Source organism: Geotrypetes seraphini, chromosome 3, assembly GCF_902459505.1.
Source record: "Geotrypetes seraphini chromosome 3, aGeoSer1.1, whole genome shotgun sequence".
NCBI lineage: Eukaryota > Metazoa > Chordata > Amphibia > Gymnophiona > Dermophiidae > Geotrypetes > Geotrypetes seraphini.
Genome location: NC_047086.1, coordinates 342680049 through 342752137, shown reverse-complemented (window position 1 = coordinate 342752137; position 72089 = coordinate 342680049). Strand labels below are relative to the sequence as shown.

Here is a 72089-nt window from a genome sequence, read left to right as displayed (position 1 = left end):
ATAGTGCAACCAAAGTTGCGTGTGCAAATCTGTGTGCATTGCTGATTTCCATGCACAACGTAATTGCTTAACAAGCTAATCAGCACTGGTAATTGGCCATTAACAAGTAACAATTGTCACTAAGAAGTTACGTGCACAACTTTCTAAGTGTATTCTATACCAGTGTTTCTCAACCTGCAGTACGCATACTCTATGGCAGGGGTGCCCACACTTTTTGGGCTTGCGAGCTACTTTTAAAATGATCTACCAACAATAAAAACACTAAACATATACCCCCTCTTTTACTAAGGTGTGCTAGCCGATTTAGCGAGCGCTAAGTGCTAATTCGCCCATTATATTCTTTGGACGCATTAGCATTTACCACGAGCTAAATCGGCTAGCGCGCCTTAGTAAAAGACCCCCCATATTTATTTATTATATATACTGTGTGCACCTCTTCTGTCCTCCAGACCTGGTTCCATTCCCTAACCAACATCTCTCTCTGTCACTCCGGGAGTCCAACTTTTCTTCCTCTCTCCTCCACCCCTATTGGCAACATGTCTCCATCTCTCTCTCTCTCTCCTCTGTTATGATCATGCATCTCTCTTTTCTTCCTCAGGGTCTCTCCTCCTCTGTCTGCACCTTCCATATCCCAACATCTGCCCCCCTCTCTGCTGCCTCCCCTTTGTTTCAGGTTTCTCCTTCTCTCTATCTTCCTTCTGCTAACATTTTGGGTCCTCCCACCTTTGGTCAAGGTCTTTGTCTCTCTCACTCTGTCTTCCCCCTCCCCAGGGCCTGGAACTTCTTATTCCTCGGTTCGGGGTGTTTCCCCTCTCTAACCACTCTACTAGTCCAGGATCTGTCTTCCCCCTCCCTTTTGGTTCATGGCTTTTGGTTCAAAGCTGCTTTCCCCCTACCCTCCTTAAGGTCCTTTTGTCTCCCCCCCACCCCCGATCCAGCAACTCTAAGGCAACCCCCATCCCACCGGGGCCCTCGCTATGGGCACAGCCTTACCTCTTGATTGCAACTTCAGCTAATTCCCCTTTATGCCTCTGAAACTAGACAAAACAGTAGCAAACTTAAAATGAATACATTTTAAAGTGCTCAGCAAACGGATACCACAGGCACTCTGGGGGCCTTACTGGGAGGAGTACTTCCCTAAATGCTATGTTTCAACAAGAGAATAGATGAGGGTACAGACTTACTCTCTCAGTTTATCTTCAAACTGTCCTCGTCTCCATTCTTCCCTCTGGGCCTAACTACCACAGATGAAAGTTAATTACAGTAGCCTGCTAAGCAAATGTAGCAGGCTGCCGTTGACCTCTGTAGCATGTTCTCTCTGCCGCGGTCCCACACCTCCTGTAATGTCAGGGGCGGGACTGCGGCAGAGGGAACGTACTACAGAGACCAACTGCAGCCTGCTACGTTTGCTCTGCAAGCTGCCGTAATTAACTTTCATCTGTGATAGGTCCAGAGTGAAGAATGGAGGACGCTGAGGGGGAAGCGTGTCATCTGAATAAGACAGCTGGGTACTCACCTAAATTAGCTGGGCAGAGTTCCCGGCTAAAAGATGCTAAAGACACTAGGGAGAAGACTGGCTCAGCGATCTACCGGCATTGCCTTTGCGATCGACCGGTAGATCGCGATTGACGTTTTGGACACCCCTGCTCTATAGGGTAAGCGGGCTGCCTGTCTGCTGGGATCTCTCCCTGCCTGCCTCCCCCCCCCCCCCCCCCCCGCTGAAGCCGCCACCAATTCCTCCCTGCCACCCGATACGCTACATCTACCCCCCCGGTCCGCCGCCGCCATACGCCATCCAATCATCCCCACCGCCACAGCAACTCTGAGCAAGGACGGGCCAGATGCGTGCAGCGATTGCATGATGCCGGCCCACAAGCCTTCCCCCCCACCCCCCTGACGTCAATTCTGATGTCGGCGAGAAGGTTCCGGGCCAGCCAAGCAGTGATTGGCTGGCCCGGAACCTTCTATCCGACATCAGAATTGGGCATAGTGATTGAGGGAGAGATGTGGCATGGTGTTGGAGAGGGGTGATAAAAGAAATGGGCATGGGGCTGGTGGGCAGTGGTGAAAAATGCTGCATGTGATCCGGGGGATGAGAGAGGGAGAAATGGGCTCATGGAGGGACAGAGAGAGATGTTGGTTGGGGAATGGAATGAGGTCTGCAGGAGAGGAAGCATGCAAGAGGCAAAAAGAAAGAAAGAAAGAAATATTGGATGCACAATCAGGGAAGTGCAACCAGAGACTCATGAAATCACCAGACAATTTAGTGATCAAAATGTGTCAATTTTGAGAATTTATATCTGCTGTCTATATTTTGTACTATATTTGTCTATTTTTCTATAGCTGTTACTGAGGTGACATTGCATTTTTAAAGTCATCTGCCTTCACCTCTTTGAAACCCCTCCGAATATAAATGATAATTAACATTTTCTCTGTGTACAGTGTGCTTTGTGGGTTTTTAAAAAAAAATTTTGTGGTTACCATTATGCATTAATAAGATTTTATAGTATGTATATGAAAAATGGATGGAAGAAATTGCATTACAATTAGTATTATTATTATGGGGTGGGGTCAGGGGTGGAGCTTGGGTGGGTCAGGGGTGAAGCTTGGGTTGGTACTTGGGTTGAAAAGGTTGAGAAACACTTCTATACAGTGATGCATGTAAATTATCGTGTGTGAATATCAAAAGGGGGGTGTGGCCAGGGAAGCAGCATGGGTGAGAGAAGGTTCTAGTCAGCAGCAGACATCCCATGCTGGGGCTCTGTATGGAGAAAGGAACTTTTGAAGTAGACGTATGGGGACTGCGGTCAGAAACAGGGGAGATGCCAGTGGAGGAGTGCTAGCCTATGCTGGGCCCTGTAAAAAAAAAAGGAACTTTTGCGGTAAATGCCAGGGGTGGGGGGAGAGAAGTGAACCTGGGGATGGAGGAAAGAGAGGAGAGAGGGGGAGATGGCTTCGGGAGAGAGATAGATGTTGGACCCGGTTGTGGGGGAGGAGGGAGAGTCAAAGATGGGGGAGGGAGAAAGAACGAGAGAGATGTTGTATCGGGTGGGGGAGGGGTAGGATGGGAAGAAAGATGTTCAATCTTGAGACGAAAGAGGGAAAGATGTTGGATCTGGAGGATGGAGGGAGAGATGTGAGACCCAGGGGGAGTCCATGACCCTTATTGCCCAGGGACCCAGATCTTTCTCAGTCTGCCCCTGCTTAAGAGCTACAATCTGGCATGTGTTTTACAATTTCAATTACATCAGACTTTAGAGAAAGATATTGCTGTTCTAAGTAGGGCTGAACATGGAAAATATTTTTCGTTTCTTGTCATCAGGTTGCTTTGAATTTATGAGCATTCTCTCATTTTGTTGTCCCATATACATTATTTAATTGCTTTAGCTTGCCCTAAACTGATATAACTGTATGGATTGAAGTTTTATTTTAGTTTTCATATCTTTTTGGATAGGAAAAGATGCATTTTGATATGACAGCACATTTCTTGTTTCATATGCCACAAGCAATCATGCAGCTAGGAGCAATTTTCAGGTCTTTTTTGTTTGCAAACCTAAAATGCAGTTCCACGCTGCTTTTTGTTCTGTTTGCATCTCAGGCAAAATTGTTTCTGACCTTAGAGCAATGTCAAGCCAGACCTTACATAACCTGATATCACCTAACCATGCTGGAACAAAGTGACAGCCAGAAGGAAGTCCTCCAAGCAGGATCATTCAGGGCAAGACAATTTGGGAACTGGTAACCCAACTGTTTATTAACAACATAGATTTGTACATTGGTTCTTGAAATGGGGCCATCTTGCTAATTCCTGGCCTCAGGGAGTACAAAGAAAACTCCCCTTTCTAACAGTTTAAAGATATGGCAAACGGCAGCAGTTTCCAGGAAGTAGTAATATTCAACCCTCTAGCTAGGTAGCTAACCAGATGAAGTTAGGAGAACTGGTTATGAGTACGTCAGCTGCACTGGTTGCCAATGGAAGCAAGAGTACTTTTCAAATTTGCTTGTATTTTCTATAAGATGTTAATTGGATTAGCTCCGCTATATCTCCTCTCTCATTTTGAATGGTACCGTTCAACTAGGCCTATTCGGCGTACTGGTTTATTTACTTTTCCTAATCCCCAAAATTGTCGTTATAAAAAATATTTTGCTCGCTCTTTGGCTTATCAAGCAGGTAAAGTTCAAGATTCAACAATCTGCATCTTATTGCACCTTTAGAAAATTGGTTAAGACCTATTTGTCTATATGTCTGAATACGAAGAAAAATATGTGTATACATCTAGGTGGTTTAACAGAGTAGGTTTTTGGAGAAGATACATAGACGACATCTTTTTTACGTGGAATGGGGAACGTCACGAGCTGGAGGAATTCCTTAAGGAATTAAATGAAGTGGATCTTAACATTTCTCTCACTCATGAAGTGAGTTCCAATAAGGTATCTTTTTTGGACATTCAGGTAGTTAAATCCCAGTTTGATTCTCAGGTACATTTTGACACTACATTGTATCGGAAGCCCTCCGACCGTAACACACTCCTCCATTACCACAGCTACCATCCCAAGCCTCTCCGGGATAGTATACCGGTGGGGCAATTTTTGAGACTGAGAAGGATATGCTCTGACGAAGGGGATTTCCATCAGCAGGCCACACTATTATATGCAAAGTTTATAGAACGCGGCTACCCATCCAGGGTGGTCAAAGCAGCATGGAAAAGAGCCCGCAATTGTCAGCGGGAATGGTTATTTCATACAAAGGAGAAAGAGAAAAGTGGGGCCCTAGTATGTGTATTACCTTATTCTAGTAGGAGTCAACAACTTAGACAAATCATTCTAAAGCACTGGTCAGTATTGCAGGTACATGAAAGCATGAACCAATTTCCATTGTTCGCTTACACTCGAGGCCGTAATCTGGGCCAAATTCTTAAACAGCAAGCCCCCGGTCAACAGAATTATGGGGGTCCTCATGTAAGCTGTGCCCATTGTGTATATTGCTCTCATGTCCTCAATACTGACCAAGTACTCATTCCTCAATCAGGAGGCAAGAAATTCTACTTAAGAACTAATACTAATTGTCTGTCCACGGCAGTGGTGTATTGTATAATATGCCCCTGTGGGCTTTATTATATCGGACACACTCGGCGGGCCATTAAAACTCGAATCGCCGAACATCTAAGTAATATTAGATGTAATCGTGTGTCGGCTCCTCTTGTGAACCATTGGCTTGAACAGCAGCATTCAATTGAAGATGTCAAATATACAGTGATAGCTAGGACACATAAAAAAACAGGGGATGTGACTCAGTGTCTACTATATTTGGAACAAAAATTCATCTTCCAGTGGCATACTTTGACCCCAAAAGGGTTAAATAACGAAATCGAATGGTTCCATTTATAGAAGGAGCAGTGTTTTGGTTAAATTGTAGTGACGTTAGTATGACGTAATTGAAGGGGAGGAGTATATAAAGTGGGCCTGCTGATGGAAATTCGTCGTCAAAAGCTCTAGTGTCTGTGAGTAGTGTGGAGTGCGTTATGCCGGTAGGTCCGAGTGTGAATGGTATGGCAGTTAATTGTGATTATTGTGTAAAATTATAGTAGTGGTAACTGAAGTGTTTTAGTGTTAATGTGGTTGTTTTACATTCATAGTACCCCTCCTGAAGAAGCCAGTTGGCGAAACCTGGGTAGGGGGGTCGGCAATTGTATTGAATGCAGTCACTTGAATAAAAAGGAACCCGGAGCAGCTATATCGATTACCCACTCCATTCAAAGCTAAGTTGGTTTTGTTTTACCATCTTTGTGCAGTTATTTAGCTGTTGTATGGAGGGTGAGACTGTGAACAACGATGATGGTCTCTTTAACAGCTGCTCCGTGAATTTTTCACTGAGACCTCAGCTGTGGGTCTGAGTGTTCACTAAATAACTTCAGTTACTTGATTGATTGATATGATATTGTTTTGAATAACAAAGTGAGTTAGTAGAACATATTTAAGTATACCACTTTGGATAATTAAATTCCCTTGAGGTATAAGATAAGACCTATTTGTTACAAAAATTTGTTACTTGATTGATGTCATAGTTTCTTATTGTATTTTTCACTATTGAAATATTGTACTGCTTTTCTGTGTGCTTTGTATCATTACTGGAATGTCCAATCCCCTTTATTCTGTGAACCACCTAGAACTTTTTGGGTGTTGGCGGTATAGAAAAATAAAGTTATTATTTTTATTTATTTATTATCATCTTTAATTGGATAACTGCTGGCATGCCCATGATCTGCTGCCATCTCATCTTGAGGCTGGCCCTATCTGGACAGTATTGGAGTGGTCAATGATGATTTTAAACAGAAATATCCAGATAGTGCCACCAAAATCACCCTGACCAGTGGCACTTATCCGGATAGCAAGTGCTGCTTTTGAATACTCATTCCATGATTTTCTTTTTCCTTAGAAAAATAACAACCTCAGCTATAAGAAGAGGTTAACCCAGGTTGAAATCATTGCACAGTTCCATGGCTGGCTTTAGTTCCAATCATTAGCCGGCTGGTACAGACTTGCTCTGGTGAGTTTTAAATACCTAATAAGCCATGAGCAGAGGGCCGTCCTAGTGCAGGCAGAAATCTTGCCAAGCACCTTTCACTGCTGAGCTTGGATTCAGTGAGGCATGAAAGCGCACGCCAAAGTTAATTAGTAATAAGATTATCATTTGGAGTTATGTAGCGTCTTTCAAACAGAGTAGATTTTCAGTGTGCTTCACAAAATAATATTGCAGAGGTAACACACAAGCAGCCATGCCTAGGGGTGTGATATCTGACTACCAGTTTGGAGGTTTGATCTCTAGGACATCTCCCAAAGGATAAGGGGTGAGGGGAGAAGTAAAAATGATATCCTAATCTACTTCCAACTAAGCATGGGGAGGCACAGGGAGAATATCTAAGCTGTCCAAAGTAGGAATGAAAGACTTGAATTCCCTCCTTTCCCTCTCTTCTAACCTGTGGGTCTTGTGATAGAGCAACGTGAAAGCGCACAGCAGAAATTCATAGATTCTGAGAGACCTGACGGCATAACTGTTCAGGCCCCACACACTAGACCAGACCCCCCCACCCATACTACTCATAGTATGAGGTACAATTCAGAGGATATACAGTATCATCTCAATAAATAGTTTTATAGAAACAAAACAAAACATAAATTAAATTAGGCGATACCTTTTTTTATTGGACCAAATGCATTTTTTGATTAGCTTTCAAAGGTAACCTTTCTTCTTCAGTGTGAAACGTCTAAAGTCTGATTCAGGATTTGAACATTTTTAGCAGATGGACCTTTTTTTCAGGCATTTTAATAAGTCCATCTGCTTTGAAAATGAGCACCATAGTAACAGAGTAGATGACGGCAGATAAAACCTACATGGTCCATCCAGTCTGCCCACAAGATTAAACTCGTAGTATATGATTTGATGTGATATAACTTATGCATACCAGATCTTGATCTGTCCATGCCATTTTTGGGGCACAGATCATAGAAGTCCTGCCAGCTCTGGAATTGCTGTTGAAGCCCACTCCAGCCCATCCAGATCTGTCTAGCCATAATCAGGTTACAGAAAGTAGAAGTCTGCCAGTTACTGGAGTTAGTCTAAGGTCCAGATTCACTAAAGATAGCGACTCAATAGCTGCTGGCCGATTTTCAAACAGCGATTGATTCACTATCAAATTTGCTTGCAAATGATTTGCACAGAGGTGCATATCATTTGCATGCAAGCTCACTAACTCAATCGCTCGGTGACTGAGACATGCGCAGAGCTCTGACAGTAGTGACAGGAGAAGCAGCCTACTATCACTCTGTCAGGTTTTTTTAAAATGGCAGATATTATGTGTGTATTGTGTGTATATCTGCCCAATTAAAAAAAAAAGAAAAAAAAGTCCCCCTCCCCAAACCAAAAAAATGACAGGAGGGATGCCCACTCCCTCCTGCCACCAGACACCCCCCGCTGCTGATGATTTAAAATATAGCAGGAGGGATGCCCACTCTCTCCTGCCATCGCCTCCCCTCCCGCGCTGAACTGATATGGCAGGAGGAATGCCCACTCCCTCCTGCCATCACCCTCCTTGCCATTGCCCCCCATACTTTTAAGTTGGGAGGAGGAGGAGTGCTCAGTCAGACCCTCCTGCTCCTCCAGCCACTGTCTGTGCAATGCTGGCTTTAGGCCCCGCCTAAGTGCATCATGGCCAATCAGGGACTTCCATAGGCTCCTCCCTACCTAGGGAGGAGTCCAAGGCGCCTGAGCCAATCAGGGCCTTAGGACCCTCCCTGTGCATCACATGATGCACTGGGAAGGAGCCTAAAACCCACATTGCATGGACAGTGGCCAAAAGAGCAGGAGGGTCTGTTCTAGCAGCCCTCCTGCTCCCAACTTAAAGACGGGGGGTGGCAATGGCAGGGGGGGCCCCAATGGCAAGAAGGAGTGGCCATCCTTCCTGCCATATCCGTTTGGCACCAGGAGGGAGTGGGCATCCCTCCTGCCATATCATTTCAGCGTGGGGGGGGCGATGGTAGGAGGGAGTGGGCATCCCTCCTGCCATATCAGTTTGACGCAGGGGGGCGATGGCAGGAGGGAGTGGGCATCGTTCCTTCCATTTATGGGTCGCCACGTATCAGGGGGGGCATTGGGGGAGGGCCGGCGGTGGGGGATTTTATCATTATTTTTTATGGGACAGATATTTTTCATGTGTAATACATACAAAATATCAGTGCCATTAAAAAAAAAAAGAAAAAAAACCCCAAAAACCCCGGTCTACAGCAATTGAGTTTTTAGGATCGTAAAACCCGATGGAAAATAGCCAAGCAATGTAAGTGAATCAATCGCTTGGCTATTTTGAATGGGCTTTTACTAATTTGCATAGCCGGATCTGCAAATGGGCGATCGAGAGGGGAAACACGCGGTGGGCTGTTTTGTAAATCAGGTCGGTTAGCAGCGATTGGGGCTTAAGTACCACTAAGAAGGGAATTCATCAAGGGGCGCTAACCAATTTAGTTCAAGCTAAATGTGAATATGCCCATTGTATTCCCATGGGCTTCTTAGCATTTAGGATGCTCTAAATTAGTTAGCACCCCTTGATGAATTCCCCTCTGTGTTTTGTTTTGATTTCTTTCTCTTTCCATTTGTGCTTACGGTATCCTATGCATTATTGAATTCTATTACCATTTATTTCTCCACCACCTCCCTGAGGAAGGCATTCCAGATATCCACCACCCTCTCCATGCAGCCTCAATTCATATCCTACCACTTCCCCATCTCGTGGAAGAGATTTGTTTGTATATTACCAGTGGAAGTAAGGTGAGCCTCAAGCATTCTGCATTTCAGAAGATGTTAACACCTTTCCCCTCTCTGAGCATCATGTGTTAATGTTCACAATTCATCACCTCCCCCCCTCCCCCTAGTCCTGTCTAATTGCCACCAATACCTTCAGGAACGTTCCGGCTATTGACACTGGGACCCTCTCCACCGCTGTATCATCCCTTTCCTCAACTACTGTATTACACAAGACTGTCAACGAAGCCATCCTCTCCTCTACCATTCTCTCCTCTGTTCTAGATACTTTTGCTCCTCCAATTTCATGCCCTGTTAGGCCTGCTAAAACCCCAACCCTGGCTAAACCCCCACATCTGCCACCTGCAGTCCTGTGCCTGTTATGCTGAAAGTCTCTGGTTTAAATCCCATGCCCATGCTGACTTCTTACACTTCAAATTCATGTTGACATCACTCGTGTCTGCCCTCTCGCTGGCCAAACAAGAATACTATACCCACAACCACCTTTCTTAGCTCCAACCCTCGCCATCTCTTTACTACACTAAACTCCCTATTCAAAGTACCCTCACCTCCTATCCCCACTTCAATTTCTCCGCAAACTATGGCAGAGTTCTTCTACAATAAGATCCAGAAGATTCACCTTGAGCTGTCAACCAGGCTGCTTCCCCCTCCCCTCCCTCTACTTGTCCCCTCTGTTAACCTCCCCTTAACACATGCCACCCTCTCTTCCTTCTATGAAATCACCAAGGAAACCACACATCTTCTCTTATCCTCTAAACCCACTACCTGCTCCTGTGATCTGATTCCCACTATCTCACCCACTGTCATCCCTCCTATCTATTACATCCTCAACCTATCACTCTCCACTGAAACCATCTCTGATGCCTTCAAACATGTAAACTGCCCTTACTAAAGTTTCCAATGACCCGTTCCTGGACAGATTCAAAGGCCTCTACTCTATCCTCATTCTTCTTGATCTATCTGCCACCCTTGATACTGTTGATCACAGCCTACTCCTTGATATGCTGTTCTCACTGGTATTCCAGGGTTCTGCTCTCCCCTGGTTTTCTTCCCATCTGTCCCATCGCACCTTCAATGTATGCAACGGTGGTTCCTCCTCCACATCCACTGCCGGGGGATGGGAGTGGTTTGCCGCAGGAGAAAGTGGGCAACTCTCCCGCTGCCGAGAGGATGTTGGGAGGGTTTTGCTTGGTGGCGGGAGAGACTGGGCATCTCTCCCGCTGTTGGATTGAAGGTTGCTTAACTTTGGCAGCTCAATTTGTTGTTGGGTGGGGTTTTTTTTCCGTTTATTCTGCGCATGTGCCCATTGCTATCGCTAGTGATAGGCACATGTAAATTTAGCGAATCTTCACTACTCTCTGCCAACCTCATTTGCATGAACGTTTTTTGGAGAATGACTCACTTTTAAAAAATCGCTACTATAATGGCTGTGACAGCGGCCCATCAGTTTTTAATGTGAATTTTTGAGAATCTAGGCCTGTTTTTTCTTTTGAATTTCAAACTTCAAGTTAGGATCAGCTCCTTTACATGGTTAACATGCGCCCCCTGCTGGAAGATAGGCACTATCACATCAACTAAGATCTCTTGAGATGCAATACAAGGCTTTCTCCATTCTTATTACTCTGGCAGCAATTATTATTGCCATATATTGCACTGTCAGATAAACACAGCATGTTACGAAGGTACATACAGAGCTGTCAAGTTACACTGTTGCAGAAAGAAGACTTTTTGGCCAGTCCTGCCTTTTATCCTACATCCTGGAGCAGTGTGATATTTGTATTCTTAATTAGGGTTGAATTTAAGCAAATTGTGATTCTTAAGCTGTAACATTTAAGAGGCTCCCTCAATTAAGTAGGAAGTATACTTTAGGTTTAATAGTTTTCCATGACAGTAGGCCCTTTATAAAACAGGGTTGCCAACTGGCTGGTTTTCAGCCGGCCTAGCCAATTTTTGAATGGCCAGGCTACTGGCAGAACCTTCAAACTGGCAATTAAAGAAACACTCTTTTTCTTTCACTGATCCCAAAGCACAGCGCAGCAGCTCTGGTGGTGATTGACACCAGCCTGTCAGTGTCATTGGCTCATAGACCCTCCTCCCTCCCATGGGTGGGTCCAGCTACTTCTCATCCTCTCCCATCCTTTCCTTCACCTCCTCTCAGCTGCCCAATCTTTACTTCCCTCAGTGGTAGTCAAATTCCATTGAAAGCCATGGAAGAAAAACTCAGATGTCTCAATTCATCCTGCTTTTTCTGGAACCATAACCTAGTCATAAATCTTGAGGATTGTTCAACTTAGCAGTATTACATTTTCTTACTGTGAAAATTATCAAGTATGTGAAATTTTTGGCATCTTCATTTTTCATATCAGGCTGTTTCTACATCGAACTCGGAGAATAGAACAAATAGGAACTAGATTTTTAAAAAATGCTTAAGACTTTATTTCAGAAATTTGTTAAAGTTCAGTTAAAATTGACTTTGTGATTATATAATTCTTTTGTAATCTTTGAACAAATTGTTCATTTATTGACGTTTGTGTAATTAGCAGAGAATTACATACGGTTAATGTTAATGTTAATGTTGACAGCTAACAGTGATTAAGACAGGCTGCATCCTCTAACAGGCCTAGGGTTATCCATCAGCTGTGTCCCACCTCCCATCATACAATTTCCTGTTTCCACATAGAAGGGTTGTAGCAGAGGAAAGACCTTGTGATTGGCAGGAGGAGGCAGCTTGTCTTAATCACTGCTGGCTGGGTTTTAAGTTAAAACAGTGGGACCAGGATAGTGCTGCCGGATTCAGGGAAAACTTTTTCAATTCGATTTGGCCTATTGAGTCGATTTGATTCGGTTTTCCTGCCCAATTGGGTGTTTATTTCAAACACCTTGGTGGGTTTATTTTGTAGCCTCTTCACCCACCCCTCCTCCCTTTGCCCTCTCCAACACCAGCTCACTCTTGCTGTCCTAAACCAGCCCTGGCATGATATACATTTCAAGTCTGACATATTGTAATCTCAAAATAGAAAATAAAATTATTTTTTTACCTTTTCTTTTCTGGTAATTTTATTATTAAAATCATATTGATCCCAGGCTCTAGTTTGTTTGACATCTGTTAACTTGCTTGCCAGGGTCTCCTGCCCATTTTACATTTTCTTCTTTCTCCATTCTCACCATCCATCTTCCATCTCTGTACCTTCCCATTCACTGCCATATCCACCATGTTTCTTTACAACAGTCTACTATCTATCTGCCTCCCTCCCTCTCTTCTGTCTGACATAGAGAGGAGACTTGAACCAGCCAGCAGTGCTAGCAGGTAAGGCAGTGTCTCGCAAATTTTTCGGCCGGTGGCACACTGAAACCAGTGCCCTGGCTGGAAGGCACCCAGAAGTCAACGTGATGTCATCACGCACATGCGTGGAGGACCAGGATCCGGGAGGTGCAGGGAGAAGAGGAGAGATGCCAGCCAGGAGGAGAGTCAGCTGCACCGGCCGACTTCCTACAGGATGTGCCTCTCGCCGCGAGAGGCACGTCCTGTAGGCAGGCAGCCGGCGTGGACAACTCTCACCTCGCCAGTGTGTTGCAGCATACCAGAAATCTCGTGAGGCACTCTGATGTACTGCGGCACACAGTTTGTGATACACTGAGGTAAGGCATAGCACTGGGAAGGTAGGAGTGCAGGAGAGGGGGGCTGGGAAGGTAGGAGTGCAGGAGAGGGGGACACAATTTTGGGGTGGGGCCATGGCCCCTATCCCATTCTTACACCTATGCCTGCAGCTGCTGGCCCCCTGGTTGTGCATGTGCAGCTCTGCCCAGCTCAGAGAGCAGTGCTCTGGGGTGCAGTTCATAGCCACCCGTCTGCGATTGATGGAGGACCAGCTGCAGAAGCTGATGATTGGCCACTCAAAGTGGCTCCTGTGGCTGTCTAGCAGGAGGAAGCTCTGCTCTTACATCTGCCTCCTCTGCACTGTAACTCCGATCATGGTCCTGTTACTGCTGTGGGAGAGAAGGAGCTGAGATCTGACCACTGATTTGGTGAGGCCAACTTTATTTATAAACAAATCGATTTGAATCAATTCAGCCAGAGTGAATCGGTGAATGAATTTGAATTGAGAATCGGGCAGCTCTAGACCAGGAGAAGAGTGATGGCTGAAGGCCTGAATCATCAGTACAGTTTGCATTAGGACTGCCATACCTCACTCCCGATCAGATTTTATCGCAGTAGAGGCCCCACCCATATTTCCCTCCCAAAATTTTCTATACTACTACAACAACCAAAATCATCATACAACAACCACAATAATCTCACTCAATATCTCACAGAATAACTTTACAGAATATGTTCACCAAAAAGTTTCACAGGATGGCTCTTAGACTATTTTTACAGAATAGCTCCCAGATGTGCTTCACAGAATCTCTCAGAGAAAATCTCACAGAATAATTTCCAGCATCAAATAGTTTCACAGAATGGCTCTCAGAATAATTTCCAGCATCAAATAGTTTCACAGATTGGCTCTCAGAATACTTTTACAGAATAGCTCCACAGATTTACTTTACAGAATCTCTCAGAATGCTTTCACAGATTATGGGGCTCATAATAAAAAAACAACAACAAACGTTCAAAAAGTGGCCTAAATCAGTACTTGGATGATCAAAAAGCCAGATCATCCAAGTACCGATAATCAAAGCTGGTTTTAGATGTATCTAAAACCAGCTTAGGCCTATACCCTGCCTCTAAACGCCTAGAGCAAAAAGAGGCATTTTTAGAGGAGGGGAAAGGGCGGGAGGTGGGCCGACCTAGACTTAGTTGTCCAGTCGGAACTTATATGTTTTGACTTAGACCAAGTCAAAACAGGTATAAGTTCCGAATAGGGGCAGAGCTAATCACGGCAGCTCAGGGGGAGGGGGATTGCGAACGCGGCAGGAGAGATGCCCAATCTCTCCTGCTGCGATCACGATCCACCTCCCCCCGAACTGCCGCGATCAACTCAGCCCCTGTTCGGAACTTATACAAATACTTGTAAAGCAGCTCATTACTATGTAAAAACCAGGACGTGATTTGCGGTTTGTACCAGGTGGACCCCTCAAGTCATGGTATGGACATAAAATCATGGTAAAATAACCCTAGCTAAAAGCTGAGGTTATTTTATCATGTCAGGAGCATTCGGCTTCAAAGCTGCAGACTTATGCGTCTGGGTTGGGGTCTAAATGATCAATGCCATTCTCCATAGCCCCCTAAAGGACTCCTTCACCATCCCTGTGGGCCTTATCATAATTTTCCCTAGTGGTCCCCAGTCACCCTTTGTCATGCCGGTGCCATCTCCTACATAGGAATTGATATACTGGGACAGACCAAAGATCCATCAAGCCCAACATCCTGTTTCGAACAGTGGTCAACACAGGTCACCTGGCTAGATCCCAAGTAGTAAAACAGATTATATGCTGCTTATCCTAGGAATAAGCTGTGGATTTTCTAGGCCATCTCAATAATGACCTATGGACTTCTCTTTTAGGAAATTATCCAAACTTTTTGGAAACCCTGCTGAGCTAACTGATTTCACTACATTGTCCAGTAATGAATTCCAGATTTTAATTATATATCGTGTGAATAAATATTTTCTCCAGTCTGTTTTAAATCTACTACTTAGTAGCTTCATTGCATGCCCCCTAGTCCTAGTATTTTTGGAAAGAGTAAACAAGTGATTCACATCTACCCTTTCCACACCATTCAGTATTTTATAGACCTCTATCATATCACCCCTGAGCTGTCTCTTCTCCAAGCTGAGGAGCCCCAGTCACTTTAGCCTTTCTTCGAGTGATGTCATCCCATTCCTTTTAATAATTTTCATTGCCCTTCTGTATACCTTTTCTAATTCCGCTACATATTTTTTGAGATACGGCGACCAGAATTTCACACAGTATTCGAGGTGTGGCCGTACCATAGAGTGACACTTTATTTATTTATTTATTATTTGCTCAATTATTTAGCCCGTCCTCCCACAGGAGCCTAGAACGGTTTACAAAGTACATCCACAATATAACATAAGAATAGCCTTACTGGGTCAGACCCATGGTCCATCAACCCCAGTAGCCCGTTCTCATGGTGGCCAGTCCAGGTCACTAGTACCTGGCCAAAACCCAAGGTGTAGCAATATTCCATGCTACCAATACAGGACAAAGATTACATAATTTACAATATAGACAAAAATATATCCACTAAGCAGCTCTGGTGAGAGTAAGTGGCATATGTGCATTGACTCTGAATGGCATTTCTGGGTGCGTGTGTTTAAGGCGCTGGGTTTGTGAAGAGGAAGGTTTTCACAGCCTTCCTTAAGGGCATTATAACATTTTCATCTTTGTTTTCCATTCCTTTCCTGATAATTCCTAACATTCTATTTGTTTTCTTAACCGCCACTGCACATTGAGCTAAGGGCTTCAACGTATCTTCAACTAGATCCTTTTCCTGTGACAGTGACTCCTACCATAGAACCCAGCATCACGTAGCTATAGTTTGGGTTCCTTTTTCCCACATGCGTTACTTTGCACATGCTCACATCAAACATCTCCAAAATGACACCCTTAATGGTAGTCTCATGCTGCTACTACTACTAGGGGTTATGGGTCCCCCATAAGGTGGCTCATGAGCATTATTCATTCACCACAGTATTCAGCACCCTGCAGGACTGTTACACTGCAATTTGCAGACTCCCACGTAAATCAAGTTGTTTGTGCTTGTTTATTTCTCACCCGCCCTTATCCAGGGCGAGTTACTTATTAACATACACAATAAGACATTAACATTTGCTGTACAAATCAATAGAAAAACACACTATAACAAATTACATACTTACATGTAAAATCAAAATGCACATGCCATACATGTCGCATCAATGACGACTATCAGGGACGGGAAATTTCATGGGGATACCAGGAAGTACTTCTTCACAGAAAGAGTGGTAGACCATTGGAACAAACTCCCAGAGCTGGTGATCGCGGCGAGCAGCATACAAGATTTTAAGAATAAATGGGATGCCCACGTCGGATCTTTACGAGGGCAGTGTAGAGGTGAGCGACCTCTTAGGAGGTTGTTAGGGGAGGGTTAATGGAGTGGGCAGACTTGATGGGCTATGGCCCTTTTCTGCCGTCATCTTCTATGTTGCTATCATTTAAGGCAAAAACTGGCAAAACCCTAACATACATCAATAATATAAAACTACATAAGGCATACAAGATACCTCACTGGCAGACATCATTATGCCAGATAAAACAAGCCAGACCATCGAACACCTCAGTGACCAGCACTCAGCACTCAACAGCCATCACTCCTCCCTCAGCCTAACTCAGACCTTATATTTCATCTTACAGAACAGGTGTCTTTTCTTCCATTAAGCTTGCTGTTTAGTAATGCATTGGAATATGTGCTATGAGAACAGAACAAACACAATCATTGACACAGATTGATTAGTCTCCATAATGCAGCCAGTCAGAAACCAGTACGCATTCATACCTGTGACCAGCAAAATCACTGACCCAAAAGCCAGAAAAGGCCATTGAAAGGAGGATAAACCAAATGTGACATGTTGAGAAAGATTGTGCTGTACCTTGCATTCACTTGTCAACTTGTGTCTGCACTATGGCATAGCCTGAAATATATGTTTTTTTCAATTGTTCTAGCATTCCTCTAAGGCAGGGATCTCAAAGTCCCTCCTTGAGGGCCGCAATCCAGTCGGGTTTTCAGGATTTCTCCAGTGAATATGCATTGAAAGCAGTGCATGCACATAGATCTCATGCATATTCATTGGGGAAATCCTGAAAACCCGACTGGATTGCAGCCCTCAAGGAGGGACTTTGAGACCCCTGCTCTAAGGGAAAGGACTTGCTGCATGACAGCCAGGAAGAGTGTTGTGAGGCCCCAAAGCTGCCTTTTGCTCTTTCCAACACTGGAGTGAGTGAAGCAAGTGTTCAGCTCTGAATAATGGTATTTGAATAAAGGCCTTTAATTGGGACTTGACTCTTGTCACTTTGCTTCACTTTGGACATTAGTGAATTGTATGCAGAGCTTTCCGATTGTTTTTACAATTTGTACTCCTATTAACATCCATATCTTGTATAAGAGCACTTATGTCTTATTTATTAAAAAAATTTATATACCGCCTGGAGTCTCAGCAGTTTCCAGAATAACATACATAAAAATAACACATACATAACATTTTACAATAATTCAAAACAACTTAAGAAGTATAACCTAAAGACTCCTCAATATCATCCTTCACTGTCATTACAGGTAAATTTAGCACAAAATCCAAGAGAGCAATTCACAGATATGCATCAACAAAGGAGAGCCCGAGAGCCCTCGTCTCGATGGGTGGCTGTAACGCAGGGATAGAGGGCCCGCGTTACCTCCCATGGAGATGAGTGCGCTGCGCGAGTAGGCGGGTGTAGGAGGGACAGGATGCAGCTTAGTGATGGGAAAGTTTTTCCCACCGTGGGGCGGCCTTCTGATAGGTGAGGCATGGGACAACAGTTGGGCAGAGCCTATAAAGCCAGGACCTCAGAGGACCCGGTGTCTTCCTGGGTCCTCTGAGGTGGCTTTTCCTGCCCACCCTCCCACCCCTTTTTTATGTTTCGGTAGGTTGCTGAGGTTGGGTTTGGGTTTGCGGTTATCCCCGAGCTACTGTATGGTGGGGCTCATCAGGAGATGAGCAAGGGGGGTGGGGGGGGGGCAGCAGGGAGCTGTGCCCAGGTTCTGGTGTCTCTGGTTAAAGGGGCATGTTGGGACATGCCACCCCCCAGACCCTTGCTGGCATGGCAGGGGCGGGGGCCAAATATTATTGGTAATGGTTTAATGTGTAGCTCGGGAAACTATTTTGTTATGTGAGTGTGTTAAATTAATTTTTTGTTAATAAACAGAGCTGCGGCTATTTATCCACAGGCAGAGTGTGGTTTGGTTATTGGTGAGGGGGTGGTTTGGGGGTGGGGGAGACAGAGGGTAAGCGGGCCAATACATATCCCGCTGTTAATAGCTTTGTTTTAAGCAGTCTCTTAAAGCTATGATGATCCGAACATAGTCTTAATTGACCCCGTAGTTTATTCCATAAAGAAACACCCATACATGAGAACATTTTTAATTGTATGGCCGCATCTAACAGACTCTTGACAAAGGCATTTCCGCCGAAACACTGTCGGTGTCGAGTCTATGTATTGCTGCTACCAATAGATTATACTCTGAACTCAAGCCCACAGTTGAACGAGTCCTTGCACTCTCTTTTGCTCTTTCCAACACTAGAGTGAGTGAAGCAAGTGTTCGTCTCTGAATAATGGTATTTGAATTAAGAACTAGAGAATGACACGGTGACAAAATTCATCACCGTTCCCGTCCCAGCGGATAACCACGGGAAACCATCTTCATGTCATTCTTTAAGGAGAGAGGGAAGAATCAGAGTATGAATGGCCACAACCACTGACCCGCAAGCTTTGCTTTGAAGAATGCTGGTGTAGAAGGTTGAGATAGACACTACAGAATGACAGTCTCTGGTATCCAGAGCAGATATTGTGATGTCATAATGCCTCATTCCACCAGTGCCTAAGAGCCAATCACATCAGTGATGTCACAATGGCTTCATTATCCTTGGCTCACATAAGAATCAGAGTATGAATGGCCACAACCACTGACCCGCAAGCTTTGCTTTGAAGAATGCTGGTGTAGAAGGACTGAGGTTGAAATAGACACTAGAAAATGACATGGGATTATTTCCCGCGGTTATCCGCAGGGACAGGAACAGTGATTATTTTGTCACTGTGTCATTCTCTATTAAGGACTTCGGGACTTGACCCTCTGTTAGTACTGACCATGGATCTATAACACGAATTATTTTGACTTTTATAAAAACAGATTTATTTATTTTTTCTACTATAGCTAACCCAGAATTTGAACTGATGATGTTTTGCATGCCGGTGCAGGGCATTTGCTGTCAAAACTAACAAGATCAGAAACAGAAAGGATGGCTACAGGTTATGATGATGTGTTTCACTCAGGGCCGGATTCTCAAAACTCCACATGCCTTTAACGACGGTCACTAAACTGATTATCACTGTAAAATGTTGACATGCTAAGCCCCCCCCCCCTTAAGATTTAGGGCTCCTTTTACAAAGCCGCGCTAGCGGGTTTAACGCACGTGACTTTTCATCACGTGCTAACCCCCGCACTGGCTGAAAAACTACCACCTGCTCAAGAGGAGGCGGTAGCGGCTAGCGCGGCCGGCAGTTTAGCGCACGCTATTATGCGCATTAAACCACTGGTGCGGCTTTGTAAATGGAGCCCTTAGACACACTGAAGACAAAATGACCAGAAAGATGTCTAGAAAGTCAGTTTCAAAAATGGACATTTTGACTAGTAAAATGTGTTAGGTGCCTGTTTATGCCATCGTTTGGACATCTATCTTTTTTGAAAATGAGCCCCATAGTGAGAAAACTATATCAGGGTCTTATAATTTCTTAGGGCTCCTTTTACTAAGCCGCGTTAGGGCCTTAACGCGCGGAATAGCGCATGCTAGACCTTAATGCCAGCACTGAGCTGGCGTTATTCTAGAAACACACCGTGCGGTTTAGCGCATGGTAATTTTGTGCGTGCGCTAAAAACACAAGCGCACCTTAGTAAAAGGAGCCCTTAGAGTTTCTGTAGTGAGCACTGGGTTTCACCTCTTATTCATTTTTATGTTTATGTAATGATAATTATGTAATCATTTGCTTTTTTTTTTTTTTTTTTTTGCTATATTTTGTAGACCATTTTGGGCAGCCTTTAAAAAGCCTAGGGATGTGGTTGTAAGTCGATTTAAATAAACTAAAGAAACAAATGCCTGCCCTATGAGCAGCAGTCTACATAATTATCAAATTATCTTTGTTCCCCACTATCAGTACCCCAGGAGGGTAATAGTTTTGATTCCTGCCACTCATCTGGAAGCCATCTGTGGCTATGACAAATTTTTAAACTCTCAGTACACAGATTATCTGAAACCAGTGATCAGATGGCAGACAGAAGTACTCTCAGGGCATCCTAGAATGGAATGGAGAATTGTAATTGCATTTTTGGCTCCCCGTCTCATAAGACTGACTGTGTTTCCTTTCTCCCCTGCTTTTCTTAGATTTAGATTAAATTTAGATTTATTATTTATAGCCCATCCTTATCAAGAGCAGAGAACAATTAAACATACAGAATATAGAATAGAATTTAAAAAAATGATGATAATATCAAAGACATAACAATTCAAAACTCAAATCCCCAAGCATAATCAGGGCAAACAAGTATCCATACATTACAGTTCATTGACCAACCAATGACCATAGCAACATCAAGAGAGTCCAGCTCAACAGGTACATTGTAGGCTAAGCAAATGAAATGTTTCCTTAACTGGCACTTAAATACTGCCAAATGAGTTTGCTTTTTTTTATTCTCAAAGGCAGTTTGTTCCATTCATGTGGTAGTTTGTTCCAGTCATAGAAAAGACACCTCTCCTGTTTTATTCAAAGAAGGTACCACCAGATCACAAACCATTGCCGAACTCAAGAGCCACGATGACCCATAATGCTGTACAGCAGTGGGCTCCAACCTTTTTCATGTAAAGAGCCACAGTGTGAATACAAGAAAACTCTGAAGGCCATGAAAAGATTTATTTAACAAACTTATATCTCACCTAAAACCTATATGGGATACAAAAATACATACATAAAATACAAACAAAATCAATAATAAAATAATGATATAAATATAAAATTACTAAGCCTGCATCACTACTCTCTTATTAAACAGTGCTTTATATCTATTTTAAAAAGGCTTCGACAAATAGGAGTGTTTTAAAAGCTTTTTGAAATACTGAATGTTTTCCACTATCTTCAACTGTCCAACCAGGCTATTCCAAAGATTCACCCCCTGCTACTGAAATGACCTTTATTCTAGTATCAAGGTATTTCACCCATTGCAGTCCATCCATTAACAGATGCATTGCCCTTTCAGATCTTAGTGGATGGTGCTACATGCTAGTTTGTGATAGGTAAACAGCTTGAAAAATCAACATCAATGCCTTACGAGTAAATACAGTTCTTAATAGGCAACCAATGCAGTTGCTTCAAGAGGGGGATAACATGTTCAAACGTACCACCTCCACAAATGAGCCGTGCCAGACCCAGGTACAGATAGCATTGTAGTAATCAAATTTACACATACTACTCATTTTGTAAAAGGCCTTGACCTGCTTGTTCAGACTGAATATTAAACATTAAAAATTAATTACTATTATTGATTCTATACTTCAAAGATATTTTGGATTGTCAACAGTAAGAAATTCCATCAATGAGACACCTGAGTAACACACTTAAAAGATTGTTTGCAGATACTATATCAAGTGGGAAAGATTAAAATTAACATATTTATAGGATTTGAAAAACATATCAGCCAAGTGTTTGAGGGCTCCAATTGGAGCCACTGCTGTACAGCATTTTGCAAATACAAAGAGGAATCTTGATAAAGAGCGCAATGAATTAAGGACAGCAACTTAAATATTTAATACAATAGACAACAGGCAACCTCCGATAATCTGTGACATGTGCACAATTTGCAGCGAATGGACACAAGATGATGACAAGTCCAAATAAATGATGTTACAATAATCCGACCCACTCAGTAACTTTACTTGCAAAACTCTTCCAAAATCAGCTTTAGGCAACAGAGGCTACAACTTGCTTAATAAACACAACTCGAAATGAATTATAAATCATTAATTGAACCTGTGGTTTAAAAGGCAGGTGAGAGTCCAGGGGGGTACCTGACTGGAAATTTTCACAGGACTCCCTGACAAAAGAACACTCTCAAGCAATTGCATAATGGAGTCAGCATCAAAATTTAGTTTTGTGGTGGAATGAGTGAGCCCTCCAAAAGCCATCTAAAACCTACTGTACCAACATATAGATGACATCTGGGGTGGTATACAGTTGGGTACAGTAAATTTTGGGTGTGTTTTCAAGGGCTCCCCATACAATGTAAGGGTGTTATGATGAGATGTGCATGTGGGACCTTGTATATGAAGTTCACTGCAGTGGTTCCTAGGGTGCCCCATTGCTCTGCTTGGATGTGTGTGTGGCCAGTCTACAATGAATCCTGGTCCTTCCTACATCCCAATGGTTGTTTTGTGTGTGTGTGTTTTTCATTTGGGCATTTTATTTTTTCAAAAATGATTCAAGCAGTTAGATGTACTGAGAAGAAACACATCTAGGAAATGGCCATTTCAAAACGAAAAGATAAGATGTTTTCCTATTTTGAAAATGGTGGATGTTTTCTGCAAAATGTCTAAACTTGAATTTAGGTGGAATCTGTGGATAAGAGCATAAGAATTGCTGCTGCTGGGTCAGACCAATGGTCCATCGTGCCCAGCAGTCCATTAAAGACCAGTGCCCTATTTGAGTCTAGCCTTACCTGCGTACCAGTACCGGTACCTGCATACCGGCATACCAGTAGGAACTTATCCAACCTTGTCTAGAATCCCTGAAGGGTGCTTTCCCCTATAACAGCCTCCGGAAGAGTGTTCCAGATTTCCACCACTCTCTGGGTGAAGAACTTCCTTACATTTGTACGGAATCTTTTCCCTTCTAATTTTAGCGAATGCCCTCTTAACATGTATATCATAAAGAAATATATATTGGTACCAGAACCTAGTATGTGTCATGTAAGGAAAACGTGTATTGTAAAATCTTACACAAACTATGACAAATCCATCTTGTAAACTGTCTATGTGTGTCAGTTAGGATAATACTTGTACTGGAAAACTTGCACTATAACTTTTTTTTTTCTCACTTTCTTATTAAGATTGGAGTTCTTTTCTGCCTGAACTTTAGTTTGTTCGCCACCTTGTTATGTCTTCAGGAAAGGCAGTATAATAAATTCAATAAATCAAAGGTGTAAAAAAGGGCTTGCAAGATTATAAAATTAGCAGTGCAATTTAAATTTATCTCTTGCATATGTACTGTGGCTATCCAGATAACCTGACTGGTTGGGTGTGTTCCAAGGACTAAGATGAGAACTCTTGACGTAGGCTAAAAAAATAAAAAGCTGAGAAATAACACAGAAGTTGAAGTAACCTACAAAACTCATGAAGGATTGCATTCTGAATTAGTTTCCCTTGCTTATACAGCTACTGTGAGTGGAAAAAAAAAAAAAGCTGAGAAAGTTATGTATTGTATAATACAGAGGTAAAATTAATGCTCAGCTGGATCTTTGAAATGGATGAATCTAAACCAAAAACAGGATTCCCTGACACTGGACATTTCTTCACCTGCATTTTCTTTGGCATGTTTTGAGGTGGAGGTCTTATCACAGATGCATTAACACAGACAGTTCTGCATTTTCAAAAAGGCATGAATTATTTTCCAGGAAAAATGTATGTAGAACAAGCAGAGGCATTTTCAAAGGGATGGTAAGTGTGTATGTTTTTCAAACAAAACTGGTGCAAAATCTTGTGGGAAAACGCAGTAGGGAACGCCTCACCTGCTCACGTACAGCTCCTTTCACAAAGGTGCGCTACGCATTTTAGTACACGCTAAATATTAGCACGCACTAAACATGCGCTAATTGCTAATGCGTGCATGTTAGTCTATGGATGCGTTAGCTTGCACTAAATGTGCACTACAACGCATAGCACACCTTAGTAAAACGGGGGGTTAGTTTTGAAACTTGCCCTCATGGTGGGTAATTTGCAGGGTATTTCCATGGGTGAAGCAATATTTTACCTGCAGACACAGACATATAAAATTGCCTACTCATTGTGTGGGTAAACTTATACAGTGTTTGAAAAGGCATTCCCAGGGGTACAGTTCAGGAGGGGTTTTGTACTTACATGCATACTTTTGAAAATATGTGTACAGTACTCCCCCAAAATTTGTGGGGGTTCCATTCCAGGAACCCCTGCGAATTTCAGGGGAGGCAGGAGAGGGCAGCTGGAGAGGCAGGAGAGGGCAGCTGGAGCGCCGGCAGGTGAAGAAAATCACTCGTGGTCTGCTCCAATCGCCTCATCCTATAGTAAAGTCGGGTTACACCAATCAGGAGTTGCTTTGACACGCAGCTCCTGATTGGTGTAGCCTGACTTTACTACAGGAAGAGACGGTCAGAGCAGACCGTGAATAAGCAAGTCCGCGATTCGCGAACTGCGAATTCACGGCGGAACGCTGTATTTGTTTATTTTAACCACTCCCGATCTCAAAATATTTACCTCCTTAACAGTGTAAAGTGAGTGCATATTTTTCCTGGCAAAATTTTAAAAGCAGAAACACATATACTTTCACTTTGAAAATCCAACTGTGTTTCAACAGTATTTCATGTACCTTTTACCCAAATGCACAGTTAAAATTAAAACCCCATTTATTTTTGTATTTTATTGATGGGGTTGAATTTTCAACCTGCTAATTTAGTCCTGTTACTGAAGTAAGCATTTGGAAGGATGGACTGACAGATAAGAAGAGATGTACAGTCCATCAAAATGAAGTGTGTTCTGGCACTGACAAAACACATTAAAAAAAAGAGCCTGAGATAATCAGTGGGAAACCTAAAATAGTGATAATTAAACAATCTGTATTCAGCCCCAGACTGAGAGCAGAGGGGTGTTAATGAGTACTATTATTAATGCTCTGCCAAGCAAGTGTTAAATTGCTAATTCCATAGTTGTTATTTATAGGAATACCAGAGAACTGAATTTGTGAATGCTAGTCACAAGAGTACAAGACGATCCCTCCACCCACCCATACTCAGTTGCATCCTCCTTCCTGATTCACTGCTAGCACACAGAAACATGATGGTAGATAAAGGCCAAATGGCCCATCCAGTCTTCCCATCTACAGCATCCACTATCTCCTCCTCTCCCTCATGCCTATTCCATGCTTTCTTGAATTCAGACGACACAGTCTATGTCTTCACCACCTCTATCGTGCGACTATTCCACATATCTACCACCCTTTCTATAAAAAAATGTATTTCCTTAGATTTCTCCTGAGCTTATCCCCTCTTAACTTCATCCTATGCCCTCTCATTCCGGAAATTCCTTTCAGATGAAAGAGACTTGCCTCATGCACATTTATGCCATGTAGGTAAATGTCTCTATCAAGTCTCCCCTCTCCCACCTTTCCTCCAAAGTATACATATTTAGATCTTTAAGTCTAACCCCATACATCTTATGACGTAGACCACCAACCATTTTGGTAGCCTTCCTCTGGACTGACTCCATCCTGTTTATATCTTTTTGAAGGAGCAGTTTCCAATATTGTACACAATGTTCTAAATGAGGTCTCACCAGTGTCTTATACAGGAGTATCAATATCTCCTTTTTCCTACTGGCCACCTCTACCTATGTACCATAGCATCCTTCTAACTTTAGCCATCACCTTTTCAACCTAATTGGCGACCTTAAGATCATCACATACTATCACACCCAAGTCCTGCTCCTTTTTCATGCACAAAAGCTCTTCACCCCCTAAACTCTACTGTTCCCTCAGGTTTTTGCAGCCCATATGCTTGACCTTGCATTTTTTAGTATTATATCGTAGCTGCCAAATTTCAGATCAGACCATTCTTCAAACTTCACTAGGCCCCACCCTGGTGCATCCCAGGATGCACTGGGAAAGGAAAGGCCCACTATTCTGAAGAGGTGGGCTTGCCAGCTGGAAGTGTAGGCATCCATTCGGCTGGCAGTACTCCAAAAGGTATGGGGGGCAGGTTGGGGTGCTGGCATGGGGGTTCTGCTCTGGGAAGATGCTGGGGTGAGGGTTCTGCTCTAGGGGGTGGTTTGCTAGCAGGAGGGAGTGGGCATACTTCCTATCACAGTTAGGAGGGTGTTTCGGGGGTTCTGGCAGGAGAGAATGGGCATCCCTCCTGCCTATTGCAGTTGAGGGAGTATTTCAGGGTTCTGGTAGGAGTTGGCATCCCTCCTGCTGAGGAATATTTCAGTGGGTTGGTGGAAGGAGGAATTGGGCACACCTCCTGCTGGGGGATGCTTCAGGGGAGATGGCAACAGGAGGGAGTGGGCATCGCTGCTGCATATCGCAGTTGGGTGGGTGTTTCAGGGGTTCCGGCAGGAGGGAATGGGCATCCTTCTTGCCGGGGGATTTCAGGGGGGGGGGTTTGGGGGTGGTGGCAGAAGGACTTTAGCACTCCTCCTGCCATGGATGGTGTCGGGAGGGGGGGTCCCTACCACTAACACTGAGCTGGTTGCAGCAGGGAGATTCCCTTGCCATGATCAGCTCAACGGAAATGCAATTCTCTAACCAGAGCTGTGAACATCATGACTCTCAGTATCGCTGGCGTCACTCGAAGAGCGTCGCTGAAGAGGGCGATGCATTGCAATCTTGGATTTGTAGTCACTGTGCGGTGCGGCGAGAACATGGCATAAGCTGCATGTGGTTAATGTTTTGTCCGTTAAATCTGAAGTCCACATAATCGAGGGTTTACATTAATTAAAAAACAACCCAAAAAGTGTTGCATAATGCTAATTGCTGAAATCAAGACATCTGCAAAGTAGGTGTGATATGGGCAGCATCAGGGAATGTACATTTTGGTGAGATAATGGATAGCAAAAGGATTTGTTTGGGTGTCCTGAAACACACCCCAATGTATACCTGCTTCAAAAGCGAATAAGGTAAAGAACAAATTGTCTTTTGACCCACTAGCAATTTGGTTGTGTTTGAGATTGTAGAGTAAGAAGTGACCGTTTGTCTGAACTAGTGCTGCCCGATTCACCGATTCAAATCAATTCACCAATTCACTTCGGTGAATCGATTTGTTTTCTTAAACAATCGGGCTCGTCAATTCAGTGACCAACCCTCCTACCTGCATAACTTTGGGCCTTCTACAGCAGGAGAGGCAGTGCTCTGGCAGCAAAAAACCTGTCCTAAGTGCTGCCTCTTGCTGATCATCAACTGTCGCTCCTGCTGTAGGAGGCCCGATGTCAGAGCTCATAGTGGGGGTGAGGTGGAGTCAGTCAGGAAGTGATGCATAGGAGCTTAGGTGCCAGCACCGTGGGTGCCCGAGCTACTCCATATTTTGGGGACCTCACATGACACGTTACCATCAGCCCTGTGGCTTTAGGGGGCTCCCCGAAGGCCAGCATGTTTTCCTTTGGCCTCCCGGTCTCACTTTAAAAACTAATTATGGCCTGCAGAGGATTGCCACTGCTGTAGCAATTCTAGCAGGCTTCCATTGGCCTCTGTTGCATGTTCCCTCTGCCGCAATCCATCCCATACCAAAATAGAATGTCATGTCAGGGGAGGAGCGGGACCATAGCAGAGGGAATGTGCAGCATACTGGCGATCCTCTGCAGGCTGTAATTAGTTTTTAAAGTGAGACCGGGAGACTAAGGGGATGACGGTGGAGAGAAGGGAGAAACATGCCGGCCTTCGGCAGAGTTGCTGAGTGCTGTATTACCTGTCTGTGCCCCTGACTGAACCTTCATCTAACCAGCCCTACTCCTCATCCCACCGACTTGCTTCTTGTCTCTCAACCACCATTCCAGTCCTAGTCAGTGATAGTGTTCTGTGTGGCTGTGCTGTCTCTGTGTGTCCACTCTGTGCTAGGAGCTGGAGTGATGATTGTGTCTGGAACGTGTGTGTGTGTGAGGCCTGCTTGAGTACTGCTGTTGTGTGTGTCTGGGGATCATATTTGGTGGGTGTCATCTGTCTAGAGAGGGCAGCATTACTTATGGTAGGTGTAGGCACATATATTGGTTATAGGGATAGTGGAGGGTGATGGATGCACTCAATGCACTGGTGGTGGTGGAAGCTGTGCTGCAGGCAGAAGAGAATGGGCAGGGAGGAGTCCACAGGGATGAAAGTATTTAGGCCCCACTCCTGCTTCCTGGACCTCACAGACCAGGAATGCATAAACAGATACTGCTTTGATAGGGCAAGCATACAGGATCTCTATGAGCAGCTCAAACCTCTCCTCCAGGCCTGCAACTGCAAGAACAATCCTATACCTGTCCTCGTCAAGGTCACTGTGAGCTTCCAGTCAGTCCTAATGGCCAACACAGACCTCACCCGATCCATTATCTCCAACTGCTTCACCCTCCAAGCATTCCTCACTCACACCCTAGCATCCCATTAGTCCTACAGAACACCATGGTACAGTTTAAAAAATACATGATTAAATTAACTTGTCTAGGGCCCAGAAATATCAAAGAAAAGTCCACCTGGTAGTGTCCTAGGTTCCAACTACTGAAGTTGCCATCTATGCTCACTCCAGCCTATCCAACCATCCCGTTGTTTGCAGGATATCTACTGTAAAGTCAGACCAATAACGTCCTCATGTTCCAAGTTAGTGGAATTCCCATTGATGCCCTCCCCAGCCCATCCTATACTGAATCACCATATATGGGACACAAACCGTACAAGTCTGTCCAATACTGCCTTAGTTCTTTAATTTATACCATTCATTTTCTAATTTGAGATCCTCTGTATTCATCCCATGCCTTTTTTAATTCCATCACTGTTTTCCTCTCCACCACTTCTCTCAGGAGGGCATTCCAGGCATCTACCACCCTCTCTGTGAAAAAAATTTCCTAATATTATTCCTAAGCCTTCCTCCCTGCTATCTCAAGTTTTACCCTAAGATCATAAGAATTGCCGCTGCTGGGTCAGACCAGCGGTTCATCGTGCCCAGCAGTCTGCTCACGCAGCAGCCCTTAGGTCAAAGACCAGTGCCCTAGTTGAGTCTAGCCTTACCTGCGTATGTTCTGGTCCAGCAGGAACCTATCTAACCTTTTCTTGAATTCCTAAAGGGTGCTTTTCCCTACAACAGCCTCTGGAAGAGTGTTCCAGATTTCTACCGCTCTCTGGGTGAAGAACTTCCTTACATTTATATGGAATCTATCCCCTTTTAACGTTAGCGAGTCTTCTAGTTCTCTTCACCTCAGAGAGGGTGAACAATCTCTCTTTCTCTACTAAGTCAATTCCCTTCAATATCTTGAATGTTTCGATCATGTCTCCTCTCAGTCTTCTCTTTTCAAGGGAGAAGAGAGATGCATAACCCACAAGTCCAGAATACAGAGGATCTGATAAAAATTACAAGAAAGAGGCCCAGTTTCTCTAGCCTCTCGTACAGCAACTCCCCCGGCTCCTTAACCATTTTTGTCGCTCTTCTCTGGATCCTTTCGAGTAGTACTATGTCCTTTCTCATGTACAGCGACCAGTGTTGGACGCAGAATTCCAGGTGGGGGCATACCATGGCCCGGTATAACGGCATGATAACCTTCTCAGAGCTGTTTGTGATCCCCTTCTTAATCATTCCTAGCATTCTGTTGGCCTTTTTCGCCGCAGCTGCGCATTGCACAGACAGTTTCGTTGACTTGTCTACAAGTACTCCCAAGTCTCTTTCCTGGGGGCTCTCTCAGAGTATGGCACTGGACATCCTGTATTTGTGCATATGATTTCCGTTACCGACATGCATCACCTTGCACTTATCCACGTTGAACCTCATTTGCTATTTCGCTGCCCATTCCTTGAGTGTGTTTATGTCTCATTGTAGGTCTAAGTTTTATGTCACAGCCTGCTTCCCCTCAGTCATTGACATCAACAACTGCACACTCATCACACTCAGACCCCTCAAGCTGACAAGGCCACATACCACAATAGGAAAGCATTCAACTCTATGAATATACAGGTTGTTTGTGACACCCAGGGGAAAATAGTGGACATGTGAGCCCAATACCCATGTTAAGAACATAAGCAGTGCTTCTGCTGGGTCAGACCAGAGGTCCATCCCGCCAAGCAGTCCTCTCGCGCGGCGGCCCATTCAGGTCAAGGACCTGCATAGAATCCCTGAATCCCCTTTTCCTTCAGGAAATTATCCACTCCTCTATCTATACCCTTCAATCCCCTTATCCTTCGGGAATTCATCCAAACCCTTCTTGAAACCCTATAACGTACTCTGTCGTATCACATCCTTTGGAAGCGCATTCCAGGTGTCCACCACCCTCTGGGTGAAGAACTTCCTAGTATTGGTTCTGAAACTGCCCCCTCTTAACTTTTCCGAATGCCCCCTTGTTCTTGTATTTTTGGAAATTTTGAAAAATCTGTCCCTCTCCACTTTCTCCATGCCTTTCATGATCTTGTAGGTCTCTATCATGTCCCCTCTAAGCCTCCGCTTCTCCAAAGAAAAGAGGCCGAGTTTCTCCAATTTTTTGGCATATGCTAGGTTTTCCATACCTTTTATCAGTCACGTCGCTCTCCTCTGAACCCTCTCGAGTATCGCCATATCTTTCTTAAGGTACGGTGACCAGAATTGGACGCAGTACTCCAGATGCAGGCGCACCATTGCCCGATATAATGGCAGGATAACTTCTGCTGTTCTGGTTGTAATACCCTTCTTGATTATGCTTAGCATTCTGTTCGCCTTTTTTGAGGCTGCTGCGCACTGCGACGACAGCTTCATTGATCTGTCTACCATTACCCTTAAGTCTTTCCAAAGGCTACTCTCACCCATTACCAGCCCTCCCCCCCCCCATCGTACATCGGGTTTCTGTGTCCTAAATGCAAGACTTTGCATTTCTCTACATTAAACTTCATCTGCCATTTAATCGCCCACTCTCCCAGTTTGTTCAGGTCCCTTTGTAAATCTTCACAGTCCTCTTTGCTCCTTACCCCTCTAAAAAGTTTTGCATCATCTGCGAATTTTATAACTTTGCACTTCAGCCTGTTTCTATGTCATTTATGAAAACATTGAACAGCACAGGTCCGAGTACCAATCCCTGCGGGACACCACTCGTGACCCCTCTCCAGTCTGAGTAGTGGCCCTTCCCTCCTACCCTTTGCTTCCTACCTGCCAACCAGTTTTTGCTCCATCTGTGTACATCCCCTTCCACCCAATGGCTCCTTAGTTTCCTTAGCAGGCGTTCATGTGGTACCTTGTCGAAGGCTTTTTGGAAATCCAAGTATACAATGTCTATGGGGGCTCCTTCGTCCATTTGCTTGTTTACTCCTTCGAAGAAATTCGTTAGGCACGATCTTCCTTTGCTGAAGCCATGTTGGGTTGTGTTCATCAGTTTATTCCTTTCTAGATGCTCATCGATGGTGTCTTTTATCAGTGCTTCCACCATCTTCCCCGGGACCGATGTCAGACTTACCGGTCTGTAGTTCCCCGGGTCGCCTCTCGAACCTTTTTTAAAGATGGGTGTAACATTTGCTATCTTCCAATCCTCTGGGATCACCCCTGTTTTCAGGGATAGGTTACAAACCTGCTGCAGTAACTCCGCTATTTCCACTTTTAGCTCTTTCAATACCCCGGGGTGGATTCCGTCCGGGCCCGGAGATTTGTCAGCTTTTAATCTGTCTATCTGCTTGAGCACGTCCTTGAGGCTTACCTCCATGGATCTTAACTTTTCTGCCTGATCACCTTTATAGATCCTTTCAGGTTCTGGCACGCTGGATGTGTCCTCCTTCATAAAAACTGATGAAAAGAACATGTTTAATCTATCCACCATTTCCTTTTCCTCCTTTCCTATTTCCGTCATCCAGAGGTCCCACCTCTTCTCTTGCCGGCTGCTTTCCTTTAACATATCTGAAGAATGGTTTGAAATTTCATGCCTCCTTGGCTAGCCTCTCTTCATATTCTCTTTTTGCTCTTCTAACCTCGCGGTGGCATTCTTTTTGATGTTCCTATGCTCTTTCCAGTTTTCCCCGGTTTTGTCCTTTTTCCACTTCCGGAATGACTTTTTCTTATCTCCTATCGCTTTCTTCACTTCCTTAGTTATCCATGCCGGCTCGTTTGTTCGGTCTTTTTTGCATCCCTTTCTGAATCTGGGGATATACAGATTTTGTGCAGTGTTTATCGTGTCTTTAAATAAAGACCAGGCTTGCTCCACAGTCTGCGATTTCTGTAAGCTGTTCCTTAGTTTCTTTCCTACCATTGCCATGTTCCACCCATAATGCCTACAACTTCCAGCACTGAGGAATCTACAGATTAAACAGAGGGGAGATCACTGGTGGCTGGCTCCTAGGTAAGCACCACACGGTCATTCCAACCCCAGACCCCTGTCCTCCTTACCATCTGCTAACATACTCCCATCCCTCCTCCAGGTTAACCAGAACTGAAAATACCCTAAACCTCCCCCCCCCAAAAAAAAAAAAAAAATTGTCTCTCTCTGTTCCCTTCACAGGTGACAGACGCTATTCCAAGCAATCTTGGCTCATAACTCCCACCATATATCCCCAAAATGTGACAGAAGAGTACCAGGGCCATCATTGATCAGATGAACAGATTCTGATATCTGGAGTGGTCCGGAGAAGGGGAGCCCCTCTACAGACCTCTGAGAAGGTGGTACAAATCTTCATAGCATGCTGCATAACATGCCCAGAGAAGGCAGTCCCTGCCAGATCCCATACAACAGCAGCAGCAGCCACCAGACCCAGAGGATGAGGATCCCCCACCCTCAGAGCTGACTAGTGTGTGTTCCAGCAGGGTCCACACCAGCCAATGCTTAATACAGGTCAATTTTATGTAGATGTGACTGAACAGTTTTATTTCTGTATCACACCTCTCTCACACCCCACTCCTCCCTGCGCCACACAGCTTACCCAACCACCCTCCCTCAGGTACACCCTCCCTCCATCCAACACAAACACCCACATCTGAGTCCCCTTGCCTACTTCCCCCTCCATATGCCCTTGCCTTGGCCCCCTCCCTATCCCATGTCCCTTCTGGGATCTTCCTGAGCCCTCCCCACCCCCATCTCACAGCACAAGCTGAGGAAGCTACCTCTTCAGCCTCAGACCCATTCTCTGAGTCCCCCATCATCTCCTGTGATGCTGGCACTGGTCCCCTGGGGGCCAGGTGCTGCTGCAGAGTGGGTGTCCCCCCCCCCCACCCCTGCATTGGTAGATTACATTATGTGAGATTAGAGAGTGAATTTTCTCTGTGCAATTAATAACCAGTATATTAGAATTCAGGAAACAGTTGACAGCTTTTTTTATTTAGAAATGTGTTTGTTGATTTATGATAATTGATTGGTAATGATTATAAGATGAAGTATAATGGATATCAACAGTGGTATGAGAGGTGCCAGCTGCAGTGTGAAGAAAGACCATGTTGTAGATGATTGTTGTAGGTGATTGCTTTCTTTTTGATTTTAATTTTGTATGTTAGGTTTTCTTTGAAGTTGTGATTTAATTAAATTGTGTATGTGAGTTGTAAGCCACATTGAAATTTGGAATCAGGATATAAGTATTTTAAATACATTAGATAGATTGTGTATGTGGGTTTTTAGATGTGTTAAGTTTTGATTATGAGCCCCATACTCTACTTTATAATAATTAAAGAGATATTATCAAGGTAGCTTTTCTTTGAGGGCATAGGATGAAGTTAAGAGGTGATAGACTTTGGAGTAATCTAAGGAAATACTTGTTTACAGAAATGGTGGTAGATGCATGGAACAGTCTCCCAGAAGAGGTGATGGAGTAATCTCTGCCTTATTGACTTACAGCCTCCTGGAAATCTACTCATGCAATATCGCCCCCTTTCCTACTGTAACTGTATACTACCTTATAAAAATCTCTTCATAACAATGGTTAATAAATCACAAATAAGTAAAACAAAACCATTTTAATTATGAAATACAATTGAAACTTTGGAATTATTACACCAGACTTCATGGTTTAGAAGAATCACTGCATACAAAATGTGTTCTAATTATTAGTCTGACAGACAAAATCTGGGGGCAATTAGTAGTCATTTAATCAGGAAAACTGGTCTTTCAGAAAATGGTTGTCCTCAACTTGGCTAAAAGTATGCACAAATTTTCACAGCATGCATAGTTTTAGCTAGGTTTATAAAAGATCCATTCCTGATGGTGTTTTTAGATATGGGGAAGGAGGAAGAGTAAAACAGAGTGCAAATTCTGTTCAGTATCATGGTTCAGTATCATAGATGTGGTTACCTGGTAAAGGCTTGGATGGGGCTTGAGGGATTAGCTGACACACTTTTGCCTGCTCTTTGTCGCTGCTCTGCAGCTTCTTCAAAATAGCCTTTACTTTCCTGCTGACTGCTGCTCTGCCCAGTGTCAATGCCTCTTCTTCAAATTGGCTACCAAGACTATCTGCGGAAGTCTCAGCAATGGGCAGGAAAGAGTGGGGTTCTTTCCTGCCCCACTGAAGAGGTCACTAGACCACCAAAGCTTGTTAAAGTAGGCCTGAGGAAAGCCTGAGGTCGGAGGCTCAGGGGCGGGGCAGTCAGCCATTTATCCTCATTATCATGGGATTACTGCAGTATTTCCAAGTAATTTTTTTAAAATTTCTCCATTACTGTAGTAATTACCATGGTAACTGTAGTATGACCATGTCACTCTCATCTCAGTAATTATAGTCGAGATGTACCACAAATCTGAAACATGAGCCAGAGATAAAACTTAATTCCAGCCATTTTGGTAAGAGCTTCCAGCAGGACTCATTTCAATCTTTGTGGTGAGAGAGGGGACATTTATAGTAAAGGATCTTGCTTGCCCTGAACCCTGAACAACTGAGACCTCTCACTACTAATTAGTTCCTGTCCCTCATCCAAGTCATTAGTAGTTTTAATAGAATATAGAGAACTCTTTCCCTGCCAAGACCAGCACAGGAATATCTGAACAAATCACAAAGCATTGGGCAAGCCTCCAATGCCATACAACTTTCTGATTTCCTGAAGCTGGTCTATAACACTGTTTCTCAACACGTGGTACGCAGGCCGCTTTTTTGGGGTATGCGGCATGGCCACCAGAGAATATTTCCTGCCTGCCTGTCAAAGCCATGCTGCTGCTCCGGATCCCTCGTTGCTGCCCACCACACCCATTAAAGCCACTGTCAGGGATCCCTGCCTGCCCCCTTTCTTTCCTCCCTCCTGAAGCAGACCCACAGGGCTTCCCTCCAATATCAGAGCTGATGTCAGAGGAAAGCCTTCCGAGTCGGGGTGGGAGGAGGTTCCCAGTTACCTCCTTGCTGCACTCGCTCCTTCTGCCTTCAGTGGCTTGTTGGGGGGACATGCAGCCGGCAGTGGTTTACACACTGCACGTAGCTGTCTTGGAAACCTCTCCGTCAGAGCTGGTGTTGGAGGGAAGGCTTGTGGGTCACCCAAATGCAGCATGTGAATTGCTGCCTGCATGTTCCCCCAACAAGCCACTAAAGGCAGATGGAGTGAGTGTGGCTTGAACAAGGGGGACACGATGTTTCTGGGACAAAGGATTGGTGGGGGGGAGGAGCACGTTGGGGCATTGGAGGGATGCCCACTCCCTCCTGCCATCAGCCTCCTCCTACAGGGTGCCTCCTGTTCCTCCAGCTCCTGGAGCACACTGCGGGTCTTAGGCCCTGCCCCAGTGCATCATGTGATACATGGAGAGGGGCCTAAGGCCCTGATTGACTCAGGCGCATCGGGCTCCTCCCTTGGCCAGATATTTTGCGTGTGTAATAAACACAAAACATCTGGCCCATTTAAAAGAAAAATAAAGCCGCTGACAGCAGTGACAGGAAGCTGCTTCTCTTGTCACTACTGTCAGGGCTGCCCCGACACTGAGTGACTGAGTCGGGAGTTTGGATGCAAATGATTTGCACTTCCATGCAAATCATTTGCATGCAAAAAAGATTGATTCTCAATTGCTGTTTTTAAATCGGCCAAGAATAGGCCAACGGCGACTGAATCGCTTTCTTTAGTGAATCTGGGCCAGTGTACTTTGTTGTTTTTTTAAATTTTGTGGTTATCATTATGTATTAATAAGATTATATTGTGTGCATATGAAAAATGGATGGAAGAAATTGCATCTACTATTATTATGGAAGTGGGGTCAGTGTGGAGCCTGGTTGGGTCTGAGCTTGGGCAGGGGTACTCGATTGATATTGTTAGACTTAGGGGGTACTTGGCTTGAAGAAGTTGAGAAACATTGGTCTAGAGGACACATAAGACTAGTTGAAATATTAAAAAAAAAAAAAAAAAAGCAACAACCTTCCAAACAAATTTAAAATTAGATAATAGCAGGCTCTCAGGCTAATGTTTAATTTTAGCAACTCTACTCACCTGTGGAAGGTGCTCTCCTAAAGAGAGCAGAAAAAATTGTACCACAGATGAGCAATGCTGTCTGATAAAGCCCTGGCACAGATGCTGCCCAGTGTTCAAAAGTTCTAGAAGCCTTGGCAGCACTGATGACGTATAAGTGCCTTCCTTCCCACCTACCTCTGAAGTTTGGGACCAGGCAGTAGAATGTAATAGCTAATAGAATACAACATCTAAGAATGGAAGGAGTGTATGTGCTAATGTGTGTCCTGCTATCCTCAGAACACCTGCTACAGGTTAATAATTTCAATTTCTCCAAGAGCAAGCAAGTAGGACAGGCATATTACCACAGAAAGGAATTCCTAGCTACCAAGCTGACAAACAAAAAAAGGGGAAATATTAAAAGGCTTGCAACAGGAAAACAAATTATAGCTAAACCCAGGTAGTGCTAATTAGATTTTTTTTTTTAGCCTGGTAGCAGTAGAGGAGCCCAGGGGAAAGCACCCAAACACCTTACTCAGTGGACACAACTGATACAACTGGGAGCAGTAGAGCTATGCTCAACCAAGTCCAGGAGAAGTATCAGAATCTGAGATTGGCTGTTAGTGTGGTTGAGCCTATGTGGCTATAGCCTATGAAGCTAGGAGCTAAGTCAGGATCTAGGAACGGGGCCAGCTTAAGCTGTAGGCCATTCGATACTTTGGTCCAGGTCGCCAGTGAAAACAGTGCAATAAATGCATAGTATCACTGGCCCTAAAGGTTTAAGCTAGCAGTTCTTTCCCTTTCCCTCCTGCTGCAGATCCTCTCCTCCTGCCCCAGTCCAGCACCTCTTCCTCAGCCTCCCTCAGCACCCTTGGAACAAAAAAAATCTGTTGTTCACCAGCAACAGTGGTAACACACTGCCTGCATCAAGCTGGCTCCTTCCCTCTACAGCATCCCACCCATGCATAAACAGGAAGTTACATCAGAGGGGTGGGATGTTGCAAAGGGAAGGAGCCGGCTCGACTCATGCAGTGTGTTACCACTGCTGCTGCTGGTGAACAACATGTTTACTGGTCCAGAGGAAGAGGCACTGGCAAAGAAAGATTTGCTGAACTAGGGGTGGTGAATAAAGCTGGATAGCAGAGATGCTGGACCTTAGGTGAGAGGAGGGGAAATGTCAGACCACAGGAGGTGGAGGGAGGAGCTTGGGATGAAGAGATGATATGTCAGATGGCGGGGGAAGGAGAGATGCTGGACTGCAAGGGAAGATATGACTGGTGCGGGGGTGGGAGGGGCGATGCAAAACCAAAACTGGTCCAGGACCCCAAAGTCTCTTGAGCTGGCCCTAATTAAGAGCACCAGCCTGAACAAATCTACCACCTGTTAGAGGGAGAGAAAATATTAGAGTTTTCTACTGAGCACCAGCAGGTTATACCTGTGAGTTCACTGGAAAAGATCAGTTTTCTTTATCTCCATCTACTGGAAGGAAAGGACAACACCTACTTGTTCAGAATAAGGCCCAAACAACTGGAATAAAAATTAAAAAGACTTAAATGCTGCCATGTTAAATCTGAGCTTATTACACAGAAAAGTCCCACATTAAAGATATATTAAGCCCAGATTCTAGTGCCCTTTAGCAAAAAGTATTCCTTATTTATTAAAAACAAAGAAAAAAAAATTCATATAATGCTCACAACTGCTCCAATTTGAATGGTTGGAAAGAAAACAAAACATTCTGAAAAAAGCTGGAAGGATTGGTACACTTTTTTTTTCCTACAAAAGCAAAGATGATCATTCACCAGTTCAAAAAACCCACAATTAAGCCTAAAAGAAGCATTGCTATTTTGTGTGATTAAAGGTTAGAGGTCCTTCTCATCCGTTTGAAATATTTGTTAAATTTCAAAAATGTATTATAAAGAAAAAAATCATATTATTTGTGAAATTTATTGCTTGGCTTTGCTCTAGTGTTGTGGATACAGAGCTTCTCAAATGAGAATTTATATCTATTATATTTTTTTTGGTTTCTAAGTTTCCAAGTTTATTCAATACTTGCTATCCCGCTCATCAAAAAATTGTGGCTTACATATTATTACGAGGGAATACTGAGAAGTTTTCAGCCCAACAACTTCCTAAATTTAAGTGTTGTTTTACCACTGTAGCTGAAAAGAGTTATTTTATTTTGCAAAGTGCTAAATTGCAGAATTGTAATCCTATGTTTTGACATTGTTTCAGATCATTGATTGAACCATGTTAAAAGTGTGAAATTTTCAAGTGTGGAATTCCAAGCCATCAAGTTCCTATTCCTGCAGAAGAAAACTCCAAAGGAAATCCATGAATGTATGATGCAAATATCGAGTGAGAAATGCCCATCATACTCCAGAAGTGAAGAAGTGGTATGCAAACTTTCAACATGGAGATTGAGACCAAAGATGCAGCAAGGTCTGGGAGGCCTCAAATGGTGTCAACTCCTGAAATTGTTGACCATACCCATGACCTGATTTTGGCAGATTGGTAAATATCAGCTAAAACAATTGCTGAGACATTACAGATATCCAGGGAACATACTGGGTATGTAATCTATGAGCAGCAGAGTTTGCAGGAGCTGTCAGCTAAGTGGGTGCCCAAATATTTGATTGCCTATGAGAAACGTCGTCGAGTGGACACTTCCAAGTTGATTTTGCAGCATTTTCAGTGAACTAGTGCCAACTTTTTTGGAACAACTAGTTACTGTTTATGAAACATGGTTACACTTCTATGACCCTGAGACAAAACAACAATCCATGCAATGGCGAAACTCAGGTTTTCCAAGGTCAAGGAAATTCAAGACCCAAAGGTCATGGCCACAGTGTTTTGAGATCAGGGAGATGTTATAATCTTCCAAAGGGCCAAACAGTTAATGCAGAATACTACTGTAACTTGTTGTGCAGATTAAAGGGGGCACTGAAAGAAAAAAGGAGAGGGAAGCTGCGGAAAGGAGTTTGCTTTTTACAAGACAATTCACCTGCTCACAAGGCTGGCAAAATGATGAATGTTTTGACACAGTGCATAGACCATCCACCCTTCTCACCAGATCATGCTGCATCTGATTATTTTCTGTTTCTAAACTTTAAAAAAGTTTTAAAGGGCAACAATTTGAGTAATTTGGAGGTTATTGCAATAGCAGAGCAATATTTCAGTGACTAAACATCAAGAGTATTTTTTCAGAGGGTTACAGAAACTTCAGACATGTGTTAAACTTAGGGGTGAATTTCATGGTTCCATGTCATTCCCTTCTTGGTTGTGCTGAGAACTTTTCAGCAACCCCTGGTAATAAATAGAGATGAAGCAGCTTAGAAAGTGTGAGTGTGGCAAAAAAAAAAAAAAGGGCTGGGAGAAAATGGAGAACTACAATGGACTGACTTAACAGGTAGAACAGGAAGGTCAGTGTAAGGTGGGGTAAAGAATGCAACTGAAATGGTTTCACAGATCCCTATATGAGGGGAAAAATGAATGAAATATACATAAATATATGTAATCTAAGAATTAGATTCATCTGAAGAAAGGCATCATCAAAAAGAAAAAAGTTTTAAGTTCAGTTTTGAACATGTAAATGGGAAATCAAGGAGATCCATAAAGCTGAGCCAATTTTATATGTTTCATATTGATCTATTTCAAACCCAAAAAATAAAATGCTTTAAACAAAAAGTGTTATACTCAAAATAACTTGGATGATATCTTGGGAGTAGTCACAATGAGCTGCAGATGTGCCAGTCAGTCAACCTATTTTTAGCAATGTAAAACTATGTTGGCTTCTCTAAAGAGTTTTTACCAAATGGAACAATAACTCCAGTTTTGGCCAAAATCTTAAGTCTTTCTTGATGCCACCTTGGAGAACTGGAAGGGCAAGCTACTTGCTGCAATGATGGAGGATAATGCAATGGCAGCTTGCTCAATGTAAGGATGTTGTACAAGCACTTCTACATTACTATTATAATAAAGCTTGATAAAAAGGAGGCCTGGTGACTTCCTCCTCATCTGCGGCCCTAGTTACATTGGAAAAGGAGGGGAGGGAGGAGGGAAGCAGACTTGAGAAATTCCTAGTTCCAACTCCTTATCTCAAACCTTATTTTTCATCTGCAAACAAGTATCCAAAGAAAGGGACAAGAAAACCAAAAAGCATTCAAATGGCAATAAATTTAAGAAAAACCAGAGCTCCAGGCATCTACAACTGGACTTGAATACTGCTTTATTTTGGTCTATCATCAGTATTAATTTTGGGCTGAATGCCGAGTACTGGAAGGGATGTACTCTCTCTCTACCAGGAAAATAGATGATAATCATTTTAGTGCTGTATAGTGATTACCTTCCTACCTCATCTAGTTCAAAAAACTTAAAATCAATTTTCAGTATAGAATTTCAGTTTAGAATTCTGTGAAATTGAGCATAATTTCCTGAACTGACAGCCAAACTTTGTAGTGTTCCATGTAGCCACCATCCCGTACCAATTACCATGTTAAGCCAGGAAATGAAGGCTGACCTCAAAGGACCTCTTGCCATCTTTTAATCTGACCATCAACAGAACATGCCAAGAGTAAAACACTTCTTACTCCAACTTAAACACAAACAGGCAATTCAAGACAAAATGTACAACTAATACTTTATTTATATTACTATACTTATAAGTTACTTCAGTTACATAAAAACAAGCTGCTTTTTGTCCTTTTCTTTGCATTTCAAAAGAAAATTTCCAATCAACACAGATTATGTGGTGACAAGAACTAGGAATGGTGACATCTCTGTGTCAAGAACAAACCAGACAGAAAGGGTTCTGTGCTACTTATCGACCCCAATAAGGAAATGGCATACTGGCCAGCACAAGCCAGCCCAACACTGAACCTTTAGCATGGGTCACTCTTTCAGATCTTTTTTTTTTTTAACTACCAAAAGCAAGAGAAAAATATAAAAAGATGTTTTTTAAATTAAAAAATAAAGCAAAACAAAGGATATTAAATACATTTGATGTTCTGTCAACAAGAACTTACATAAATGAAAACTCAAATGGTACATCCTGGATTTTTTCTCTTCGTTCAATCCGTTCATTTAACTTCACATATCAGACCTAAAGATGTAAACATAGGAAAAATCTATTACAGCACCTGCACATTTCCCCTAAATATCACTGGAATGGAAAGTTTAAAACCAAAAAAGAAATAAAAAAAGGGGGAGGGGAGAAGTTAACAAGGCTTCATCTAAAATTCTCTCAGTCCTGTTCTCGATGGTTTTCACAAATCCGACGCAGATGCTAAGGTGACCATATATGTAAGTAGAATGCTTTGCATGGTTTTGGAACATTTCAGTGAAGGAAACCTTTATGGAAAGAAACTGAAGTAAAGGCCTCTTCAGGAGTTGTCAGACGGCACATGCTCTTCAAAGCCCTCACTCTCCCGGACGAGAGCCCGTTCCAGAATCACACGGCCTTCTTTATAGCGCTGGCTGTCTTCCGTGGCAAACTCATAGATCCAACCAAGTTTGCTGTTGCAGTTCTTGCAGCTCACATCACGAACCATGTGCCGGCCTGTGAGCATGACCCTGTCCTGGACTTCACTGTACTGCAGATTTACCACCTGGAAAAAAAAACCAAAAGGTATGTAACAAGAGACCAGTTCTTACATCACTGAATTTGAGCAGCATAACTGGCAATGTTTTTACTTTACATAACTCAGCTGGGGATTAATCATTACATTGTGACTCATATTGCGTTCTTAAAAAAAAGATACCAATCTTCAGAGTTTTAGCAAACTTCTCCATTTATTCACTCTCATCATAATGAAACTAAGTAAGTGGGAGCTTTGCTGACTTGGCTCGTTAACTGCACAAAAGTTGCAGGATGAAGTCTGGACAAAAATGTACAACACAGTCATAACAAAGACACAAATGCACCTTTTCTTTTAAACCCAAATTCAAAACATATTGAAAATTAAAGGGGGGATGAAAAAAAGAATCCCAGAATCAGACACAATGATAGGATCATTTTTCTATAAAGAATTCTGTGTACCTGAACAATGCAGAATTTGCATAAAAATCTTCCAAAGTGTCAAGAGGTGGTTGCCATCTCTCAAACTGCATCGGACTTAGGGTATCCATATGGCTCACATTTGAGAGCTGCGTAAAGCAAGATACTGACAACTGCATCAGGAGTGTAGAATCACCTACTGCCTTATAGTTAGGGTTTCTGATTCAGAAATTTGCAGAGTCCCACAGGAGTTTTAAATAGTAAAGACTTGTTTTCAGCACCCTAAATGCAAAGTTCATTAATTGTTAATCTGTTTTTATTATTATACATCTCAAAAACTACAGAGATGAAAATAGTATACGATCATAGCAGCATACAGGGAAAAAGCAACAGGTCTCAGAACAGGGCTTGACAAACCCCAGGCGCCTGGTCACTATGACAAAAAACCAGTCCTGATACCTAGGTTTTGCTCAAAATAAGAGCAGCACACTTGGCAGCCAGCATTAACAATAGATCTTTACCCTCAATCCTTCATGGCACCTCCAGCTTACTTGCACATACATTCATGCATGCACACACTCACCCTAGTGGGTACTGAGTAGCAGCAGAAGCAAAACAAAGTGGCTACACTGCAGGCCACAGCTTGCCACTCAGTACTGTATGTAAAATTTGTATGTTTGAGGGGAGGCAGAGAGAAAAATATTAAGGTAGGGAGGTACCCACTTTAATCGCCGTACTTGAAGGACACAGTACTACTCGAAAGGGTCCAGAGAAGAGTGACTAAAATGGTTAAGGGGCTGGAGGAGTTGTACAGTGAGAGATTAGAGAAACTAGGCCTCTTCTCCATTGAAAAGAGGAGACTGAGAGGGGACATGATTGAAACCTTCAAGATAATGAAGGGAATAGACTTAATAGATAAAGATAGGTTGTTCACCCTCTCCAAGGAAGGGAGAACGAGAGGGTACTCTCTAAAGTTAAAAAGGGATAGATTCCGTACAAACGTAAGTAAGTTCTTTTTCACCCAGAGAGTGGTGGAAAACTGGAACGCTCTTCTGGAGGCTGTCGTAGGGGAAAACACCCTCCAGGGATTCAAGACAAAGTTAGACGAGTTCCTGCAGAACTGGAATGTACACAGGTAGGGCTGGTCTCGGTTAGGGCTCTGGTCTTTGACCTAGGGGCCACCGCGGGAGCGGACTGCTGTGCACGATGGACCACTGGTCTGACCTAGCAGCGGCAATTCTTATGTAGGAATGCTACCAATTGCAGACGAAGCCCTTAAGGAGCATAGTTGCTGAGGTGGTGATTCTTCAGCAGCCGGTTAGTAGGATCAATTAAAAAAAAAAAAAAAAAAAGAGCCTGGATGGGGGGTGGGGAAAGAGGATAGATTCTGAAAGGCTACTGCTAGGGATGAGGACATAACTCCAAGGCTGCTACTAGGATGGCTGGATAGACCTTTAGGTTTTAGATGCTAGAGTGGGAGAACTAGAAGTGGGTTGGGGATAAAACTGCAGCTACTGGGGGCATGTGGGCAAAGGAGAGAGGCTAAGGCTGTAGCTTCCCAACCCCATACACCCTTAGTAGCTGCAGCTTTGGTTTACCTCTCATTGTCCCAACCATAGTCTCAAGTCTCTCTTCGCTGCCAGATAGACTGTACATGGATGAAGGGGAAAGCAGCTTCCTCTTATCTGCTCCTTCTCCAATACTGTATTAAACTTGTTTATTATGCAATTTGAAACTGTGCATATTTATAAATAAATAAACATTCCAGTCATACCAAGGCTGGCTTCCTAGATTATAAGAAACTGCGTTAAGCCCTGTCTTAGACCATATTAAGGAGAGAAATCCAATACAAAAAACTGAAAGGAAAGATGATATTCTGAAACATAAGGAAAAGCAGACTTGGACAGTAAACAAAATAAGTAATTGACAGCATTATTATTTAACCTTCACTCTTGGTAACTTACTAAGGGGGGAGGGAAAGACTTCATATGATCAGGTTCTGAAAATCATATCGAGTTTCCTGAAATATTTACAAGAAAACCTAAATAGAACCTAAAGGAAACAATGGTGTTGTATTCACAGTTCTGTGCAGTGCCTGCATGCCAGCTTTTTTCTGCAGCTGAAGTGAAGGGAAAATAATTTTCTGCCTCATAAACTTCACCAATCAGTCCAATTCACAAGATCTTTGGGCTGTCAATTAGATGAACCCTGACCGAGACCTCCACCCCCACAGAAACTCAAAGCATGATGGGGGGCAGGAAATACACAGCTGGCACCCTGATACCCAGAGAGTTCTTATTCAGGGTGTCCTCAGCCTGTGCTTAAGCCTCTGAGAACGGACCCCAACCTCTGAAGTGGCATACAGCAGGCTGGCCCTAGAGGTCCACCCGAAGGTTTGCCTTATGAAGCTGCACTCCGTCTCAGTGGAATTTGCATTCTTTCCTGAGCAGAGATCCCCTAAATAAGGGATCTCAGGGCACCGATGCAACTGAAAAAGTTAAACTTTTGTCAAAAATAATGGAAAATAAAGCAGAATAGATCAGAAATGCCTCTGAACGGTTCGCTTGCAAAAAGGGGGCACTATACTCTACTGCTATGTGAGAGGTGCTGAAAGCAGAGAGTGGAATTTCTGCCAGACCCGGTTCGTGGGTTGGGATTGAATACCATTCGTACAGAATCTGGAGTGGATGTAACAGAATGGTTGTTTTTAATTTGCCCTGATGATTGTAAACTGGTTTTGAATGACGGACTCTTCAGTAAGTTGGTATAAAATTTTTTAAATAAAGTTAAAAAAAAAACGCTAATTAGGATTATCAAATTGTGCTCCGGCCAACAACAACCTAACATCTGCTCAAATTATACCTCTTTCATTTAACTGCTTTAGATTTCCTACTTCTCAATTCAGCAAATAGCCTGAGGAAGGTTACAAATTCACATATCAAATTTTGTTAATTCATTAGCAAGGGATATGACTAGAAAAATTAGCACTAAAAGCTCACTGGAGGCCAGTAGAGACTTCGCAATATAACCTGGCTTATCAGCACAGTTCAACCTCATCATAGACTTTGCCAAATTATCCCATTTGGAGACATTATTTCAGGCAGCCAACATATTAAAGTTGGTTTTTTTTTAACTTGTCTGGTTTTCGTTAAGTTTTAAAAAGTTATGTGGCACAGAGAAAGTGCAATTTACTGCATTACAATGGATAGCTCCAGAACTAGATGATATTTCCAGCTATTTATGGCAAGGTCTTATAAACAGACAGGCTCCAGCAACAGTGCCAATTAAAGCAGGGCTTATTTCATGAGAATGAAACTATCATGACATTTATCCAAGGTTAAACATAGCCACCTGAAAAGCTATTGCTTCTATAATAGGGGAATAGGCCTATCATTCTTAAACTGGTTTAACTTAATTAAGCACAGGACAATAGGATCATCACCAGGATCCAGATCCCACAAAGGATCCACGGATCCAGCAGACAAGCCTGGATCTCCTGATCTGAGAAGAGCTGCATTGTCAAACAATGGATCAGAGAGGTCAGGATCAGCATCCAGATCCCCCAAATCAGGAGAAGGCAGAACAGTCGCCGGATCTGTCAGAGGTGAGGACACGTCCGAAAGTGCCACGCCACCCAGAGTGCTCTTTTTTTAAAACTCCAAGTACAAAACCTCATGATTTTACAGAAGGTATCTGGCTCCTGGGGTCTAGAGTCACCCTTAGATGACTTAAATTCACATGTCTTAGGCAGCCAGGCTCACTACAGCTCCCCCCCCCCCCCCATCTCCCAGCTGCTCCATACTTCCCAAAGTCCCAAAACACAGCAATTTTAGGAAGTTTCAGGAGAGGAAACACAGGGGAACATGCAGAAACCCAGAAAAACTTACATTTCAACACTGTAATACTTGCTGGAATCCAAGGATGGGTTTCAATATAGACAATTAAGAGATTTTATCTTGTGAATTGAGTTTGGTTGAAACTTTCTTGGAGACAAACCTACGGCTGGTAGGAAAGGCATTGCTGGCTGTATAAAGATTTATTAGCAATGGATACACCAATGTTACAATAAGTCGCTAACTGGGAAAAAGATTTGGGACAAACTTATGAATTTCAACATTGGCTGAAGATGTTTTAATATTTGTTAAATAATCTTGTTGGCTACACCTCTTAATGGTATTATACACCTGATGGTTTAAGATGTATCACACTGGGGATGATTTATGCTGACATAATTGAGGACAGAAGGGGACTAATCATATGTGGCAGTCCTATCCAGTAAATTTCCCTATAATGGGAAAAGCTTCTTAGACAACTTAATGAGTACACCGACGCATATTATCCCCTGCAGGCAGATTGTTATTACACTATAAAACGGTTGGTATTTCTAAAGAAACATACAAATTAGTGACTTGGTGTTCACAGTTACAAAAATCTTGGTGGCCCAATATTGGAAAAGAGCAGTGGCCTACTATTGTTTGGTATCTAAATTAACTGCCTGGAAATATGGGAGAACAACAGCTTTCCATAAGGTAAGCGATGTCTACACAGATTGGACTCCAATCTGTTAACTATACATGCTTATGTCATGGAACTGTGTACTTACTTGGTAGTGGATAAAAGGGGGGGATACTGTTTCTATAAAAATTGATTGAGATACCTCTTGAATAAATTTTCCTATAAATAAAGTGTTTAATAGTGTAATACTTGGTGTTTATGTGTTCAGTTTTAGAGTAAGGGAAACTCACGAACCAGCAGACTATAGATTCAACATTCTGCTTCATACCCATGTCTGGGAAGTCACTCATAGTGAAGTGACCTGAACGGTGGCAAAGGCTTTCATGCACAGGACTTCTTTCAGGCTCCAGAAGGCCTTTCAAAGCTGTCACTTGACAGGAAGTTTTGCTTCTTTTCCTCTAGAAGAGAAACCACAACTGAACAAAATGATCATGTTACTGCATTATAAAATTCTAGGCTTTTCAGGAAGCTTTTACAGTTTCATTAGAGATTCTATTGTCATAAAATGTTATTTATTAAGCTGATAGGATGGTATTTATGCTATTCAGAATACTATAAACAAATATTAATTTTATTGGATTATATTTTGGATTTTTTTTTTGGGGGGGGGAGTATAAATGAATTTATTAAATTCTTACATTTTCTTAATATATTTTATTTTTATGGAACTTATCAAAATCTGCATGAGCAAATTGCCTGTGTCTGAATTCAAGAAAGTGTGATATAGGCGTGTGGGATTTCTTAGAGAGAGGAGGAAAAATGGTTACTGCAGATGGGCTCACTGGATGGGCCATTTGGCCTTTATCTGCCATCATGTTTCTCTGTTTCTATCTTAGCCCCTGTGAAAGTGCTACAAATAATATGAAAATTTCTTGAATTGGGGAAAAAAACATCCCATAAGCCAGTACATTTGAGTACCTAAAATTCAGAAAAGGCAAATTTAAAAAAAATCTGCCTTACGGAGAACAAAACTAAGAAACAAAAGTACAAATTTGCTGAACAAATCACCAAAGAAAAGCATAAAAACTAGAGTGAAAAAGGAAGGAGAAATTTTCTGCTCCTAAAACTTTGGCTGGTATCCAAGTTTCTAAAAATATCTCCTAAGTTTATGGTATGTGACCTCAGTTGCTCACTCACATCCATAGCATGTTGGAGAGATCCTCCCAGCTGATTCATTTGAGTCAGCTTACTTCCTCCTTTCATGGAGAGGAGGGATATGCTGTCTGCTATGGGTGTAGCCACACATGGGGCCTTGCTGGCCATATGTTTCCACTGAATCAACATTCCATGGACACAGTTTCTGCCCAGTATATGCTTTAGAATTATCTGGTTGTTTACTAGCATTAGAAGAGATGGAAAACATACTTAGTTTCTTTGCGAAAAACAGCAAGAAAAACACACTGAAGCATCTCATATTGTAGAAACTTGTTTCATGAAACCTGGATAATCAAAACACTTCTTTGTATTCAGAGTTCACCAGGCAAACCTTTTAAAGAGTTGTTTTATGCCTTCTTGTAACATTCAAGAGGTTTATACAACGAAATGCCATTCAAACAAAGAACAAAATTAGGAAACAGCCAAGAGGTTTTGATAGCTCAGATTTCTTCCGACAGGTCAAACTAATTGCTAATTCTTAAAAAGAAGCATACACAAGAGCACTGTTCTCTCACAATAGGAGGAATTATGAGAAGAGCTCAAATAAAAGCTATAATGTATTCTTTCTCCCCTTTGCTTTAGAACAAGCATGTCAAACTCACAAGCTGACATAGGCCAAATAAACAAGGTTTAAGTTTATGTGGCCGCAAAAACATAATTTTTCATAGAAATTGAGGATTATTTCAAAAAGTACAGTATAAAAAAAGAACAAAAGCAATAATAAAATTAATGTTTTCTTCCTGACATTTGGCATCTCTTCTCTGCTACTATTTTTCCTATTTCAGGGGAAATCTTGTCCACAGTGATTACTTTTAAAAACTGACCCAAGGTGAATGTCAGTAATTCTGGATCCGATAGGAGACTTATTTCCTTTCATAAGTGTAAATAACTATTCGCACCGATAAGTACTTCCAAACATTTAAATAATTTCATATGCAAATTTTCGAGTATTTTCAAACCGGGCTGGCAAATATTTGTAAAATTCAAGCAAGACAACTTCACCGTATTTTGTCTTCAAATCTGAATCGCATAGGATCTCAATTACTTCCATTTGCATATGATTAGGTACCAAGTCTATATTTATTGAGAATAATCGAAGAAAACAAAGAAAACTTTGTTTTCCAAAGATTTAAAATTTGCAAATCTTGTTTCAAACACAGTACTAAGGCTTAAAATGTTTTCTACGTATTTTTGATACGATGCAATTTCACCTAAACTTGATTTGTTTATGTTGCATGTCAGAAAGTGTGTTAAATCTTCATTTTTCAAGTGTTTTCCCCAAAGAACTAGCTTACATTGGAATGCTTTAACTTGAGAAGCAGAACAGTATATCTACTAGGGCAGACGTCAATGTAGTCTGAGCCCTGCTTTAACTTGATGAACCTGGTCTTCTGGCTAACAGTTGGACTGAGGCCAGATGTAGGGGATGGTGGGAGTGGGACAGAGTGACCTATCGGTGCCAGGAAAAATGATGAGACTATTATAACATGCAATTACTAAGCATGGATTAACATAGGCATGGATTAATGGGACAAAACCAACATGGACCAAGCCAAGGGAAATATTGAATTACAAATCTGCTACATTTCTTTGAAGAGATAAACATGTGGATAAAGGTGAGATGGTTGATGTTGCGGAGCTGGATTTTCAGAAGGCATTTGATAAAGCACAGTTACTTACCGTAACAGGTGTTATCCAGGGACAGCAGGCAGATATTCTTAACGCATGGGTGACGTCACCGACGGAGCCCCGGTACGGACACTTTTAACTATAAAGTTCTAGTTGGCCGCACCGCGCATGCGCGAGTGCCTCCCAGTTAAGATAAGCCAGCTAAGAAGCCAACCCGGGGAGGTGGGTGGGACGTAAGAATATCTGCCTGCTGTCCCTGGATAACACCTGTTACGGTAAGTAACTGTGCTTTATCCCAGGACAAGCAGGCAGCATATTCTTAACGCATGGGTGACCTCCAAGCTAACAGAGAGGGAGGAGGGATGGTTGGCCATTAGGAAAATAAATTTTGTAACACAGATTGGCCGAAGTGTCCATCCCGTCTGGAGAAGGCATCCAGACAGTAGTGGGTAGCGAACGTGTGAACTGAGGACCAAGTGGCAGCCTTGCAGATCTCCTCGATGGGCGTGGAGCGGAGGAAAGCCACAGAAGCAGCCATAGCTCTGACCCTGTGGGCCGTGACAGCACCTTCCAGTGAGAGACCAGCCCGAGCATAACAGAACGCAATGCAGGCAGCAAGCCAGTTGGAAAGCGTCCGTTTGGAGACAGGACGACCTAGACGGTTAGGGTCGAAGGACAAAAAGAGTTGAGGTGACGAGCGGTGGGCCCTGGTACGGTTAAGGTAGTATGCAAGGGCGCGCTTACAGTCCAGCGTGTGTAACACCAGTTCCCCAGGATGAGAATGGGGCTTAGGGAAAAAGACAGGCAACACAATGGATTGGTTGAGGTGGAAGTCCGAGACCACCTTGGGAAGGAATTTAGGATGGGTACGCAGAACCACCTTGTCATGGTGAAAAACAGTGAAAGGTGGGTCGGCAACCAGTGCATGCAGCTCACTAACCCTCCTGGCAGAGGTGATGGCAATGAGGAAAAGCACCTTCCATGTCAGAAATTTGAGTGAAGTAGTGGCAAGAGGCTCAAACGGAGGTTTCATGAGGGCTGATAAAACCACATTCAGGTCCCAGACGACTGGAGGAGGCTTCAGAGGTGGTTTGACATTGAAGAGGCCTCTCATGAATCGGGAAACCAGGGGATGAGCCGTAAGCGGTTTTCCGAGGATAGGCTCATGAAACGCAGTGATGGCACTGAGGTGGACTCTGATTGAGGTAGGCTTGAGGCCAGCATCGGATAGAGAGCAAATAGTCCAGTACAGTTTCCACCGCCAATGAGGTGGGATCGTGGTGATGCAGTAGACACCAAGAGGAGAACCTGGTCCACTTCTGATGGTAACATTGGAGGGTGGCTGGTTTCCTGGAGGCATCCAAAATGCGACGGACAGGCTGAGACAGATTCTCTGGAGAGGTCAGCCCGAGAGAAACCAAGCTGTCAGGTGGAGCGAGGACAGATTGGGATGTAGTAGAGACTGATGCTGCTGTGTAAGTAGAGTAGGAAACACAGGAAGAGGAATGGGCTCCCTGGAGCTGAGCTGGAGCAGGAGGGAGAACCAGTGTTGGCGAGGCCACCGAGGAGCGATGAGAATCACGGTGGCTCTGTCCCTGCGGAGTTTGAATAACGTTCGCAACATCAGAGGTAGTGGAGGAAAGGCATAGAGGAACCGATCCGTCCAGTCGAGCAGGAATGCATCCGGGGCCAGACGATGAGGAGAGAAGAGTCTGGAACAGAACTGGGGCAGCTGATGGTTGTGAGGAGCTGCAAAGAAGTCCACCTGAGGAGTGCCCCAGCGAGCAAAGATGGAGCGGAATGTGGGAGGATCCAGAGTCCACTCGTGAGGTTGAAGGATGCGGCTGAGATTGTCAGCCAGGGAGTTCTGTTCGCCCTGGATATAGACAGCCTTGAGGAAGAGACTTTGGGCCGTGGCCCAGGTCCAGATGCGGATGGCCTCCTGACAGAGGAGGGGAGATCCGGTGCCGCCTTGCTTGTTTATGTAGTACATGGCGACTTGGTTGTCTGTGCACAGGAGAAGAACCTGAGGGTAGAGAAGGTGCTGGAAGGCCTTGAGAGCATAGAACATGGCCCTGAGTTCCAGGAAATTGATGTGATGTTGACGCTCCTGATGGGTCCAGAGTCCCTGAGTGCGAAGATCTCCCAGGTGAGCTCCCCATGCATAGGGGGAGGCATCTGTGGTTATGATCATGGAGTGAGGGGGTAGATGAAAGAGTAGACCCCTGGAAAGATTGGAGGAGTTCAACCACCATTTAAGAGATAGCTGAAGAGACGATGTCACAGAGATGGGATGAGAAAGAGGATCCGTGGTCTGTGACCATTGGTTGGCTAGAGTCCACTGAGGTGTCCTGAGGTGGAGTCGTGCCAGAGGAAGTACATGGACCGTCGAGGCCATGTGGCCCAGGAGGACCATCATCTGCCGAGCTGGGATGGTTTGATGAAGGAACACCTGACGACAGAGGTGGAGCAGGGTCCGTTGTCGGTCGGAGGGGAGAAACGCCCTCATCAGAGTGGTGTCGAGAACTGCGCCAATGAACTGAAGTCGCTGTGTGGGAAGTAGGTGCGACTTGGGGTAGTTGATCTCGAACCCCAGTAGATGGAGGAGCGAGATGGTGTGATGAGTGGCTTGTAGCACAAGCGGAGATGTAGGCGCTTTCACCAACCAATCGTCCAAGTAGGGGAACACCTGGAGGTCGTGAGACCTGAGGAAGGCCGCCACCACAATAAGGCACTTGGTGAACACCCTGGGTGATGATGCGAGGCCAAAGGGTAGCACTTTGTACTGATAGTGACGGTGCTGTATCTGAAACCGTAGGTAGCGACGTGAAGTCGGATTGATTGGGATGTGAGTGTAGGCCTCTTTGAGGTCCAGGGAACATAGCCAGTCGTGTTGAGAGAGAAGAGGGTAAAGCGTGGCAAGGGAGAGCATTCTGAACTTCTCCTTGACCAGACACTTGTTGAGGTCCCTGAGATCGAGGATGGGACGGAGGTCTCCTGTCTTCTTGGGAACCAGGAAGTAGCGGGAGTAGAATCCCTGATCCCTTTGGTCCGGAGGCACCTCTTCGATGGCATTGAGAAGAAGGAGGGATTTGACCTCCCTCAGGAGGAGGGGGGTTTGGGAGGAGTGAGAAGCAGACTCTACGGGAGGATTGTCTGGAGGAAGAGTCTGGAAGTTGAGAGAGTAGCCGTGGCGAATGATGTTGAGGACCCATTGGTCTGATGTGATGACCTCCCAACGGCTGAGGAAGATTTGGAGGCGACCTCCGATAGGCTGAGGAAGGGGCAATGATGGTGGGAGACTGGCTATGCCCTGGAGGAAAAAGTCAAAAGGGCTGAGATGGTTTTGACGGAGGGAGAGGCTTGGCAGGTTGGTGAGACTGTGAGCGAGCCTGAGTTTGATGCTGTTGATGAGGTCGGCGAGGCTGCTGTTGAGGCGGGTTGAGAGGTCTGGCCGAGAACCTGCGTTGGTAGGAAGACTGCTGTTTGTAGGGGCGAGCAGGCTTCACCAGGGTGTCTCACCTGGTCTCGTGAGCCGAGAGTTTCTGGGTGGTTGAGTCCAGGGACTCCCCGAAGAGTTCATCACCAAGACAAGGTGCATTAGCCAGGCGGTCTTGGTGGTTAATGTCGAGGTTAGAAACTCTCAGCCAGGCCAGACGCCGCATGGCAACAGCCATGGCAGACGCTCGAGAGGTCAGCTCAAATGAGTCATAAATGGAGCGCACCATGAATTTCCGGAGTTGGAGTAGACTGGAAATTTGTTGTTGAAAAAGAGGTACCTTACGTTCAGGGATGTATTTTTGTAAGGCGGAGAGTTGTTGCACCAGATGCTTCATGTAGAAGGAGAAGTGAAAGGTGTAATTATTTGCCCTGTTGGCCAGCATTGCATTCTGGAAAAGGTGCTTGCCAAACTTATCCATAGTTTTTCCCTCTCTGCCAGGAGGGGTGGAGGCATAGACACTGGAGCCCTGAGTTTTCTTTAAGGTGGACTCCACCAGGAGAGATTCATGGGGCAATTGAGGCTTGTCAAACCCTGGGATGGGAATGACCCGATACAAGCTATCCAATTTGCGAGGGGCCCCAGAGACAGTGAGGGGGTTCTCCCAGTTCTTATAAAAAGTTTCCCGTAGGATATCATGTACGGGTAACTTGAGGAATTCCTTGGGAGGTTGCTCAAAGTCTAGGGCATCGAGAAAGGCCTGTGACTTTTTAGAGTCTGACTCTAAGGGAATGGAAAGAGCAGCAGACATCTCCCTGAGGAATTTGGTGAACGAGGACTGTTCAGGTTTTGAAACGGTATCAGTCACTGAAGGTTCCTCGTCCGTGGAGGAAGCGTCTTCCTCAGTACCATGTGGGGATTCTTCCCATAAGTCTGGGTCCCTGATGTCGGGGTGCGCACGGCGGGACATCGGTGTGGAGGGCTCGGCATGGCGGGTTTTGGAGAGAGACTTGCCAGAGCAGACCGAGGCGGTACCGGGTGAGGAAGACCGGTGCCGTACCTGGTACCGAGAAGGATCGGCATCAGAGCGGGTCTGTACCGTAGGCTCAGCCGATAGGACCGGCATGGAAGTGTTGAGCGGTACCGAGGGGGTCGACACCGATGGAACGGTGCGAGGCTCGGACCGGTCCCGTACCGGAAGGTGCGGTGCCAGTAACGCCGGCAACAGTTGTTGGAGTTGTTGCTGCAGCTGCTCCTATACTGGGTTTGGAGTATGGCCGCAATGCGGTCGTCCAGTGGGGGCACCGGTACCGCTTTTTTCTTTTTCGGTACCATAGGTGCCGCTCTACGCTCCGGCGATGAGGAGGCCGATGACGAGGCACTCACCGATATCGGAGCGGAGCGTTTGCGGGGTCGATGCGGTGCCGGGGTTGCCGGTGTCGCAACCGTGGTAGGAGGGCGCTCAAGGGAAGTGGAAGGCTTCTTAGCTGGCTTACCTGGGGCCAGCGACCCCGAAGAAGGATCCGGTGGAGTCGAAGTAGTCGGTGTCGACTTTTGCGGTGCCGTCGACATCGCGGTAGATTCCATGGCAGATCCGGTACCGAATAGAATATTTTGCTGGATCTGCCTATTTTTTAAAGTGCGCTTTTTAAGCGTAGCACAGCGGGTGCAGGTGTCCGCCTGATGCTCTGGACCCAAGCACTGCAGGCACCAATTGTGCGGGTCGGTAAGAGAGATCGGGCGTGCACACCGCTGGCACTTCTTAAAGCCCGGTTGAGGGGGCATGAAGGGAAACACGGCCTCCGCAAAATCAAAGCCGGAGGCCTGTATGGTGGCAACAGGCCCCGCCGGGGCCGGCCCAAAAAAATAAAGAAAACTCGACGAGTTTTTTTTTTTTTTTAAAAGAAAATTAACGGGATCCGAAAGGAAAAAAATGAAAAAAGTACGCGAGCGGGAAGGCAGAACTAAGTTTTCAATAGCCGTTGAAACACATGCGACTTCTTCGCTCCGCGGAAACGAAGAAACTGGGGACCACGCACTCCTCCGTCGGGCGGGAAGGCACTCACGCATGTGCGGTGCGGCCAACTAGAACTTTCTAGTTAAAAGTGTCCGTACCGGGGCTCCATCGGTGACGTCACCCATGCGTTAAGAATATGCTGCCTGCTTGTCCTGGGATAAAGTATCTAATGAACAACTCCTGAGACATTGCTCTATTATAGATTAAGAACTGGTTTAAAAGATAGAAAATGTCAATATTCTCAATAGAGAAAGATGGGGTTTGGGTCTCCCCAGGGGTCTGTGCTGGGACTTCAGAGTAGCAATGACTACCTCCGTGTATCCCTTAAATGTTAATGCCACACACTCACGAGCTATGTACAACTCCCCTGTCACTGGGAAGAAAGGTGCGCTTAGTCACCTTGGGCTGCCCCAAAAGCTGCTGACACTCCTGCGTCAGTTAATACAAGTGGGACATAGCTTTAACATGCTTCAAAGTACCTTCCGGCGAGTCAAACTGCTCAGAGACCAGAAAACTCATATCCGGATGCCAGGGAAAGGTCGCAGAGTGTGAGTGCTTACTACAAAGCCAAGAAGAAGAAATAGTGAATGGAGCTGAGTCAGTAAGTTCAATTCCTGCAAAGATAAGGCAGAGCCGCAAACTTAATTAAGCACAGGACAATAGGATCATCACCAGGATCCAGATCCCACAAAGGATCCACGGATCCAGCACACAAGCCTGGATCCCCTGATCTGAGAAGAGCTGCATTGTCAAACAATGGATCAGAGAGGTCAGGATCAGCATCCAGATCTCCCAAATCAGGAGAAGGCAGAACAGTCGCCGGATCTGTTAGAGGTGAGGACATGTCCGAAAGTGCCATGCCACCCAAAAACATCCTGGGGGAAAGAAAACTGCTCAGGAGAACATGCTTTTTCTTTTTTTTAAACTCAGAGTACAAAACCTCATGATTTTACAGAAGGTATCTGGCTCCTGGGGTCTAGAGTCACCCTTAGATGACTTAAATTCACATGTCTTAGGCTGCAGAGGGTCCGCAGCCAGGCTGACTGAAGAACCAACCATGCTGAGACCCGAAAGTAATGGAGGCCGCCCCAATGGGCTGGCTGAGTGTCTGATCACCTGCTTCTGTGGGGGGAAAGCTAAACCACTCACTACAGCTCCCCCCCCCACCTCTCAGCTGCTCCATACTTCCCAAAGTCCAAAAACACAGCAATTTTAGGAAGTTTCAGGAGAGGGAACACAGGGGAACATGCAGAAACCCAGAAAAACCCACTTTTTAAAATTTTCCCGACGTCTCTCATAAGCTGTCAGCTCCTTGTACTCACTGTGACCCAATACACTGGACTCTCCCTGCTCACTATCTCTCTCAGTAGCTGTAGAAGAATTCACTGCCACAATGCTGGGAATGCTCTCACAAAGCTGATCTTTGGGCTGCCAGTCAGACTCCACTGTCTGACTATGCCTCCACCCCAGCGGACCATCGGATGCGCACCAGGATGGGCGGAGGCACGAAAATGCAGCCTGAACACCACTGAGCCCCCTAAGCGTGCCAAACAGTGTGCGCTCGACCCCTGCTTAACAGAAGCAGGGACAGCCCTGAGCTCCAAGGTAAACTATGCAGACTGGCTAACAGCTACCCAAAAAGGGATCGGCCTGTCAGCTACAGATCGAAGTCTGAAGTCTCAAGCAGGCAGAGCTCCAAAATTGCTTCAAAGGCGAAATTACACGAAAAGGGGACATTACATCAAATTTAAAACAATAAAATGGGGAGAGCAGAACACACACAACTGCAGACATGCTTGCAGAAGGAAAGACTGTAGAGGGCGCTAAACCGATCGAAGAAATACTACAGAGGCAGAGTGAAAAATCCAGACTGGATTCCTTCTGCAGAGCATGCGAGTATGGGGAAATAACCCTATTGGCTAGAATGTCTCACCTATTGCACTGAAAATGACTTAAGGCCTGAATTCAGCTGCATCCATTAGAGAAAGTAAAGTGTCACTGTTATATATTCTGCAGCACTGACTGCTTAATTGATGCCAAGGAATTCAGGTGTAAATAGCATATGCACTGTAGTAATACAAAGAACAGCTGAATTCTGCCACTGTATAACTTTCCTGCCATCCTCCATCCTGGCATACTCCAAACCCTGCCTCCATCAATGCATAACCTAGGCAAAAAAAAGCCCCAAACACACAAAATAAAACCAAAGGACCCCCCCCCCCCACCCCTCAAAAATAACCATACACTGGGCATGAAATCTAACCACATTAGGCCTTTTTAAATAAATATTGGGCCCCCTCATGACTACTGTTTTACAATGTATTTTAAGGCAGGAGCATAAAAAAGCAGGTGACTTCATCTGCCCAAGTCATCCAAAAACACAGGTGGCTTATATTACTAAAGCATTTACACACTTTTGAAAGTTGTCTACACTGAACTACTTTCAACCAACCAGATTCTAAGAGGAATTTGTTTCTAAGCTCTTAAGACGTAATGTCCTTAAAGCAGATATGTACTATAATACCCACACAATATAACCTCCAGCACACATGAGAAGTCTCCATTCTTTTATGAAACTTACTTTATTGAACCAATGTAGCTAGTTTACTCACAGTTTGTACATTCTCAGAAAACCTAAGGCAAGAGACTTTGTAGTTCTGAATGATATAGCAGTAGGTAGAGGTGGAAATTTGAAAAGAAAGATTTTATGGCAGAGGTGGGAGAGTTGTCCGGTAGATGAAGATAATTCCAGAGATGATTTGCTGAGTTGTGTAATATTTTGTGTGTTTGGTAAAAATGACAAGTTCATTTTAGGGGAGTAGAGACATGTGGTTCTGAGACAAGATGGAAAAGTCTGAGCTCATAAGACAGAGGGTCAAAAAAAAAAAAACCCCAAACATAAAAAAACCTCATAAGGCCAGATGGCAGGGTGATAGGGACCAATAAGGACAGAGCCTCCGACTAGGTTACAGAGGACCTCATAGAGAGTAGTACTTGATGTGAAAGAAAGAGCACCCTTGCTGACCTATCAAAGCAAAGATAATAGAGGTAATCAGGAAACAGCAGGTAGACAAAGGAATCAAGCTCAGCTGAAAGAGGAGGTCTTTACAGGAGATAAGACCACTAGTGGCTGCACTAGGAGACTATATTACACACACATCATGGCAGGAAGAGACTGCTGCACTAGAATTCTAAGAAGTGAGAATAGCATTCAACACATTTTTTAGACCTATGCTAAAAAGAGCAGTATAAGGCTGCTGGGGGCAGAACAAATTTGCATATAGCCAAAGTAACAGGCATAAGGATGCCTGATGTACATAGAGCAAAATGCTCCTAACTTACCTTGTTGAAAAGGAAAGCTCTCCCAGTGGCTCCTGTAAAGCGAGTGGAGATCAGCTCGGAGCGGTTAGTCAGAATTGTGTCACAGTTTGCACAGGAAAACAGGCGAGTGCCACCGATGTGATCCAGGAAAATTCTGCCCATGATTGCAATGGGAATGTAAATGCTCAAAGCCTGCCCCAGAAACAAACACACAAGGCATAAGTATAATTGATAATTACAAAATATTTCATTACAATAGCTCTTTTACAGACATGTCCTATAATTAGCTTATTAATTCACTGCTCAATGCAGAGGCAAGCACTGTCCATCCAATCTCACATTCATTATCAAATCATTACTGAACCAACATTCCAATATTATTGTTACATTATTTGCTAAGTTCCACTTTACAATATCTTCCCTTCCCCCACTGAGATATGAGACCCACATTCATAGCATAATGTATGAATGTGGTATAAAAATATGTAGCACAAATCACAATAAAAATAGAGGAACTGGAGTATATAATAACATTTAACAATGAAAACTACCTCCAGTTGTATGAATGCTGGGTGTAATGCCAAAAATTCACCCTAATTTCTCAAAACCAAAAGAAATTCAAAGGGTAAAAGCCTCAGAAGCCACGAGGAGCAAATTTGCACCAGGGCTACGAGAGAGAGCTAGACAGTAGAGAATGACACGGTGACAAAATTCATCACCGTTCCCGTCCCCGCGGATAACCGCGGGAAATAATCCCATATCATTTTCTAGTGTCTATTTCAACCTCAGTCCTTCTACACCAGCATTCTTCAAAGCAAAGCTTGTAGGTCAGTGATTGTGCCCAATTATACTCTGATTCTTCCCTTTCTCCTTAAAGAATGACATGAAGATGGTTTACCGCGGTTATCCGCAGGGACGGGAATGGTGATGAATTTTGTCACCGTGTCATTCTCTACTAGACAGAGTATCAGCTCCCCCTCATGCTTTGATCATTAGCCAGAAAAACCCTTATTTGTAAAGCATAATGTTGTTTAGAATTCACAATGTGCAAATGAATATCATAGAGGAAAACAAATAGGACTTATCTTTATGTTGTTCCAATGCTTTAATACTGCTGTTCACAACTGCCCCTTCTGTCCAGTGAATAAGCACTAGAACACTGGAAAAATAATGCAGACGATGGCCAACGTTTCACGATGTTAGACAATCGTTTCCTCAGGGATCTCGATCTGCAAGATGTGTTCGCCACTGCGATGACAGACTGAATAGTCTTCATCCGAAACCAAGGAACTCTCAGGGCCACGTTGACATGTTTGAGATTCAGGATGGGCCTTCAATCCTCTAAGCTTTTGACACGATAACATATATGATGTATCTGCAGGAGCCCGAGTCTTCTGAATATATAGTAACCTTCGTAACGTTGCTCGGACCCTTTTTTTCTTTCTCTGGATGGCCTGCCGGTGAATCCATGAACCAATCACAGAGAGGGTATGCAAACTATCTTGTAACCCTCTCTGATAATGTCCAGGACCCAGTGGTTGGACATTTTTTAAAAAAATTTAAATTATCCATTCCCAAGACTCCAGATAGTCTGAGAACCGAGCTCCAATCTTCAGAAGAGCAGCTTGAGGGTCGACATCATTGTGGCTTTACAATGGAGCAGGAACCTGAACCTTGGTTCCTCCAGTTCCTGGAGAATTTCAGTCTGGAACCCTGAAAGGTTCTCTAGGTAGAGACTCCTGTGGTATAATGGCGAGAGTGCCGGGAGCCTCGAAAGGACCCCTGGCTCTGGCCTCTAGCTGCTTGGGGTATGCTATCTGGTAAAGATCTTGGCCAGCGATCTTGTACACAAGCCATAAGATCATCTAAGTCAAGCATGTCAAACTCAAAGGCTGACACAGGCCAAATAAACAAGGTTTAAGTTTATGTGGGCTGCAAAAACATCATTTTTCATAGAAAATTAGGTTTATTTCAAAAAGTACAGTATAAAAAAAGAAGAGTAATGATAAAATTAATGTTTTCTTCCTGACATTTGGCATCTCTTCTCTGCTACTATTTTTCCTATTTCGGGGGAAATCTTGTCCGCAGTGATTACTTTTAAAACTGACCCAATGTGAATGTTAGTAATTCTGGATTTGATAGGAGACTTTACTTTCATAAGTGTAAATAACTGCTCGCACTGATAAGTACTTCCAAACATTTAAATAAATTCATATGCAAATTTTGAGTATTTTCAAACCTGGCTGGCAAATATTTGTAAAATTCAAGCAAGCCAACTTCACTGCATTTTGTCTTCAAATCTGAATCGCATTGGGTCTCAATTACTTCTATTTGCATATAATTAGGTACCAATTCTATATTTATTGAAAAAAAAAAAAAAAAAATCGAAGAAAACAAAGAAAACTTGTTTTCCAAAGATTTTAAATTTGCAAATCTTGTTTCAAACACAGTTCTAAGGCTTAAAATGTTTTCTGCGTATTTTTGATAAGATGCAATTTCACCTAAACTTGATTTGTTTATGTTGCATGTCGGAAAGTATTTTAAATCTTAATTTTTCAAGTGTTTTCCCCAAAGAACTATACATTGGAATGCTTTAACTTGAGAAGCAGAACAGTATATCTACTAGGGCAGACTTCAATGTAGTCTGAGCCCTGCTTTAACTTGATGAACCTGGTCTTCTGGCTAACAGTTGGACTGAGGCCAGATGTAGGGGATGGTGGGAGTGGGACAGTGACCTATCGGTGCCAGGAAAAATGTGAGACTATTATAACATGCAATTACTAAGCATGGATTAACATAGGCATGGATTAATGGGACAAAACCAACAAGGACCAATCCAAGGGAAATATTGAATCATAAATCTGCTACATTTCTTTGAAGGAATAAACATGTGGATAAAGGTGAGATGGTTGATATTGCAGAGCTGGATTTTCAGAAGGCATTTGATAAAGTATCTAATGAACAACTCCTGAGACACACTTCTATTATAGATTAAGAATTGGTTAAAAGATAGAAAATGTCAATATTCTTAATAGAGAAAGATGGGGAGTGGGTCTCCCCAGGGGTCTGTGCTGGGACTGCAGAGTAGCAATGACTACCGCCGTGTACCCTTTAAATGTTAATGCCACACACTCAAGAGCTATGCCATAAAAGCAAAGCGATCAAGATCTTCCATGATCATTGGTCCCTGAGAAAGAAGGTCCGGCTGTTCTCGCAGTTTGAGACATGCGCCCCTCTGAAGATGCACTTGATCTGCATACTATGGTCTGAGTGGCCAATATGGAGCCACGACTGTTCCCTAAAGACTTGAAATCCTGTGGAGTATCCATCCTATCTTGGGCCACAGAGGAAACACATAAAATAGCTAGCTCTTTGGCCACAACTGGACCAGAGCATCCAGACCTGTGCTTCTGGGCTTGGATCTTCAACTGAAGAACGGTTCACCCTCTTATTTATTGCCGTCACCATCAGATTGAATATTGGGCGACCCCAGTGATGAACAATGGATTGGAAGACTGCTGAAGTGTGTCCATTCTCCCGGATCCAGTGTCTGTCTGCTGAGGAAATCGGTTTGGACATTGTCCATTCCCGCTACATGCACCGCTGAAAGAGCCCGAAGATGAAACTCTGTCCATCTGAACAGTAAGTGGGACTGTAGACTCAGCTGCACACTCTTGGTGTTTCCCTGGTGATTGACATACATCACTGCAGTAGTGTTGTCCGAGAAGACTGCATGTCCCTCCAGACTTTTCTCCAGCCAATTGAATGGCTCGAAGTTCCAATCTGTTGATCAACCACTTCCTTTGGGAGGATGACCAACACCCCCGAATTGGGTGTCCAATGCAGTAAGCCCCATCCATTGTCATAATTACCCATGAGACTATTTCTGAGGGGCATGGCCCTTGATAATGCCTGAATACCTAACAGTCTCTGAATTGTAGCCACGACCTTGCTAGCTTTCTCTGTTCACTCCTCCGGGGAGTACACAAACCAGTCTGTTAAGGGCTAGGTGAATTTGAGCTTGTAACTTCTCTGAATGACCTCCAGCACCCAACAGTCCAATAAGATCTGCACCCAGGCCTCCTCAGAGCCGTCTCCCTATCTTGAGAGGAACTGCTCTAGACCTGTCATTATTGTGCTTTCTTGGAAGTTGTAGCAGAACAAGAACTGGAGACCTGGCTCCGTTTGGGACCTGAGAATGTCTGGCTCCCTGGATCTTTGAGAGGAGGCTCCTACTGAGTACTGCTGAAAGTGCCTGAAGCCATGAAAATTAGACCACCCAGAGCCTCTAGAGATGGGGTGTCAAACTCAATCACATTAAGGGGCCAAAATCTAAAACATAGGCCAGACCCCGTCCCCATAATAGTACTAATTGTAATACCATTTTCTCCATTCATTTTTCATATATACATACATACAATATAATATTAACAACACATAATGGTTAACCACAAAATTAAACTACACAAAGTACACTGTATGCTTCTCAACATTCATTCCTACCAGAACACAGAAAACCCCTATGCAAATACAGGACCAAAAACTAAAAGTACTAATATATACAAACGAAACCCTAAGATTCAAGACTCTGCATGCAATACAACTCCAGAGAAAAAGAAACAAATGCATTTCTTCCTGAAAAGTGCAAAATATAGACAGCAGATGTAAATTCTCAAAATTGACACAATTCAATCACTAAATTGAAAATAAAATCATTCCCCCTACCTTTGTTGTCTGGTGATTTTGGTTTTCAAACCTTCTTTTCCCAGTCTCTGGCTATGCTCTTAACTGTGTATCCAGAGCCACCTTATCCATTTACTGTTTTTCTCTCCTGCCACTTCATCTTTAGCATTAACTTTTAACATTCAACTTTTTCCCATTTTTCTTTCTCAAAGTCTATCTACTTTTCCATGTCTTCCCTTCCCATCTATCCATGTGTATCATCTCCTCCATTCCCATCTATTCATAAGAAGCATTTCTTCTTATCTCTTCTCTGCCACATCCATTGCTGTGCACTATCTCCTCCCTCTGTCTCCCCTTCCCTTCCATCCCTGTGCATCATCTCATCCCTCTCCCATGGTCAGACAATTCTGTTTTCCCCCTTCCCCCTCATATGGTCTAGCATCTTTCTCCTCTCCTTCCCATAGCCTGGAATCTATCTCCTCTCCTATGGTCTGGCATCTCTCTCTCTTTCCCTCCCTCTTCCCGAGGTCTAACATATCTCTCCTCTCCTTTCTGCGGTCTGGCATCTCTCTCTCTCCTTCCCATTCCAGTGGTTTGACATCTCTCTCTTTCCCAAGCATCTCTCTACCTCATTCCTCTACCACCACCATGTCCATTAATTCTCTCTGCCCAACAATTCTCATTTTTCTTCATCTCCTCATGTGCACCATCTCTCTCTCTCTGACACCCAATTGTCCCTTTCTATTCCCTCCCTCACCTCAGCAGCTCTTTCCCTTACTCTCTCCCTCCTTCCCTTCATTCCATGTTCCAAGTTCATGCCCCCTCCCTCCCTTCCTTCTATCATTTATCTGATTTGTGCCTCTTTCTTGAGTCCCAACATGCCCCTCTCCCTCCCCCCTGTGCCTCCCTACAGTGGGTATCTTATGTTTTCATTGCCACCCCTGGGTGGTTTATCTTCTAGCCGGCTCCCTCCTCCTCACTGCTGCAGTATGCACAAAGCCGCAGGTGGCAGCTCCCACGCGTGTCCTGCGCCTGAACTGGAAGCTTTCTCGCTGACGTCACAATGTTAGAGGGAATGCTTCTGGACGAGGCATGGGATGCACGAGGAGCCACTGCCTGCAGCTTTGTGCACACTGCAGAAATGAGGAGGGAACCGGCTAGAAGATAAAACACCCAGGGGCGGCACTGAAAAATGCCGCATCGCACCACGGGCTGCATAAAACAGCTAGGCAGGCTGGATTTGCCCCACGGGCCTTGAGTTTGACACCTGTGCACCAGAGGTTTGCTGTCTGCTGTCAGATACAGATTTTGGCCGACAAATCTGCCACGCTGGTCTTGAGATCATCCAGTCCCTTTCCGAACATTTATCCCTTGAAAGGAAGTCTGCTGAGGGTAGCCTTGGAGGTGCATGATCCAGAGCATTTTAAGAGCCAAAACTGAATAAGCAGAATCTTTGCTCACGACTCTGATGTCGTAGAGATTGTTGGCTACGTAATCCACCAGCTCAAGCCCCTGCAACTTAGTATAAAGGAGTGTGTCAAAAAGAAAGTTGTTGTTGTTGTTGCTGCTGCTGCAGCTGCTTTGATTCAAAAGGCCAGTGCTTCAAATTGTCTTTTTAAGAATCACATCCACTCTGCAAACCTGCATATCCTTTAATACCATGCCTTCCTCAACTGGTAGGGATGTGTGTTTGGGTACCTGTGCTACTAAGGAATCTACCTTGGATGAGCGAACAGCTGCTGACACACCTGTGCTATCAGATACAGCCAAGTTATTGTTTTGGCTTCTTTACGGGATCCTTCAGGAGCATCCTAGTGCTCTGTGACTAATATACTGATATCAGGATGTCAGGGAAACGAAGAAGACTGGGCTCTCACTCCACTCATAGAGCAGGGAGCAGAGGGGACCTGCTGGGAGACCAAGTTTAACTCCCACAGTTAGTGATAAGCTCTAACTCAACTGAGGGTCTGAACAGCTGGCAGACCATGGGGTCATCCCCTTGATCAAGGGCCACCACTGTATCTTGCGTACTCAAACCTATATCTCTTGACAGAGAGGGCTCGCTCTGTAACAGCAACGGGATACAAGCAGACCCCTCATCCTCTGAGTTTACTCAGAAAAGCCCACCAGATCCTGGCCAGCCTCTGACATTGAGGCAGACGTGCCCTGGGAGACCCAGCCCCTTTGTGTGCCTCCTGGTGCACTGCCAGCCATCTCCTGGAGATCTCGTCTATCCAGATAAACTCTCCACATCAGACTGACAAATTCCAGAGAAAATGCCTCCACGCTCCTTTGCTTAGGATGATCACCATTCCAGAGCTCTGGAAAGGATTTACTCCCAACTGATGGACTTCCTGACCATTCCTCAGCCCTGGAGAGTAAAGGGGAGGCTAAGCCGACCGCTCCCCCGCCCCTTCATGTATGGCAATGTGATGCTCACATGGGTGGTCCTGCTAGGGTTCATTTGGAAGATGTGATGGACAGGTGTGGTTGGTATTGTGGGGTCTATACTTGCCTTAATCACATTTGGAGCTGAGTAGTGTGATTGTGCATAGGCATCCTGCCACTGTGCTGTGATTTCAGATCAACAGCTTAGTAGCTGTGGGGCAAGAATGGGGGCTTATGGGGAGGTGTAGGTTCTTACTTGGTCAGTATCTTCCAGATTTCCTCCCACACATGTTCAGGAATGGAGTGTCAGCGCACTAGAAACCTCATTCTACATGAGGAGGAGGAGCCAGGAAATCTTTCCTTTTCAGAAAGGTTTAGTCCCTCATGGCTTTCACCTTGCACATGCATGTGACAGGTCACATATACTCATACAGCCCTGGTCACTGCCAGGAAAGACCATCTTTGTACTGCGTGGATCTAGAGGTGGCAATCAGTATCAGGACGCTGTATAGGTAGCATTGCACATTGATTGCCACTGCCGGATCCCAGGTAGACATTTTTTCCCCCGCAATGCTACACCACTTTGATGGCCAGCTTCTCTGATAACATTTACTACACATATATGGACTAGGCATGCATGTGTTTGCCTAGGACCTGCTTTCAGTATATTTTGTGTCCTTTGGAACCATTCTAGATTTCTATGTGCGCCAGGTCAGTATTTTGTAATTTCCACGTTTATTTATTTATTCATTCATTCAATTTTCTATACTGTTCCCCCAGGGGAGCTAGGAACGGTTTACATGAATTTATTCAGGTACTCAAGCATTTTCCCTGTCTGTCCCAATGAAATCACAATCTATCTCCTCTGGCACTTAAAGACTTCTTGGGAGGGGACAGAGATACATTGATTTTAGGAGACAAGTGCACATACATAAAGCACAGTGCATATCACCGATTTTAAAATAATAAAAATAAAACCCATCACCCATCTAAACATAGTGTATGGATCCAACAAACAGTATCTAAGCAACAGTTAGCTTACTGTTTCTTTACTCAGCCCCAGCACAGATTTTGGGCTCTGTGCTTTGTTTATTGTGTAAGGCTGTGCAGGGCAAGAAATTTAATCTGGGTACCAGTGTCTGTTAAAGTCATCTTCAACTGAACAGCTTAAGAAGAATGATCCCTCAAAGAGAGCCATTACTCATTTTAATCTATAATCACTCTGTTAAAACCCAGTACTAGGTAAGGTAGATCACTGTACTTAAAACAATTAGGGCAGTATTCTGGTCCCTAGTGCTCCAGTTGAGTTACTTATTTCAGATTCAAAACCAGATTTAGAAGTGAAGTTATCAACAAGGGTTATCACCAACATATTATTTTACTGTTAACCCCAGTTATTAGTAACTAGGTCTCATTTCCTAAAAAGAGACCTGCTCTAAAATTAATGTCTTAACAGTAGCCCATGATGATAACTACACCCCTTAGTGTGTGTGCTTAAATCATTATCATTGGCTAGCAATACTGAAAAGAATTATGAAATATGCAGGGAGGATGCCTGAAGTTTCCCATTCACCCCACAAAATAAATACAGTCAGGATCTAAAATTATAATACTTTCATCCAGTTCCCACATTGTCAGGCACACAAATATAACCCAGTAAAAAGAAATGTTTACATTCTAGTAGTCATGGCCTAGTCTTTCCTGAAGCAACAAAAGGAAAGAAACAGTCTTGTTCTATTATAACTGGCTCCGGTGCTCAGCATTTGGGTAATCCTATATTTACAACAAACCAAATGACAGATACGCACATGATAAAAGAAATTACCCCATACACACGCATAATTACGTCAGCTTCGATTACTTCAAAAGTAGTGTTTTATTTTAAAACCGAGCATATAATCACACTAATATTCAGGGGAAAGGGAATGGGATTCGACACCGCCTTTCTGTGGTTACAATCAAAGCGGTTTATATGTACTGTACTTATTTCCAAAGTCCCTGAGCTAAAGAGAGATGCTAGACATCAACTAAGTGGTGGATTCTGCATGATCATCTACCCAACATGAAAACGACAGAAGTTACTCCGCAGAAAATATTCCTGACGATCAGGCTCCATGGTTCTGCAGCGTGGGCGGGAGTAACTGGACATATTAGATGCTAATTGGATTATTTGCTATCATGGGCTATGCAAAGCAATATGAAGGATTTATCAACCTAACTGCAACATTATTTCTATTAAATAAAAAAAAATCTGTGTGTCCACGATCGTCGTTCCAGACAAAATAATTTGTTATGCACAGCAATAATGCAAAACAACAACAGAAAGGGCGGTGGTGTCAAAAAAATACGCGTGCAACTACCACCCACACGTACTAGAGCAGAGTTGCGAGGCTGACTTCACAGCCGTCGACGCCGCTATTTTCAGACGCTCTAACCGCGGCGCTTCCTGGAACAGCAACCCTCGCGCCTGCGCACTCCCGGCCGCTCACGTGCACAAGCCAAGAAAACAGACACACACACGAGCAGAAGGGGAGGAGCCAGACTACAGCTGGTGTTGAGTCACGTGCCGAACCCGCAACCAACGAGCGGCTCGCCCCTCGCTTCGGAGCGCGCTCCTCAGAGCCCTGCACGCGCACGAAGCGCTGCCACCACAATAAAGGGAAACAGCTGAGGCGCAGGAGTGTCAACATTGGAGGCCCAAGCACAACAAAGGGAGACGACGAAACGGCTTCTCTCTCACCCCCGCCTGACAACTAACGCTGGTCCAGCACCTTTCAGTTCTCCCATTCAAGCCCGGCGACGCTCGAACCCCCCCCCCCCCCCCATATTTCCCCACAAAGATCTTTTCCCTTCCCCAGTCCCTGACTTCGAGATATGCTTTCCCACCACAAACCCGGGCATCACTTGCTTTACCGACTCGAGCTGTCGTCTCTACCACTGATTCCCCTTCTTCAGGAACAATAACTGGAACAAAACAGCCGCCCGGAGCCAAAGGAGGTCAGAACACTTAAGTGAGGCGGCCGCGCTCCAAAGCAGCCGCTCTCAACCCTTGAATGCAGAAGCACAGCGAAGCCTGCTCGAGGCAGCTACGGTCTGCGCCCTTTTAATCCCGGTAGAGTCCGTCTCTCACCTCACGGTACGGGGACTCAAGCTTTCGAGGGAAGCTGCCGCCGATTCTCTAGTCTCAAACTGGAGTCTGAGGGCTGTGAGCACAGCGCCCCGCCTTCCTGCTGCCAATCTCGCACCCAACACCGCCCATCCTCCATTAACCTCCAACATAGTCCCACAAAACCTTGCCGTCAATCTCGCAAATAGCCCGTCCCACCCGCCGTCAATCGTGCGCATAACCCTGCCCACCGACGTCAATCTCACGTAACCCGAGCCCTCCTCCCCCCCCCCAGTGCTGCCTCTGTCAAATAAACTCCTCCCCTTCAACGATCTATCATACGTCTGCTTTTGCCCGTATGTTGTCAGGCTGATCGGTTAATCCCGCCCCCTTGTCAATTTCACTTTCTAACTCCGCCTCTATGGCCGAGTCTCAAATTTGCGCTCCACTTGTGTAAGTGGCTCTCGTCAGACTGCGATTCTGCTTCTTGTTGTTCATTCGGTCGCTAAACCCCGCCCCTGTTTTCCCTTCATAATGTAATTAGGTGAAGGTAGTGGTGGTGCCTAACACAACGGACCCTTGTCCAAGCTCTGGTAACCTCAGGCTTAGATTGCTGTAATCTACTTCTAACTGGTATCCCTCAGTGTCGCCTCTCCCCCTTGCAATCTGTGCAAAACTCTGCTGTGGGACTCATCTTCTACCAGCCTCCCTACCTTAATGTCACCCCTCTCCTTAAGTCACTTCACTGGCTCCCTATACAGTTCAAAATCTTATTGCTGACCTACAAGTGTGTTCATTCTGCTACCCCTCAATATCTCTCCTCGCTTCTCTCTCCATGCTTCTCTCTCCTTATACACCTCCTGGAGAACTCGGTTCCTCAAATAAAGTCACTCTTAAACGTTACCCATCTCCTCCACTGCCAATTCCAGACTTTGTTCCTTTCATCTAGCTGCCCCCTATGCCTGGAATAAATTACCCAAGTTTGTCAGTCAAGCCCCTTCCCTTGTTTAAAAGCAGACTGAAAACCCTACTCCTTATAGCTTTCAATCCTTAACCCTACTCCTCTGCACTCCAACCCAGCCAGCTGATTAATTGTTCCCCTTAACTGTATCCATGACATCTTGTTTGTCTGTCTTGCCTGTAGATTGTAAGCCCTTTGGAGCAGAAACTATTTTCTTACTCTTTGTGACTATACAGGGCTGCATGCATCTGGTAGCGCTATAGAAATAATTAATAGTAGCAGATTTCCCTACCTGGTTCTTCAAACTCAGCTGTACGATCAGGATGGGCCAACAGGCGCAGTGTTTGACACAAATTGTATTCAGCCAGTCCCTGGGCCATCTCTCTGCTATGTCCCACCCACATGTAAACAGAACAGATGGGGTGGAACATGGCAGACAGAAGGCCCCAGTCTGGCTGGAGGCAGCTTGGGTTTGCTTCCCACAACTCCTGGTGGTAAAGGCAAGTTTAAAGGATCCAGGAAAGAAAATAGGAAGAGGGAGAAATGTTGGACCAGTGGGGTGGGGTGGGGTGGGGAAGGGAGAAAGGAGAGATGCTGGACCCAAGAGGGAAGAGGGAAAGACTGGATTGGGAGGGGGGGGGGGGAGAGAAAATGCAAGTGAGAAGTGCCAGATTTTGAGAGATTGAGGAACGAGAAGAAGAGATGCTGTATTCTCTTGCGGAGGGGGAGGGGTAGGATAAAATGGGAGAGGGAGAGGGTAAAATGAGGATCCTATGAATCCCCATGTAAAATGTACGGCCTTAAAAAGAAAGCGGCTATAGCATGGGTCTGCCGGATCCTCATTTTAATTCTCACCAACCTCACAATTCTCACTCACCCCACAGATCATCATCTTCACTATCCCCTTGCAGACACAGCTACCAATCTGCTGGATCCGTGGGGTCCGCAGGAGGGGGTTAAGATGAGGATCCATGGGGTGAGCGGGATCTGTGAGGTACGTGGGAGTTAAAACAAGGATCCCTATGAACCCCAAGCTATGGTCATTATAAGTTGATATGCTGGCAGTGGTATGTCTCTAAATCTTATGGCAATACTGTTCTGGATTGTTGATTATTGTTTAGTTTTATACTCTGCCAACATTTAATTGGAGCCTCAGTTTATTTTATTCCCCAAAGGAGAAGCTGAACTTGTGATACATTCCGTTAAAAAAATTAATAGCATGGGGTCTGCAGGGATCCTCGTTTATTTTTAACTCCTGTGGATCTCATGGATTCTGCTCATGCCACAGATTCTGGTTTTAACCCCCATGGACCTTACCCCTGCAGACCCCATAAATCCCGCTGGGTGAGTGGGATCTATGAGGTCCGTGGGAGTCAAAATTAGAATCCTTGGGATGAGCAGGATCCATGAGGTCCGTGGGGGGGGGGGGGGGTGGTTAAAAAAAAAAGATCACTATGGACTCACGTCTGCTTTCTTTTTAAGACCGTGCGCTTTAGATCTGCGGGATCTGTGAGGTTTGCGGGATCCTTGTTTTACCTGTCCCAGAGAAATGAAATTAGTTGAACATAGAGTTAGAGACACAGAGGGGAGATGGGAATGCAGAGGACCAATTCTGGATGTGGAAAGAGGATATGGACACAGAAAAATTTGGACAGGGGAATACAGAAACACAGGGAGGGAAGATGCTAAACATAGAGGAGCAAGGGAACGCAAAGAGAAGATAAGTAGACATGAGGACAAGAATTGTCAAGTGGACAAAGGTACTCTGGCTAGAGAGTTAAAAGAAGACTGAGGAAAATAGAAACCAAGGACTGAGACTAGCATGAATAGAAAAATAAAATGACCAGGGGGAAGGGGTGTGGCTAACATGGTGCCATGAAACTTAGCTGCAAATGCTGAGCATCTTACCTACCGAGTCTTCTTTGCTTCCTCAAGCTGTACGCTGCAGACTAGGTGAAAGGGAGTGGTTAAAGTGGCTTCCCCAATCACCAAGACTTCCACCAATTCAACAGTCATTTTAACGTTATGCAGCTAAGACCCCCATGCAGAAAACCAGAGGTGTGTACTCCTGGTATTGGTCCTGGGTAAAGGAAGATCCTTGGCCCTTGGGACTGAAATCATCTCTTTTTCTATAGAGTCCAAATTCCTGTCATGCCTGGCTGAACCTGCTGTGACCGAGGGAAATTCCTCTGCAGAAATCGCTCGAGTGGAAGGCCCTATCAGGGATGAGATTGCAGCTTGGTCTAGCACAGAGGAAAATAATACTGGAAGTAGCCATTTGACAATAGCAGCAATTACTGTCGAAGCTTCCATGGTGGTATTCTTGGAAAGCATATGGAGAGCTCTCCAGAAATTGGACATTTAATTTCATGAAGAAGAGAGTTTTCTGAACAATTATTGATTGATTAAGGAACAGGTTAAGTCACTTCAGGAACTTTCATCCACTATGATTAAAGACAAACTAGTTATTCACAGGAAGATTGAGTAGATTAATAATTATAATCAAAGACTGAATCTTGAAATTTTCTAAAGCTTTGGGGTTAACCTAGGATAAGCAGGC

At 44.2% G+C, this 72089-nt stretch overlaps 1 protein-coding gene across 5 annotated transcripts; it reads right to left on the bottom strand.

Annotated features, from left to right (window-relative positions):
• Positions 1 to 40945: 40945 nt before the first annotated feature.
• YPEL5 (yippee like 5) lies at positions 40946 to 71585 on the bottom strand. Of its 5 annotated transcripts, none has more exons than XM_033939169.1 (3): positions 71438 to 71585; positions 58413 to 58583; positions 40946 to 41926 (listed from the first exon to the last, which is right to left on the bottom strand). In XM_033939169.1, exons 2-3 carry the CDS (start codon positions 58551 to 58553, stop codon positions 41702 to 41704), a joined length of 366 nt encoding a protein of 121 aa, XP_033795060.1. In that variant the 5' UTR covers positions 58554 to 58583; positions 71438 to 71585; the 3' UTR covers positions 40946 to 41701. The 5 variants fall into 5 exon arrangements, with proteins under 5 accessions (XP_033795060.1, XP_033795061.1, XP_033795057.1 ...); XM_033939170.1 differs by having other exon boundaries at positions 71442 to 71583; XM_033939166.1 differs by lacking the exon at positions 71438 to 71585 and adding an exon at positions 68593 to 68747.
• Between the last annotated feature and the right edge of the window lie 504 nt (positions 71586 to 72089).

What these genes read in the sequence shown, in the direction of transcription:
- YPEL5 (XM_033939169.1), bottom strand. Translation starts at nt 58,553, where the DNA reads ATGGGCAGAATTTTCCTGGATCACATCGGTGGCACTCGCCTGTTTTCC. An exon ending in GAGCTTTCCTTTTCAACAAG is followed by an intron (nt 41,927 to 58,412) that starts GTAAGTTAGGAG and finishes TTTTTTTTCCAG; the next exon opens with GTGGTAAATCTGCAGTACAG.